The sequence below is a fragment of the Neovison vison genome, chromosome 9 (genome assembly GCF_020171115.1).
Source record: "Neovison vison isolate M4711 chromosome 9, ASM_NN_V1, whole genome shotgun sequence".
NCBI lineage: Eukaryota > Metazoa > Chordata > Mammalia > Carnivora > Mustelidae > Neogale > Neogale vison.
The window spans coordinates 44834853-44906941 of NC_058099.1; positions in this window are offsets into that span (position 1 = coordinate 44834853).

Consider the following 72089-nt stretch of genomic DNA (forward strand, 5'->3'; position numbering starts at 1 on the left):
TTTTTGTGTGAAAGTATTTAAAATAAGTGATAAGAAATTTACAACCCAGAAATTTATAGTTTCTAGTTGTATGTTTTACTGCTATTTGTGATACTGCATTCAATTTGTTCAAAGCTCAAAAAGTCTGTTCTGGTTATTGAATGTCAACCAAGTTTGCTTGATTTTTTTTTCCTTTCCTAGAAGAATTCTGGGGTACTTGTGAGCCTGTTCTGAAGATACTTGTCATATAGCTGTTTTCCATTTCTACTTTGATTTTAAACTTCTGAATTACCACAATGAATGTTGAGTATTTTCAGAATATTGATCTTTTCTATACTCTCAGTGGTAGACCAGAGCTACAGGAACAATCATGATGGTTTTCTTCTTCAGAGTTCCCAGACTCTTTCTCAAGGTCTTACACAACTACTAAATAACTCAAAGACTGAATATTTCACCTAAAATCTATAGGTGGCACTTACACTGGGCTTATATCTTAACGATCTATGAGAAGATCGCGTGCCATTCATGCGTCACTGGCTACCAGCGGCATCTGGCGTCCCTTGCTGCATTGCCCATTTTAATTCCCAAAGAACAAGCTGCTTTTCTTGAAATTCTTGCCAATTGGCTTGATAATTAGAGAGTCACTCAGCAGTCTGCTACTGAACAGAGATAATCAATGGGAGCGTTCAGCTCTCCATCCAAAAAAGATATTTTTGGTTGCCTTTTGGAACTCCTAGGTGCAAACTAATGTTATATCACTTTCAAAACCAATTCTTATTTCTACAAAGACCCTGCCAAGTTTCCTATTATCATTTTGTCAATAGATATCTACTGAACATCTACTTTGTCCCAAGCACAAGAGGTGGCTGGCTATGTTTCCTAAAATACATATCAGGCAGAATACATGGTATGACAAGAAGGGGCTTATTATTTGATATTAATGATGCAGGAGAATAATGAAAGCAGTGAAGTATTGCTAAGAAGAATTTAATCCATACAATCTTTCTTTTTTTTTTTTCATACAATCTTTCTAACAAAAAACCAACAATATATATCAAATGCCTCAGAGCATGATTCTTTTTTTTTTTTTTTTTTTTTTTTTTGAGAGAGAGAGTGAGCAAGCAGGAGGGAAGGGTCAGAGGGAGAGAGAATCTTAAGCAGGCTCCATGATCAGCACAGAGCCTAAGGCTTGAGGTGGGGCTCAATGTGGGGATTCACCTCAAGACCCTGAGATCATGACCTGAACTGAAATCAAGCATTAACACTTAAACAACTGAGCTGTCCAGGTGCCCCAAGAGTGATTCTATTCTTTGCTCCAGTGAATTTATTTCTAGGTTTGTTATGTAAATAATCAGATATATAGACAAAAATTGTACTTTCTTTTATAAATGTCAGCAGTTTTGTTACTGTTGAAAATAGAATAATCTTCCATGCCAAATACTGGAGAACAATTAAAATATGCCAAAGTAATTAAATAAAATATAAACATTCAATTATTTAATGGTAGATTGCATTTGATATAATGTTATGAAATGAAATAATAATTTACATGTATTAGTAAAAATCTTAAAACTAAATACTATATGGTCAGAGTTCAGTCAGGGAGACAGAAAGCACTCTATATTTTCCAGGAATGAAGATTTTCACTTTTAGCAATTTTCAATAATCTTGGAAAATCTCTAACCAATTATTTCAGTCAAAAGCAGACAAATGGGTATTTCTGTTCTTCAGTGCCCAATGGCGAGAGCCATTTTCAATCTTGTGAGGGCCCCTGAGTCTCTCTGCCACTTCTCCAAAGAACGGGCCTCTCATTTTCTTCTACTTGTCAAATCTCACTTAAGAAACTCTAACGTAGATTCACTGAGAGAAGAGGATTTGGGGAAATGTAGTTCTCAACTAATCTGAGGAAATGTTGGGAGGTAATGGCGAACTGCTGAATTCACAACTAACAATCCTGCACAGTGAGAGAATATGACGTTCCCCGAGTTTATTTCTCAGTAATGGAATTGTAATGCGGGAGACTGTTCCAGTCTTCTTATTATTCTCTTATTTTCCATATCTTTTATAAACTGAGCATGTCGGTTTTATAATAAAGAAAAAAGTGTTTATGTTTAAAATGAGTACGAACAATGAAAGAGAATATTTGAAAAGAGAGCTTTTGAAGGAAATCTACGTTCTCTCCTTAATAAAGCATGTCAGCACCCCAGAGGTTTACTGGATACTTTCTGAGAAATCTTACCTGCTGCTGTCTCAAACCCCAAACACAACCATTTCTTCAGTTACAAATACACCATTTTCTATTAGTAGAAAAAGTTTCCCATGCATCTGCAGAAATAAAGCCTCTCCTAATCCCACTCTGGAAAGGACCTTAGGGACCACTTAGGCACCCATCTCGTGTTCCCAGCTTGACCATTCAGTCACAATGACAGCAAGTCAGATCGGGGAGGGTCAGGGGGGTGTTGGGTGCTTCTCAGGACAGGACACTAGACTTTTCTCCCTATATGTCAAGATTTGGGATTGGGATTATGAACCCAGGAGAAATGTCACTAAATGCTTCCACACACAGGCTTCTGGACAGGGCTGTCTGGAAGCTTACTTCATCCCAATTCTTCACTAAATTCTCATTCTGCTGGGAGGTTGATCTTGGGCAGCAGTGGCTGGGACAGGGACAAGCCTAAGTCTCAACAGAAGTGGGAAGACACAACAGAAAAAATTTAAGGGGATTTCTGTGTCGTTGAAGAAAATAAAATCCACCAAGTATGCACAAGAAATTACATGTGAATAATTCTGCAGCTTTCCCCATCGTGAAATGCTACAGCTGGAGGTGAGCGCTGGCCCTGTGGATTCCAATGGCTAATGATGAGAACGTAGCCAAGGGCACTTAGAGGAGTCATTTAGCTATTTGCAACCTCCCATTCCTCATCTGGAAGGAAAAGGTGTGTGATTACATGTTTTCAAATTTCTCTTCCAGCTCAGGCATTCTGTGTCTCTGCGGATCCCTCACAGCCAGGACCTGGATGAAATGCCAAATGTGCAATCACATTCTTCACTCCCCACCCCCCCACCACACCTCCTACTCTCTCTCCTCTTTCTGCTCTATCACCCTTAGGCCATATCCCAAAGCACCCTCTACTTGGGATTTTTCCAACCGGCTTCTCTTAGTCAGACTTCATCAGCTCAGTGTCTCTTCCATATCTAATATAATACATAATATGTGCTGCTGTGATGGTGGGAGCTAATGAGGGAAAGGCTTGCCAGATGGCGTATTTGCATTTTAACAGGGGCCTTCTGGAAACAATGCCTTAGTACAAAGGAGTGCTATAATTGGTGAGAATGCTATCAAACAAGGTAGGCCTTTTTAAGGAGCGAGACCACGTACAATAAAAGATAAGTCAATCAGAGTTTACCAAACTGAAACTGCACTCCTATTTTGAGCTCACAATACATGGACAGGGATAAGATTGTTTTTAATCTTTAAGGCATTGGAATTGTACTGAAATGAAAATATCTCCTTACTTTTGGTGGCAAACGTTCACGATTTTAATGAACCTATTGGACACAGAGGACTAAGTGAATGTCACCTCTGATTAAAGGGTAAACACAATGCTAAGCCACTGGTAAAATAAAAGGCAACCAGTGGATATTTTAGCGTGTATAAAAAGACATTTTACACCTACCACACTTCATTCTGACTCACTGACTGAGGCTGGTATATGATCTGAGGTGTTGCTTAAAACTTCAAGTAAAACTAATACAAGTACAAATGACGGATTTGGAAGTCTGGTAGCATACAGTTAATTCGATATTAAATTAAGGGACGCCTGGGTGGCTCAGTCGGTTACACATCTAGTTCTTGATTTCAGTTCAGGTCATGACCTCAGAGTCATGAGATCAAGGGCTGCCTCAGGCTCTGCACTGGGCTTGAAGCCTGATTATGATTCTCTCCCTCCCTCCCCTAGTCACATGAGCACCAGTTCTCTTTCTCTTAAAAAAAAAAAAAAATTTAAAATTAGTTTTGCCTTCGTGTAAATGCAATCCTTTATTTAGAGGCAGATACCCTCCAGTATTAGATCATAAGTTAGTTTTGTTCTGAATTCTTTTAGGCACAATTTCTTAGGATTTGATTCTTAGCTGTGTTATGGTAAACTTGGTGTGGCAATGAAGATAAACAGAGTCAATGTCAGGCAGAATATGAAGGTTCGGAATTCCATCTAATCCCTTCAGTGCTTCTGTTATTTTATTATTTTATTCTCTCTGTGCAAGTCTCTTTCTCTCTAAGAAGGAATTTTTCCTACCTAATCAGCATCCCCTACATGATCTATATGACCCATCTATCCTTGATACAAAAGAGTATCATCTCTATCAATCGTTAAGGTATGATAACGGCACTTCTGCTTTTCAGAGAAAATCTCAGTTAAATCTAAGGACTGAGAAGGTCTCAAAAGAGCATGCAAGAGTCGGTGCCCCTACTTCCTGAGCAGGAACAGCATTTCTTGAAGGATAAGAATACTTGAGCTCTAAGCCCTAATATAGATTATAAGGGAGAACAGGTCACGTTGGCTTCCTCTTGTCTAAAATAAACTATCTAAAACCCTGCAAATCTCTTAATTGTTCATCACAGCTTTTCTCAGTTATTGACTATATTTCTGAAAACACTGTTCAAATAGCTTTTAGTATCATTTTTAAAGATGCGAGCATAATTTCTTCCTCCTTCTACCAAATCCGAAGACTGGAGAATCTTTTCAAATAATGTTTATAGGTTTTCTTATTGTGTAATTTCTATTCATTCTGCATTAATGAAATCACATTAATCTTCTAATTTATTTCATAAATACGGTCCAAATTGCTGAATCTGTGCCAGACCAGTGAGTCTGAATCTTTCTTGCAATTTGTTTCAAAATTCCTTATGTCTCTTTAAAATGCATTGATGCTGTTTTATTTTAAATTATAAAACAACAAAAAATTAGAATATATTTTAGTTTTGAGGCAATGATAATACATAAAATGTGTGCCTTAAACATTTTGAGTTAACTGGGTCAGTGTCTTTCCTATTATTGCATTATTCAATATTAAGAAATGAGGAACTACTTTGGGAATTGCCATGATGTACTTTATCACTACCATTTAGGCAGTTGCTAGTCTTGGTGCTGATGTATACTAGTGACAATTTTCCCATGTCAAATACAAATAAGGTCTTATCCACTAGGCTGGATTTTTTTCTTCTCTTGTCAGAAGCATTGATCAGTATTTCTAAAATGTTCCTGAAGAGGAGGGAGCTGAGGAACTTGACTAAGGAACCCAGAGATTTTTTGAGAAGAAGGGAATGAGGAACCCCATCACTCATTCTAAATTATCATTATCTATCAGGTTGAAGCAGGGGACCCTAACGCAGGGACAAGAAAAAGTAAAGTATGAAAAATCACCATGGAGGTAAAAATGAAACAATCATTAGTTGATTCTGCCTCAAGTCTAGCTGTGAAGGGAGCACCTCCCTGTGGCCTATGAAACTGCAGATTCTGAATCACGGTTAGCTACAGCCCAACAGAGGACACACTCTCTCCCTAAGGATGTGTTCATGTGGCTCAGTCTAATCTAATGTGCTGCTAGGAAGGAAATCCAGGACAGTGTGACAGTGTAAGGCAGCTGACAAATGAATCATGGGTGTAGGGCAAATGCTCCTTCCTAGAGCCTGAAGGATCCAGGGTAGCCTGGGAAGGAAGTCTTTAATCCCCAAATTCACAGAAGTGAAACAAGCGCTCAACTCCACCACCAGCCCTGGGAAGTAATCCTAGAGCAGTGTGATGAGCTCCTGGACACAATTAATGGGGTCATGTTCCATTCAGAGTGAGATGAAGGTGGTTGCAGAAAAGGCAAACGCTTGGGTGAGCTGAAGTTCTCTTTCAATAGTTTGGGTTTCAGCAGCAAACAGCATTCATTCTTTGGATGGGAAGAGCAATTAGGCTTGCCATCTTGGGAGAAAAAAAACTAAACTTTTTGACAGTTTTGACAGTCTTTTGGACAGTTGGGATGAAGCATCCTATATTTCCTATATTTTGGGATATCTTTGGGGACAGCGTTTTACACACCCCTACACTAAAATAGAACACTCCAGATTCCTGCGTATGTGGCTATTTTGCTAGTTATAACAGAGTTAATTGAACAAAGAAAATACTCAAGTTTCATTAACTTAGACTTTGCCAATAAATTTAAATTACAGATTTTCTACAGAGCCATGCACAATAAATAACATCGTAGGTATACTCTGAACTTTTGTCTCCTTGGAGGTTTTATCAGAGGAATAGATACTAAAGAAAGGATCCCTTGACAAAAAAAAAAAAAAAGAAAAGAAAAGAAATGGATCCGATACTGTCACATCAATCACTGCAGTCTTTCATTTTCTAAAACAAATGCTCCTTCAAGAAACTATAATTTAGTTAACACATATTTTTCGGAATGTTTTTTCAGAACCCCTATTTGTATTCTAATGTGTTCTTCCCACTTATGTGCATATGTTTTTTGACCTCATTTATGGAAAAAAAATATTTACCACATTTACTGGCAGAAGAATCAACTTTCTTTTTTTTTTTTTTTTGCTGGGTCTTAAACCAAAATATAATTTGTACCCCTTTCAAAAAAATTGTTAGTAACTATCTCAGGCAGGGAGAGCTACCTCACATATATTTGTCAAAGGATCTTTTGCTTAGTATCTATTTCTCTGATAAAACCTCCAAGGAAACAAAAGTTCAGAGTATACCTCTGATGTTATTTATCCTGCATGGCACCACAGAAAATTTATAAATTCTAAGTAGCAAATACATGAAAGTTCAACATACATTTTATGATTATGATACTTTCTTCCCAGAGACACAAAAACACCCTAATTGCTTTTTGTAGCCAACCGAAAACAACATTGGCTACCCAGGCTTCCTGAAAGGTCTGTGATATGACTGAACACATTGATTCCTTTTATATTAATCACATTTTTTCAAAGCAAAGTAACTGCTCTGTGATCACTTTTTTCTTTTCTTACTCTACACATATTAGTAATGTAACAGGTCTACAACATCAGTTGACTCATCAAGCTGTATATACATTTTATGAAGACAAGCTTTGATAACCTAGCACAATAAATCCTGTTTAACCTTATGAAGTGAACAAAGGAACAAAAAAACAAAGAATCCCTTGTTCTTATCAGTGGGATTCTTTGATAAGAATCCAATAATAACAACAAGGGATTCCACTAAAGCTTAGGCCATATAGCTGATGTCAATAAAATTTCTAATTGCATAAAGCTTTACTGATTTTGTTGCCTGAACAAAATATATGCATTTTGACTGGCTCAATGTTACAAATTATTTAGGTAACAAAAACTCAAATGACCTTAAGATTCTACCCATATGGAAACTATTAATCCTTAGTGTCAAGGTCATGCAGAGTTGCACTACTAGATAGTTTCTGGCAATTTTGTAGCAAATTGGATGACTAGAGATGTACAATAACACTGTGGGCATTGAGTAGTATCAACTTTTAATATAAAAGAGCAAAAGTAGTGAACATAGCTCTAATTTAAATTTTTATATGGCTCACAGAAGTATTCTGATTGCCAAATTTTGATGTGGAAGTACCATTTAAGTAAAACTCATGTAGTGTCTAACGATTAACTATGTATAATTTGTGAAATATCCTATAACATGGTGGTACCAATTTAGACTGTGACAGAACAATTCAACACAAGTAATTCTGCACTGTGTAAAACTTGATAATATACTTAACCCATTGGCTTACACTTTTAATCAGCAGGTTGTATATGAGAAAATAGAAGCATGGAAAGATTAAGCTGTTTAAAGGATAATAATTGAAATCTGCATACAGAAAGTTTAACCTGCACCACTACAGGGGTGCCTGGGTGGCTCAGTGGGTTAAGCCTCTGCCTTCGGCTCAGGTCATGATCTCAGGGTCTTGGGATCGAGCCCCACATAGGGCTCTCTGCTTAGCAGAGAGTCTGCTTCTCCCTCTCTCTCTGCCTGCCTCTCTGCCTACTTGTGATCTCTCTCTCTGTCTGTCAAATAAATAAATAAAATATTAAAAAAAAAAAACAACCCTGCACCACTACATCGTACTGCCTCTCAATGCACTGAGAAGTTATATACTGTCAAGCTGAAAACTGCAATTTCTTTTCCCTTCAAGTCATGGCTTAATCTGTGTATTTGAAGCCTTTTAATCAAGTCTAGAATAACTCATATCCCAGAAAAAAAATATAGCAACTACTTTCAGTACTCTAAAACCTATTCAAGGATGAAAGTACACCTCCAGTACACCTGGAGATACGGATAGTAACTGACTTCAGTGAGTTAACATTTTAGCAAAGAAACAGACAATCAAATAATAGAAAAGGTACAATAGAAACCAGGAGGCAGGATAGTCCTGAAGGCTTTTTCCATGACTAGTAAGTGACAAATCTAGATCAAAGTATGTCCCCAAAATCTTTTAAACACTTTCCCCCAATGCCTACTACTTGATGGTCCTATTGTCCTGTATTTATGAACAGGGGGCCCTTCATGTCTAGTCGAGTTGTCTAGTACTAATCTAGGAAAAGTTTCTAATTTCTCCGTCCTGTACTGCATCATCAGAGATGCCTACCAATTTAGCAAAACACAGCAATTCCTTCATCTTCAATGCTTTGTAGTGCCTAAGACTACTGATGAGTGCAGAAGCAGCTAATAAGAGTTTTAGTCAATTTGAAACCTTCTAGCCAAATCAGGAATACATTGGGACACAATTATAATTTGTCATTTTTGCACTTCATTACAAAATGTTTTCAAAATTCTTCACACTGTATTACATAATAATCGGCCTTATATTAATGGTTGCAGTTTCACTTGTCTCTTTTGGTTCTTATGACTCAATTTTTTGCTATATATTCACTTCATATTCTTATGGCTCTAAGGAGAAAAGTAATTGATCGATGGATGAATGGATGGATTGAGATTGATAAAAACTTATCCATAAAATAAAATCATATCATGGGAGGATTTTTATAAAAATGAGTCATGAAATAACATTGGTTTACTATCACATCTAAAATGAAAATGAAATCTTTATTCAATGTTTCCTGAATTTGTAAGGGAGGTTTGGAAACTTCTCACTGCCTCCCTTCCTTTATCCCCACCAAGTAAACATTTGGGATTTAATAAAAAAACTAAAAAGCGATGATTTAATGTATTTTTTCTGAGTTTAGTATGAATTTTATGGCCACATTGCTACCTTCCAAATTAAATAAACAAAAACGCATTTTCTCCTTCTCATCAACTTTGCATTTGTTGAATTTATTGAGCCATATATTGTATCATAAACACTACAGAATAATCAAATGTTTTTGACTTTATAGTTCTTGGCTCCTATAAATAAAATATGCTTAAATAGGAAAAATACAAGAAATTATAAAAAATAAAGCTTTTATTTCCTAGAAGTTATTCAGAAACAAATCATAAATATCACCATAAACAGTCCATAGATAGTCCACGTATCAATAATGACCTTCTGTGCATGAACCTATACTTAAAATTACATTGCATGGATCTATATACACCTCTCCCTGAGAGGATGTGGAGAAAGGGGAACCCTCTTACACTGTTGGTGCGAATGCAAGTTGGTGCAGCCTCTTTGGAGAACAGTGTGGAGATTCCTCAAGAAATTAAAAATAGAGCTTCCCTATGACCCTGCAATTGCACTCCTGGGTATTTACCCCAAAGACACAGATGTCGTGAAAAGAAGGGCCATCTGTACCCCAATGTTTATAGCAGCAATGGCCACAGTCGCCAAACTATGGAAAGAACCAAGATACCCTTCAACGGATGAATGGATAAGGAAGATGTGGTCCATATACACTATGGAGTATTATGCCTCCATCAGAAAGGATGAATACCCAACTTTTGTAGCAACATGGACGGGACTGGAAGAGATTATGCTGAGTGAAATAAGTCAAGCAGAGAGAGTCAATTATCATATGGTTTCACTTATTTGTGGAGCATAACAAATATCATGGAGGACAAGGAGTGTTAGAGAGGAGAAGGGAGTTGGGGTAAATTGGAAGGGGAGGTGAACCATGAGAGACTATGGACTCTGAAAAACAATTTGAGGGGTTTGAAGGGGCGGGGGGGTGGGAGGTTGGGATACCAGGTGGTGGGTATTATAGAGGGCACAGATTGCATGGAGCACTGGGTGTGGTGAAAAAATAATGAATACTGTTCTTCTAAAAATAAATAAATTGAAAAAAAATCAATTCTCCCTGGAAGTTTCATATTTTATAAAATTCTCCTATTAGAGATTTGTTTCTTTAACTCTTTTTTTAAATTAATAAGTGCCTACTGTATGCAACGTTCAAGGTACTTTGCCTGTATTTGTTGTGATACTAACACCATGTTACTTGTAACATTGAAAATGAGATACTCCTAGTCCCATTTTAAGTAGTCAGAGACTGCTTATCAAAGTTAAATAGCTTAGCAAAGGTCACTAGAAAGTAAGTAGAAAAAATTAGAGCCAAATCAATCTTTAATTCCAAATTTCATCCTAGTTCCACTCTAGTACAATACATTTCATAAAATGCAGACACTTACAGAAAAGTTACTAATCCATTTAATCAACATTTACTAAGCACAAAGACTGTGGAGAGTTCTATACTATGGATCCTAAGTACAGAGTAGGGACTCCATGAATCATTCCCCTTTGATAATATAGTCTCTGAAACCTACTACCACTCAATAAATGTGAACTATATTCACTTACAGTTTATTTATATCAAGTAAGCATAAGTCATAAATAACTGAAATATAAATAAATTTTATTAGATACTTTCTTCCCAATAACTAGCTCTGAGAATTGGAATGTAATTGAGGAGAGGGAGTAGAACACTGTCAATGGAAGGCAGGCCTATGGCAGCCAGTATTGGCAAAGACTCTAGGAATTTACCTGGGTAAAGACCAGGGTACAAGGTGCCCACCAAGTGCTTGATGTTTGAAGAGAGAAGGAGTAACAAGAAGATTGATGAAGATGGAAATTTATGAGAATTATAGAAACCAAAATCCTTTAAGCTAAACACATAAAAGACATCTAACCACTATTTCCCTATTATAAACATTAGGGGCCCGCTGTTGCTATAATCTCTGAAATGCTATATCTAGCTCCTAAACCTTAAACTTTCCATTACTAAATAACAAGCTCCATGAGGGTGAGGCCCATGCTCCTTCACTGTCGCATTCCCAGCCTTGGCCATGGTGTTTAGCACACAATATTATTCAACAAATATTTAAAATTATGAATCTGAATTAATCAACTGAAAGATAAAGGTATGATTTTCACAATTTGATAATATATTAGAAAAGCATTCTAAAAACTTACCCTGAACATCTTAATTTCATCAAGGTAAACAGTGTATCCATCAATGTTAATCATTGATCTCCATATGTTTTTATATACTTTTACCACTAAAATAATGTTGAGCCTAAACTTCTGATATAGACCTATCTTTTTTAATGTATACACATGAACTATGCTTGTATATTAAATATTAATATCTAGATTTCTTAATTCAAATTAGTAATAGTTTAATTATTTTTTGCTTCCTGCATACTTTCAGAGTAGCACAAAGTTCTACATTAGAGACACTGGTATGAATTCTGGACACCAAGGTATCCAGAAGAATCAATTAGCTTTTTAGGATTCAATGAGCACATAGCATGATTATAACAGCTCACTTTCCTATTCCTAAGGCACTGCTGCCAACATCAAAAAGAATCACCACTTCGTACCAATGCTGCAATGTTATTCCACTTAATGATTGCTCCATTCATAACAAACTGCATGGTGCAGTGGAAACAGTACTAGCCTGAGAATCAGGGGACTTGAACTTTACTTATGACTGATTAGCTAAGAAACCTTCAGCAAGGTCCTTATATCTCTAGGCTCTGGTTTATGATTTTGTAAGTGACAAGAAACAATTATCAATCCTTATATATCTCAAGGAAATAAAAAGAATTTCATTCTGTGACATGCTTGTTGACAAAAGAGCACGAAACTACTTCAAGAGGGGACCTGGTACAAGCATGCAAGATCCAGTCATTGCTAAGACAGCCAAGTAAACAGAATTCATTTTCTGGTACCACCTCTCGGCACCCGTCTTTCTAAACCACAGTGTTTGTTAAATGATTGATAAGTTGGTAATGACTGATCTCTGCAGAACAGTTTATTTAGGAAGAAAATGGATGGTTTATACATGGAATAATTAACCATAAACATTATTAAACACCTATTTATCAATTTTAAACATTAAAGACTTTTCTCCCATCATTCAGGACTTGATAAGACTTTAAAAATCCAGGTTAATAGCTTCAGTGTTTTCAAGGAAGGATTCATCCAAAATGAAGTTTCTGTACATTAAAGACTATTAAGCAAATATATGTAAAAATACTTATTTCCAGTATATTCTACCAACTTGACTTAACTTTTATTATTTTTATTATTATTATTTTTTAAATTTTAAGTTGGCTCTATGCCCAGAGTGGACCCCAACATGCTGCTTAACCTCAGGACCCTGAGATCAGGACCTGAGCTGGTATCAAGAGTTAGATGCTTAACTGAGTAAGCCATCCAGGGGCCTCAATTTAACTGCCTTTTAAAAGGCCCACTATTTTAAAAATCTTGTTCTGATTTAAACTAACTTAACTAATTAAATTGCATTTACTTGTATCATCATATATTATAACAACAACCACTTATATGACACTCTGAATATTTCAAAGTGCTTTCATACAAATTGTCTCAATTTTAGTGACTTACATAAGAATTAAAGAATTCTTTAATTAAAGAATGAAGCTAGTGAATTAACTGGAAACCAGTTTTTTAAACTTACTCTCTGTCAAAACTCAACTGTGTCCTAAACCAACCTAATTTCAATTTTAAAAGTGTAGACTATCTTTTAAAATAACTGTTAGGGGCTGAGAGACATTTATCTCATTATTTAATTGTTTGAAATAAGATCTGGTCAACAGGTTTCTGAAAACAAAACTAGAGAGATGGTTTTTCATAGAGAGTCACATTTCCTATTTTGACGAAAATTATTTTCCATGCTAAAATCTTGTGGGAACAGTAATCTTTTGCTTTATAGATTCTTTTCATCTAGAAATTTCTTGTCTACCCTTTACAGTTTCCTCATTCACTTCATCTTTTTGGATCTCGGGTGAAAATACACATTGTCATTTTACTTTTTTTTTTTCTTTTTTGTCCCCTGGCTATTTTAATTTCTTCAACCACACTACAGTACTGCTGGCAATAACTTACACTACAGTAGAGGTTGCATTATTTTAACATGAGAAAATCCTGGGTATGGGTATGATAAAGCAGCACACAGCGTACTACATTTTCCACAAAAAGTGTGGAGATTTCATCTCTACAGAAAGACCTTTAAGTTTAAATAAGACTCTCAGATTTAGAATTTATACACTATATATTCAATCATATACTTAGTGATTTCATGTTAATGCCTCTTAGAGCTTTCTTTTTCATTACAGTGTTAGAGTTTTTCTCAAAAATTTCAACAAGTTGACACTTTTGTCTGCCACTATGGTTTTACCTATCAGATTGATGAAGAGGTAACTTACATACCTTTTTACACCGGCCAGAGCTGGGATCAAAATCAATAGGAGAAGTGACGAGGATAAGGAAAGGATTCTATTATTTTAACTCTTGACCTAGAAAACAAGAGAAAACTTCAGATAATCTGCATCATTTTCCTTCAGAGGACATCATAGAATTTTAACAAATTTATTAAACCAGAACCTGTTCACTATCAGTTTTTTCATACAACCAAAATACATTTTCTTAATTATAAAACATTTTATATATAAATTTTATTTATATAAAATATTCATTGTTGAAATATGCTGGAAACACAATAAAATTCAAATTAAAAAAAGTCACCTGTACAATCATACAAAGAAAGCATAGGCCCTCACAATTCTACTAACCAGTTCTATTGAAATATTCATTAAGGATCTCTGTTTCTTAGGGCCTTCCTTCATATACAGCCTTATTACTGCTCTGATTTAGACTCTGTAAAATTCAAGAATTTTCTCTACTTCTTTCCTTTGAGTACGTATTGCTTCTGTGCAGTTCTTAACGTGTATTTAATATCGTTCACTAGCTCTCAATGCTGATGAAGCCTTGCCCTACTGTTTATTTCCCCTTAATCATTTCAATCAGGTTAGGAAGAAAGAAGCAAAACTATGTTCATGTCACAATATTCTCCAGAAATCACTAAAGATGCTATGCTTTGAAAAATGAAAATTGAATCAATATTTTCAGCATTTTAAGAAAATTATTTAGGAACTAAAGATCAACAACAACAACAACAAATTCTGCTAGGGAGAACTACTTGCCAAATAATGAAACTGGACCTCTTTCTTCTTCTTCTTCTTCTTCTTTTTTTTTTTTAAGATTTTATTTATTTATTTATTTGACAGACAGAGATCACAAGTAGGTGGAGAGGCAGGCAGAGAGAGCGAGGGGGAAGCAGACTCCCCACGAAGCTGAGAGCCAGATGCGGGGCTTGATCCCAGGACCCTGGAATCATGACCTGAGCTCAAGGCAGAGGCTTAACCCACTGAGCAATCCAGGTGCTCCATGAGCCACTTTCTTTAACCACACACAAAAATAAACTCAAAATGGATTAGAGACCTAAATGTGAGACCTGAAACCATAAACTCCTAGAAGAGAGCACAGCAGTAATTTCTCTCACATTAGCCATAGCAACATTTTCCAAGATATGTGTCCTGAAGGCAAGGGAAATGAAAGCAAAAAATTAACTATTGGGACTATATCAAAATAAAAACTTTTCAGAGTGAAGGAAACAATCAATAAAACAAAAAGAAAATCTACTAAATGGGAGAAGATATTTGCAAATGACATATCTGATAGAGGGTTAATATTCAAAATACATAAAGAACTTAAACAACTCAATGCCCAAATAACAAATAACCTAATTTAAAAATGGGCAGAAGACACGAATGGACATTTCTCCTAGGAAGACATATCTATCTTTGGATGTCTCCAAAGAAGACATCACTATCAGGGAAATGCAAATCAAGACCACAGTTAGGTATCACTTCACACCTGAAAAATAGCTAAAAAAAAAAACCACACACACAAGAAACAACAAATGTTGGTAAGGATGTGGGGGGAAGAAAAAAGAAACCCTCAGGCTCTGTTAGTGGGAGTGCAAACTTGTGCAGCCACTCTGGAAAATATTATGGAGGTTCCCCCAAAAATTAAAAATAGACCTACCCTATGATCCAGTATTTTCACTAGCAGGTATTTACCCAAAAAATACAAAAGTACTCATTCAAAGAGATACATTCAAAGAGATACATACACCCTCATCTTTACTGCAACATTATATACAGTAGCCAAACTGAGGAAGGAGCCCAAGAGTATGTTGATAGATGAATATATAAAGAAGGAGTGCATCCATAAAATAGAATATTACTCAGCCATAAAGAATGAAATCTTGCCATTACAAACTAAGCAAAATAAATCAGAGAAAGGGGAAATACTATTTGATTTCACTCATATGTGAAATTTAAGAAACAAAACAAATGAACAAAGGAAAAATGGGACAAACCAGAAAACCTACTCTTAACTATAAAGAACAAACTGATAGTTACTAGAAAAAGGTGAGTTGGGGATTGGGTAAAACAGGTGAAGGGGATTAAGAATATACTTACTACAATGTGCACTGAGTAATGTATAGAATTATTCAATCATTATATTGTACACCTGAAACTAATATAACACTGCATGGTAACTCTACCGGAACTAAAACAAACAAACAAAAAACCTCTAATAAAAGGATTAATAAAATTTTTATAATTGAAATGTATTGATTTTAAAAATTAAAAATAAAGAGGATAGTGCCAAGTAAGTAAACTAAATATATCAAATACAGGTGACAGGAAGAGCTGAAAGTTCAATAAGGAAGGAGAAAAACAGAGAAAAAGAGTTAGGATAGATCATTATAGTATAATTTGCTTATAGTTTCTCAGGGGTATTAATGTGTCTCAAAAATTCTAGTCTTTATAAAGGAAATAAGAAAACCCAGAATATATGTGAATTTTTATTTCATTTTACACAGAAACTTTCAACAAGAGCAAAGAAAGACATCACAATCACCTATTAAAAACTTGATGAGCATGTTCTCCAAAAACCTGTCTATCAAATATTCTGAATTATTCCTCAGCAAAAAATCACAATGCGTTTTTTTAGTTATGTTTCTTGCAATGTTATCCCTCACAGTGTCTATTTTACAAGAAACTTAAATTAAAATGGATGTGTAAAGTCAATATGCACCTGTGTCTACAGGAAAAATGAGCCATAGTAGCTTTAAGAGTATCTTAGCAAGAAACCCCAAAGTGGAAAGCTGAGAATGTATCAACTGCAGCATTTTAGCAAATTGAGGAGATGGTGAATGTCTTCTTAAAGGGTATTCCTTCAAATTAAGGTTGCAATAGCATATGTATTTCTGGAAGATATTAAAAGTGTTTTTTTAATTCCATTAATAAAAGTTGCTATAGCTGAACTGATACTTTTCAGATATTTTAAATGGCAATTCAATTTATAACTATGTAATAAATGCTTTAGTTTTTAAATAACACAACAGATATATTTAATCTAAACTTCAGTTTTAAACCACATCTGTACAGAAATCATATTCCCCATAAAAATTAAAACTGTTCTTCTAATGAAAAACATGTATTTCCCTTTCTTGATACACTACTGTCCTACTAAGTGGGCACTGGATAAAAAGCACCTCCCTACCCCTTCACCTATCAATCCCCCCTCAACACATGCACGAGTTTGTCCCTCTCTCTCTGTATCTCTTTCTTCCTCTATCATTTATATATGCACATCATTTAGGTACTAAGAAGCTGGCTACTGACTTTTGCAGAAATGCCATGTTTGAAATAATTTCCAAAAACTGTTATTTTATAAAATATTATTTTTTACCAGCAGAATCACCAAATTACTGGCACTTGAGACATTGTCTTAGAATTTCTATCATAATAAGGAAGCAGGAAACCCACATGAAAAGTCTTCCCCCAAATGTTCTAGAAGCCATGCCTGGAGAGAGAAGTCCAAAAGATCTTGTCAGACTATCAAATAATTAAGGAATCTCACTCTTTAAATCATTAACAACATAAATTTAAAACCCATTGTGCTATTTTTAATTACTATTATCATCATCTTGGAAATGGAGTTTAGGATATATTCAACAACATGGTTGGGTACCATTCCAATTTTACATATTCCAGGAAAAATTTTTTAGTAATCATTGAAAAATTTAGAGTATGATTATATTTTCATAGCCATTTCAAAACATTATATATTCTAGAATTTAATAGGCAGTATACAGAATTCTACAAAATGCAAGATATCAAAGGTGTGAGTTGTAAGAAACTTGACCATTACTCATGGCACAAATACCTACTCCATATCACTGTGTGATTCTTTAAAGAAGCTGCTTTGTATTTCATATTTTCCTGCTATTTGAAATCAGAAATAATCAACCTTTTCTTACATATTCTCAGAACTTTGTCCGACTCATTTATAATATTAAACTATAATGATAGAGTTAAGCACAAAAAACAAGAAAACATCTTGCTCCATAGTGTATATCCATGTGAGGGACTTAAACAATGTACAATGGAATGTTACTTGGTATAGGAGGGTAGGTAATGAGTAAATAATACAGGCAGGGATTCTTTGAAGGACATTAAGCCTGAAAACAATTTCATTTGCAGCAAAATGTCAAAAAGAGGGTCAAATATTCTAGTAGGGTGAAAGAGGAAAGGCAAAAAAAAAAAGTACAGAGCTACTAGAGCTGAAAAATATCCTGTTGGCATTAAAAAAAACACTAATTATCAAAGTATTGACTAGGTATAGTCAATACTTATTAATACTTATTAAAGTACTGACTAGGTATATATGGGGCTTAGCAGTGATGGGCACATAAGATCTGGATTCCAGAACAGTAGCCGTCTTTACAGTGCCCAAACATTTATGAATTTGCAACAAGCCAAAGTCAGAGGAAATTTTAGCATACATGTCTATTCTTCATATATGATACTTGGCACACATAATATACACTCTTCTTTGGTAATCTTTGATACTTAGTATTTGGTTAGGATTTCATTCTGAGTCGAACAGAGTTCCCTCAAAATTCACAAGTACCTGGAACTTCAGAATGTGACCTTATTTGGAAATAAGATGTGTGCAGTTGTAATTAGTTAGGAAGATGAAGGCACTCTAGATTAAAACAATGGCCACCATCCCATTAAGAAGGTGTTGTGAAAACATAAAGATAGCTAGAGGGAAGAACGTCATGTGAAGATGGAGAAAGAAATTGAAGTTAATTCATCTACAAACCAAGGAACACCAAAGAGTGCTGGAAGTTACCAAAAGTAGAAGAAATATATGGAATAGATTCTCCCTCAGACCTCTGGAAGGAACCACGTCTGCCAAAATCTGCAAATTTCTGATATTTTAAACTATCCAGTTTGTAGTATTTTATTATGTCAGCCCTAGGGGATTGCTAGCATGTGCTAAAACACAATACTCTCTATATATACTATATTGCACAAATGCTCAGGAGTATTGGGCCACAGGACCAATAAACCAGTGATTAGTCTATATTAATTGCTAAGGAAGTAGTTTACAAGAATGTTACAGTGATGTGCCATAACAATCTAATAGAATGCATGCGTTAAAATATAGTATTTTCAGAATGAAGTCTAACGGTTTACATAAAAAATTCTCACATCTTTTTCTAAATCCAGCTAAGTATATACCACAATCTCTATCTTTTGTCATAGGAATTTTTTTCTGTAATCACTGAGATGATTTATTTTAGGACCTATAATTCCCAGCCCTCCTAAATACAGCTGAAATAATATAAAATTATCAACATTTTGTTAATCCACAGAGAGTACTCAACAACTGACAATTCAGAAATTATTTGAGCAGACTGGATGTGTGAATTCCTGTGTGAACTAGCAAACAGAGATGTGGGCACGCCTCAAATATAGTGTCGTCCTCCATCACCCCACTGCCCCAGATGAATACAACCTTGCTGGAGTGAGTGACTCAGTCCTTCCCCCTGGCCAATCCCTTCTATTTTTTTTAAAGATTTTATTTATTTATTTGACAGAGAGAGATCACAAGTAGGCAGAGAGGCAGGCAGAGAGAGAGGAAAGCAGGCTCTCAGCGGAGAGCCCGATGCGGGACTCGATCCCAGGACCCTGGGATCATGACCTGAGCTGAAGGCAGCGGCTTAACCCACTGAGCCACCCAGGTGCCCCTCTTCTATGTTTCTTAAGTCAATGACTAAAGCCAGAGAGGTAAAATCAGTAGTTGTTATCTGTTTTGCAACTCCTGGGAAACAAATGACTGTTCAGTCTGTTGATTTCTTATCCAGTCTCCTTTCCTGGCTCTATGGATCCAAATGTCAGAATCTGGACAATTCTTCAATGAAAAGAACAACTAACTTTATTTTTTTTTCCCTTTCAATCAAAAACCCATTTTTTTAAAACAAACAAACAAACAAACAAAAAACATCTCAAATGTCTGATTTCCACTCTCCTTTTTCTGATTCACAACACGTCTAGTAACTCTTGGGCACTGCTATTCAGGTAAATAGTATACTCAGAAATTATCATTATAGTATATTTCTATAGTAAATGCCTATGATATATCAGTATATGGTATATGTAGCATTATTATTTAGATAATGTTTTTAGGACAGGCACTACAAAATATTTTAAATATAAAACAAAAAATAAAATTAATAATATCTGGGAGAATAGAAAATAACTTTAAAAAATAATGAATACTGTTTTTCTGAAAATAAATAAATTGGGGGAAAAAAAACTACTTTACCCTTTCCTACCCTCATGTCTCTTTAAACTGTTTTAAAAGTAGATACTATAGCATGCTTCACTAAGCACACATGTATTATTTTGTTCATGTAAAGTCACATTTCTACATTTTTACAAATAAAAGGATTTACAGAATACTACAACAAATAGTTTTCAATGTAGGCACCAATTGTGATAAGTAGGGGATAGATCTTAATAGCCACTAGGGCAGGAGAAAGCACTGTCATTTATGAGAATAACTGTGGAGAGGGAGTGATAAAAGGTTAGAGGAAGAGGGAGGGGAGCAAGAAATGGAAGAGAGGATAAAAGGGAAAGGGAGAACTGTGGAGGAAAGGTGAGGGGAAGGGAAGGGATGGGAGGATAAAGCAGTCAAGTCAGGAAAAAAATGGGAAGGAAAGAGGAAAGACAGAAGTAAAAGGAAAAGAAAAGAGAAAGCACCACCACTTAGAAAATATTTGTTGTATTTATTTCTTTTCTTTTTTTAAGATTTTATTTATTTGAGAGAGACAGAGATAGTGACAGAGATAGACAGAGCACAGGTGGGGAGAAGATGGAGAAGCAGGCTCCCCATTGAGCAAGGAGCCTGATGCAGGACTCTATCCAGGACCCTGAGTTCATGACCTGAGCCAAAGACAGACACTTAACTGACTGAGTCACCCAGGTGCCCCTATTGTCTCTATTTTAAAAAATGGGGGAAGGGGAAAATAGAATAAGGAATTGTTATGGCCAAGATTAGCTAGTTAGGATCTCCATCATGTAAAACTTGGTTCAGACTCTGAAATACAAGGGAACTATAGTTCACTGATAAAGATATACAATAAATGAATGTCAGATTCTCTGTTCATTATGGGGCTCACTTTTCATGGTGAGAGAATGAAACTAAAGAATAATAATTGATTTTCAAAATGTGGTCCCCAAGATCTGAAACAGCCTGACCAGGGAGCTGGGCAGAAATGCAGATTCTTAGGGGTCAGAAGATACCCACGAAATCAGAAATTCTGGGAGCGGGGTCCAGAGATTTGTGTTTTAAATGATTCTAAAACATACCGAGGTTTTAAAATCTCTGACTGAAACCATATCTTTTCAGGTAGAGCAATCTGCAGACTTTCTCAGGTGGTAGTATAATAATGTTTCCAGAAAGGGCATAGGACACAGATCAACGGACGTTAGTTGAAGTGAGTGCTGGTGAACCAACTTTTCTAAAATAAAAATCTAAAGCTACAGACATATTCTTCCTTTTTTTCTTGCATTTTTCAATAAGGCATGAATTCATTTATAGCTACATTTCTAATTCTTCTCTGCCCAACACCCTAACTTCTCTCAGGGTCCTTCAGTCAGGCAGGGCCCCTGAGGCTGAATTCTCTGAGGACTGGAGTTCTAGGGATGATGCATTTTGAGACCTTATCTATGAGTCCCCTTGTGGTTCATACTCTGGACATTCAGGACTACAGTCCTCCCAGAACATGGAACAGAGGTTTTCTACCATGAGACAAAATCAAGACTTTGCTAGGCAGCTAAAAATCTAGATGAGTGTTGGATTTCCCCATCATAAGATTTTTAAAAGTCTTGTAAACTTTTACTGAAAAATTATTGCTGTTACCTGTTTTGACCACAGTCATAAACAAGTTGTGTGCTAGAACCGAGCCACATCTTTTCTTCGGACTTGAATTTTTTTTTTTAATTTCTAAAATAGATTTTATTTATTTGAGAGAAAGCAAGAGAAAGCACAAACAGGGAGGAGAGGGAGAAGCACCTCCCCCCAATCTGGGGCTCGACCCCAGGACCCTAAGATTATGATCTGACCCAAAGGCAGCAACTTAACCAACTGAGCCACCCAGGTGCCCCAGAACTGATTCGTTTTTAAAGAACTGCAAAGCGAGGGCACCTGGATGGCACAGTCTTTTGAGCCTCCAATTCCTGGTTTTGGCTTGGGTCATGATTTTAGGGGCATGAGATCAGCCCTGTGTAGGGCCCTATGTTCAGTGCAGAGTCTGCTTGAATTTCTCTCGCTCCCTCTCCCTCTGCCCTTCCCCCCACCATGTGCTCACTCTTGCACACACACTCCCAAATAGATCTTTAATTTTTTTTAAAGGAACCTCACAAGCCAGTTGTAAAACATGGCTACTTATTAGAAAATATATAAATAAGCATGGTAATAAAAAACATAATCTCTATATATTCTAAAATAGACACACACACACACATGCACTGCAATATATACTAAATATATACTGAAATACCCACTGTTTACTAACCTCTGTGATTTAAGGTTCATCTACATCAATTGTACCCAAATATCATAACACTATGTAATGATGTATATTGCGCATTTCCTCCCAATTCTGCATGCAGTGACATTGCGTGTACAGTCCACATCAGTCACAGGGACGTATTTATACCATGAAAATTGACAAACATGACAAATCATGATGACTTTTTCTCTCTTGAGAGTCAGTTGTTAAATTTTTACCTGCACATCACTGGCTATGACTAAAGATTTCACGAAGTCCTATTAAAAACTGCTTTTGAGGAACAGACCATAGACACTGTGGAAAAACTACCATAAAGAGAGGAAATGTCATGTAGTCATAAAAGCCAAAGTTATTCTGTTAAAAAATTTCTTATTCAACTGATTATAAGATAAAAATAAAATATTGGCATTTTTTCATTTAATAAAAACTTACTGTACAAAAGAAAGGGTACATGGCTGAAATGCAAACTTCTGGTAAATGTCTAAGATTTATTTCTTGTTTAATAAAGATCCAGACAGTATGGTATTACTTTCTCTTTTTGCTGATTTTTATCCATTTGTTTCTCCCTTACTATGATGGCACTTCCATTCACTTTAAACTATATCTCTGCAGCTTCTTTTCTGAAAATGTGAAATGTCCTTTTGAAAATCAGCTCTTACTAGTGAGTGTGAAGTAAATGGTTTCTTTTTGTCAGCCTTTTAAAAAGGAAAAATAAAAGGATAGAGCACAGTGAAATTATTGAAGCAATTGAACTGGCATGTTTCATACTTCAAATTAGTATTGTTAGGTGACTCTGTGAAGATAAAATCTCCAGCCTTGAGAAATTTGTATTGTGAAATGGTTTCCTTATCAGTGAGGTTAATGAAGATGTCAGCAAATGGGATGAGGCTTTGCCAAATGGAATTACTTTCACCTCCAGTCCAACTTGGAAAAGGTGTTAATCAGTATATTAATCTTATCAGCAGCTGAGAAGGAGGATTTGGATGTGGCCATTTCTTCTATTCATTAGAAAACTCTGAAAAGATAATTATTCTCAAAATCCATATTATCTATACTATGAAAGGAAGAAGAAAAAAAAAGAAACCTTTTGCTAAAGCAAAGACCTTTGTAAGGCAAAGACAAAGATAGATAGATGTGCCAGAAAGAATTTTGAAAGAATTTATATAGGAACATACCTAAAAAAGTATTTAAAGTTTTCTGGAGTATTCAAGAGATAACCAAGGATAATCATCATACAATCACCACAACATAGAAAAATAATTATTTCATTGAACATTATCAATACCACAACTGAAAGTGATATGCACATTTGAAAATGTCAAGGTGTAAAATAAAAGCAAACTATACTGCCATAAAGTTTACTGCCTTGTACCCACATTCTGGATATTAAAAGTGGATAAAAACCCCTACCTCACACTATATATAATAATAAATTCTAGTAGGACTGGAGACCTGTCAAAGGTAAAATGATACGCGTTCTGGAAAATAAAATAGTAGAACATTTTCCTAACATATGCTAGTCAAAGATCTTTTAATAAGACACAGAATCATTCAGCCATAAAGGAAACAATTGCTATTTAGGATTACATCAAAGCTAAGAACACCTGTTCATAAAAAAATAAATTAATAAATATTAAGGGAGTGAAAATGTCAAGCACAGAATATGATTGAAGAAGATTTAGGAAATACATCTAATAAACAAAGAACTAATATCAAAATATGTAAAGAATTCCCATAAATCAATAATAAAAAAACAGGAAGACCTAAATTTTAGATAATGGCTGAAAGACATGAACAGGTATTTCACACACAAGCTATTCTAACCTCCAGTAAGTTTGTGAAAACTTAATTATTAATTATTGTAAACTTAAGTATTAATTATTGCAGAAATGTAAATTAAAGCCAAATGAGATACTTTACACAAGAACCTGAATAGAAATTAAAAGATGGCTAATACAAAGTATGGATGATGATGTAATCTGAATTCTCATGCATTGCTTTTATATACCAGTGATGGAAATGTAAATTGATAGAAATATTTTGAAAAAATGGTAATACTTAACAAATATCCAGTGTAATTTTTCTTTTACTTTATATCGCAGAATGGCAATGGCTACTAGGTCTCAAACCACTAGCTTCGATCAATTAGTGATTGTGATTCAAAGTTAACATAATTAATTTTATAATGTGGTACTGTTTATATATGATTTCTTCATGAAACTAGGTTCTTAAGGAGATAAAACAAAGTAAAATACATTTGAGTGACAACTACATATGCCCTTAGGTTATGTATAATCTTTGCACCACAAACCTTGCATTTTCTGAATCAACATTCATCAACAGAAAATTCTGGATCACTTGCTTCCCAGATAAGTCATTTTCATTTTTAAAAAGGCTACGTAAATGTGATAACCTGGAAAATTCTGGTGAAATATTTCAGGAAGATTATGCTTTCTTTCATCCACTGCATCATATGATATGCATTCCCCCTGTTGACTGGCGGGTCTAACCTTTGAGAAATAATAAGAAGCAAGCTGTATTGTACAGGTGGGCCTTGTTTGCCTAAGATCACAAAAGCATGATCTCAATCCAGGATAATGGAGGTCTGAATCTTTAATTTATTGAAATAACTTCATTTCAGAAAAATCAGACAACACTGACTTTTCTGTGATCACTTTATTCTTGTGTCAGCCTAAGAATTATTTTGTTTTTCTCTCCCTGAAGTTTAATTGGAGATCCAAACAAAACAAAAAATGACAGGACAAGAAAGTTAAGGATTTTATTTATTTATTTGACAGAGAGAGATCACAAGCAGGCAGAGAGGCAGGGAGAGAGAGAAGGGAAAGCAGGCTCCCTACTGAGCAGAAAGTCTTATGCTGGGCTGGGTCCCAGGATCCTGAGACCATGACCTGAGCTGAAGGCAGAGGTTTAACTCACTGAGCCACCCAGGTGTCCCAGGCAGGAAAGTTAAGATAGAAGAGAATGAGCCCACTGAATGTGGCTGCACATCATACAAAAACTCAGCCAAGGGTTAAGGAGCAACCACAAGCCACTGTCCAAGCCTGAATCCTGACTCTGGGTCATGTCAACCTGGAGGAAAGGATGTTATACCAAAGCACCCTTCACTCTTCTAGGCACATTCCCTAGGGCCACACCCATCTAGAAGGGCAGACTTTTTATTTGTCCCTTCGCTAGGGAAATAAATCTCAATCGCACTCTCTTTTAATCAGATCAAATACTCCATGTAACTCTGGACTTGGATAAAAAGCTAGTATCTCTAGACCTAAGTATACTCTGAATTTATGCCATAAAATGATTATATATACTACACATTTGGAAGAAAGATAAAAAAAAAAAGTAAAGCATTCAGAAACCTGAGTCCCAGATCTGATATTTTCAACAAATCCTGAAATTATCTACCATTTGACTCTTAAACTCTTTTAGCAACGAAATTGATGACAGTGAAGCCAAGGTCCATCATGTTTACATTAAATGAAATGACAGACAAAAAAATGCTTTGAAAATGTTCCAAGAAAGCCTGGGTGACACAGTTGGTTAAGCAGCCAACTCTTGGTTTCAGCTTGGGTCATGATTTCAGTGTCCTAAGATCAAGACCCGTGCTGGTTCTGTGCTCAGCAGGGAATCTGCTTGAGATTCTCTCTCCCTCTCCCTTTGCCCTTCTGCTCATGTTGTCTCTGTAAAACAAATAAATCTTAAGAAAGAAAGAAAGAAAGAAAGAAAGAAAGAAAGAAAGAAAGAAAGAAAGAAAGAAAGAGAAAAGAAAAGAAAAGGAAAGAAAAGAAAAAAGAAAAGAAAGAAAATGTTGCAAATATTATCCAAATGCAAACCATGACGGCTAGGCAAAAGACATTTTGTTGTTTTGTTTTGTTCTTTACGACATACTTTCTGATTCTGGCTTTTTGTCTGCTTCACATCATCTCCTCCCTCCCTGCTCCCAATATTGCAATAAGGGTTTAAAACCAGAGTCACTTTTCCCATCAGTAGTCACAGGATGCTTAAGTTTGTTGTTGATTTTCTTTTTAATTTAATTAGAATTTTTAATGAAATAATTGCAACTCTACATACTTTGCATGGTGATTTAGAGGATTATGTTTACTTTGAGGATTTTTTTGAAGTCTTTGGAGGAGAACAGACAATAAACAGAATATGAATAAAATCATCACAGCAACGCAATGAGAATAGTGAAAAGGAAAATGCTCGGGAAATTGCACTTGTATATCAATGTGTGTGGTGTTCTCAAATATCCTCAACAAAGCCATTCAGTCATTTGTTACATTATAAAAAAGGAGGAGATCTCCTGAGCCTTGCCATTTTGCTTGTCACATCATCGACTCCATATTCCTCAAAACCCCTGAAAAACTTGATCACAATCTCTGAGGTACTGTTTCCCTTTGCACTCCTGTTCTGTAATTCCCTCCTTTGCTTGGAGATTAATTAATTTCCTTTATTTGAATATTCTTTTGCACTAGGAAGCATAAGTAGATCATAAAGCAATACACACACACACACACATATACAGCAAATTTGTTAACTATAAAATATTATGTGTTAATTTAATATAATGATGATGAAAGTCAACAAAGAAATCTATCATTTTTTAAATAAATGCATGTATTGATGATCTCTTATCATGCTTCAGGATGAATAACTACATTCATTTAATTCTCACAACAATCCTATAAGAAATGAATAGTTATCTTTGTCTTTTATATATTGTGCAGGAAAACGTTAAGTGCTTGTAAGGAGATCACTGGACAAAAAGTCTGGACTCCTAAGTATCAGCAAAGCAATTTACACTGGCAACTACACCAGACTATACTAGTGGACAGAGTCTATGAGGTTGACATGTCTAGGAGCCCTCCCTTCAGTCCCACCTGTCAAGCTTACTTCACCTTGCTGTGCCCCAAGTCCCCTCTGCCAACTGAAGAAATGGGGTTTCATCATCTGTAATGTTCCTGCCAGCTAGAAAAGTTCCTAAGTCAATGGGAAATATGCCTATAACTTGATGACAAATCAGTTTAAAATGTTTTATTTCTCTGAGCATCTTACAAACTACACGCAAAAGTTTTATAAGCCAAAATTATGTATACATTTTAAGAAATCTCCATAGACTTTATTTCCGCAGATTGATTCTTAGTTTTCATGGAAATTAAAGTGGAAAGCAGCTCATATTTGCAAGTTAGACTTCCAATTACAGACTTTGTAATGCAAATTTAAAGTTCAATTCTGGAAGCAAAAAGGATAAAAAGGAAAACCAAGGCCTTAAAAAGGAGGATTCCTTATTGCCTTCGTGAACTTAATGATTTCTAGAAAGCAAAGTAAGTAACAGCATTCTGATTTATCTTCACTTCCTTTTATCCAGGTCCCACTCAGTTCCTTTCCCTAACTGTGTTTGGACATAGCAAATTCATTTTTCACATGTTCTATTTCTAATAATAAACTAAAAAATGAGTAACTATATTTTCTTACCTGCTTTAAAAGTTTATGTGTTGTTTTTAATGAAGTGGCAACCAAAACTGAGTAACAGAGGCTTGTTAAAAATTAGTATGTATTAAGCACTTTGCTCCAAGCAGAATAAAACTTTTCATCTAGAATAGGTGAAGTCAATGCCCCTGGTGGTAAGAGGGCAGGATCAAGTCACACCCTCTGCCTTTATCACGCTTTCATTCAGGACCTTATGCCTGGCTGTTAGCAGTCTCAGAAGGCAGAAATATCTAACTCTGATCAACCTGCACGCCCTCCATCTCCAAGTCTGCTTTCCAGAGGTTTGGCAGTTGGTTAAATTCTGCGACTAAGAAATACAAATTTCTGACTTGAAGGCCTCCTTTCATATCCTTTTCCCTCTCGTTAACTTTTCTTTCATCTGGTGTCAACGACTTCTAATCTCTAATATCAGGAACAAACTTAGTCAATTTTTCTTGCTCACCCATTTTTCACTTGGGCAACTCTGGTTAATTATTCAACGTCCAGCTTAAGCCTCAACTCTTTTGGGAAAGAATTTCTGGGAGCACCAAGACAAACACTATCCTCTCTAAGCCTCTGTGGCATGTTTAATGGGCATGACCTTGAACTGTCATTTATCTGGCAAATATTTATTGAGTGTAGTGGTCAGGGGGAATATAGGTGTAAAGAAGATAGTGTTCTTATCCTCATGCAGTTGATGTACTTTAAAAAGTAATACAAGGGGCGCCTGGGTGGCTCAGTGGGTTAAAGCCTCTGCTTTGGCTCAGGTCAGGATCTCAGGGTCCTGGGATTGAGTCCCGCATCAGGCTCTCTGCTTCAGCCGGGAGCCTGCTTCCCCCTGTCTGTCTCTGTCTTCTGTCTGCCTCTCTGCCTACTTGTGCTCTCTGTCAAATAAATAAATAAAAAATAAAAATAAAATAATAAAAAGTAATACAAAACTTTTGTATATAACTAAATAAAATACAAAGTTAGTGAATGATATAATACCAAAAAGGGGTTGGGGTGGTACAAGGGCAGACAATCTTCATTTGAAAGAGAGGGTACTTTGAAAACATGAGAACAATTCAGAATATATATTTAACACTCCCACTAGTCTTAGAAGATGGGGAATACTTGTATATGGTTTGCAGACAGTTCTATTTCTACCACTCCTCAAAATGCTTAGGATATACCATGACCTAAATAAGTATTGAGTAATGAAATGAATGAATGATGTATTCACCATTAATGAATAATGAAAACGATGATGAGTTATATTTCCATTTTCTATGTTATTATTGGTATATGTGGAAGCTTACCTCAGTTACTTAGATGAGGGAACATGCATAAAATATTCTTTTTGGAGACACTGTTTCCTTTTTGTTCAATAGGAATAATAATATCGATATTAAAAAAAACTATCTGGAGAGTTGTAAAGTACCACATGTTAAAAGTATTTAACAACTACTATGTATTTAAAAATAGTCTTTCTTATGAGACACCTGGATGGCTTAGTCAATTAAATGCCCTACTCTTGATCTCAGCTCAGGTCTTGATCTCAGGGTCCTGAGTAGGGACATGAGAAGCATAGAGCTTAATTAAAAAAATAAACAAACAAAAATACAGTTTCTCTGTCATGTAGTTTTTAGCATCTGTTCCAAGGAGTCATAGACACAAATTATTATTACACTCATATGGTGTCTTGTTTTTTCTTTTGACTACATTGTTTCTGGTTTCATTGTTCCTGGGTTTATAGCATCTAATAGTCGTCCTTTCTAACATTCTTGCAGATTCCACGAGTAATTAAAAACCATGAATGATCAAAATTAATTTTCTCTTTAATCATTGCATCATGCTAAATAGGTAGTTTCATAGGTCCTCATTTTACAACTGAGGCAACTGAGGCTTAGAGATGTGACCTGTATGTCCAAGGCCCACAATTATGATGTGGCAGAATCTGTATATTATCCTCAATCTCCTGATCTGAGAGTTTAGATAAAACTCTTTGTTATAAATGCATCCCATTCTCTTATTCTGCACACATAATTTCTTCAACTATTGAATTATTATGGATAATGGCAGCATAATAAATTGACTTAAGTTCCTAACAGAATTGTGGATAAATGTGAATCCTATCTCTCCTTGAGCATTTCCAATGACATATTGCTTTTGTGTTCCTGGAATGTCTGATCCGTGTTTATATACATCTGATCCATGTGTCTGATCTGGGTGTCCATGTTTGTGCATGAATATATATATAGTCTGTATATTTGTATAAATAAATACAGAATTTATTTTAATATAGAATTTAATTCTATCATATATTGCATATATAATATATATCTCTACCTATAGAATATCATAGACATTTATAATTATATGATATTGATTGTTTAGGATATAATAGTTTATATCATTATGTAAGGTTAATATTCATTACATAATAGTTCATTATCATATAATAAAATAGTTTAAATATTAAATTGACATTTAAAAAGTACTTGTTCTCCCCCTAAAAAAAGTGACAATGTAAAAATAATAATAATAATAACAACTTATTTTCCCAAAAGCATTTACAGGTGAAATAATGAAATAAACTCAAGCTTGAAGAGCTCAAATACCACAAGAAATATCACTCAGCTGATAGGTAAAACAAAAACAACCTTTTGGGTGCTCAGTGGGTTAAGCCTCTGCCTTTGGCTCAGGTCATGATCTCAGGGTCCTGGGATCGAGCCCCTCATCGGACTTTCTGCTCAGCAGGGAGCCTGCTTCCCCCCCCCCCGCCCCCGTCTCTCTGCCTGCATCTCTGCTTACTTGTGAGCTCTCTCTCTCTCTGTCAAATAGATAAATAAAATATTTTTAAAAATTTTAAAAAATTTAAAAATTTTAGGTTTAATGTCCACTATTCTTTCCATTATGCCATCAGACATTGTGTTTTATACTGAGTCAAGACATCTCTTTTTGTAATTCCTAACCTTTGATCCTCATCCCCAACTTAAGAGCAATCCTCGATGTTTACTCTCTGCACTATAGTAGGCATTAAAAATATAGATTTTGAATGTTGAATGAAGATTGGTTTGAAAGCAGCTGTTTTCCAAGCTAAGCAATCTCTGCTTCTTTATTTTCTATATTTAAGTTGACATAATACTTAGAAAGTCATCATCCAAAGGTCTCTGATCAGCTTGAAAAGAATTTGCAAGAAGTGTAGGAGATAGACCTGACTGCATTATATGAATGGAACTCTTTTTTTTTTAAATAAATGATTTCAATATATTACCTTGCATATTCCTCATCTTACGAAATTGGTGAAAGTCATTGTTTAAAAACCCCAGTTAACAAAAAAAACCACCTGCTTACATATCTAAGTAAAAACACTGGTTATAAAGAGCTATCATATATGGAATACTGGTTAATTTTTCTTTTTATGGATCTCAGAATAAAGTTATAGAATGTGGGCTTTCACCAAGGCAGGGAGCCAGAGAGTTTTATTCTGTTTTGGAATAGCCTACGTGAACGGTTGTGTGTTTGAGGAAAAGAAATTCCTCCTTTCTTGTAGAGCACATCAACAGCAACCGCTCTGGTCATTTGTTTCTTAGATGCGAACTCTGGAGGCTAAAGACAGCAGAATGTCTATGACTCCAGACATTTCTTGAATTCCCTGAGTTCTGGGAGTACTTTGTGAAGGTGCATGAGCGTTCTCAGTTCTTACAGAGAGATAGAAGGCTTCCTTTCACACTGCAGTTACCTGCACACCACTTTCTCTTACAATATGGTAAATCAACTAGTCAATCCGGGAAGTGGTAGTACCCCAAGGAGCATAGCCCTCGTGTTCAAAAAAGTCTATTTCTCTGTTTTATGTCCTGGAGTTGCAATATGGATTGTGACAATAGGATGATTTGGCTGACCTCACAGAAAACAAAATAACAAAAGGAAAATAATCAGATTTGTTGTGCGGGATGCTGGCAGATGCTGGGAATAAAAACAGAACAGCAGCAGTCAGCCATGTTCTGCTATGGGTGAAGTTTAGGCAATCAATACGGGATCGTGTCTGAGAGCACCTGAATCCAGTCATGAATCGAGCAAGACACATTAGGAAAACTTCTCTGTCCTTATATTTGCCCTGAAGCTAAGAAACAAAATATGGTCAGTAAATAATCTAACTTATGGATTTTAGATTTCACTCATTCCCCACTTTACTTTTGCTACTTTCTTTATTGCACAAAATAAAGTAAAAGAAAAATAACCCTGATTTTTTCCCCCAGTTTTTAATTACAAATTGAGTAGTGAACTTTCACATGCAACCTTTCATTATAAAATACTTAAAGGGTATGTTTCTGAAAAGGATCTATATACTCCCTCCTTAAGGAAGAAAGGGACTAATTTTGATTTGCTTTAGATATATATATGTTGAATGTTTCTTAATATACTTTAAAAACACTAAGCAAATGAAACGTAAAACTATACATCAGATAGTGATTTCGTTCCCATTGGCAGGAAGAAGTAGGCATCACAATTTTAAGACTAAGGATTGTGATTTTAGATTTATTCTAAAATCTAAAGTGGACTGGCAATTGTTACACCTTGGAAGTTTCTAAAAATGTGTATATGATCCACCCCATTGAGGTTCCAGTTGGGTGGATCCAGTGTGAATGCCCTCACCCCAAACAATGTTAAGTTCACCAACAATACTATTAGTGAGTACATGAAGAAATGAGAGTTCCAATACACTCCTGGAGGGGATGCAGACTGATAAATCACTTTGGAACACAATTTGACATTAGCTAGTTAATTCAAAAATACACTTATCTTTTGTCCCAGCAGTTTGACTCCTTAATATATATACTCAAGAAATTAGTGATTGTTGCCTATGTGCAAAAGTGCTCATATTAGCATTGTTCCTTGTATCCCTAACCTGGAAAATGCTCAATAGTCATCACTAACATGAATAAATAAAGGGTAATAAAATCCTATAATTGAATACTATACGAAATGAAGAGCAAACTACACTGACCCATAGCAAATCAATCTCAAAAACATATGGTTACACAGAAGAAACAGGTACAAAACAACACACAGAGTGTAATTCCATTCATGTATAGCGCAACCTCAGGCAAAACTCAAAATGTGGTTAAAGATGCACATATTTGTAAAGAAAACAAGAAATTAGTATCACAAAACTTAGGATTGGTTACACCAAAAGTAGACAATGCATTGTTTACTATTTGGCTTCACCTACTTTTATTTCAAGGTTTGTCGTCCCCCGCCCCCCTTTTGGCTACTTGCAATCTTCTCTTTCATTCCTCTTTCCTGTTATGGACCATATTCAACCAGTAAAACTACTTGGTGCTGTGTACATACTGCTCAATACTAATATCTTCTCTTTCTGTATTATTTCACACAGTCCATTGCCTTATTCACCTGCTAGGGAACAAAAAGTCATGCTGCATCCCGCTATGTGAAATCACACTAAATAGCACTTTCAGAAGAAATAAACAAAACACCCACCACTTCAGCTGGAATTTGTGCTAGCCTCCAAATAGCCTCTCTGGATTTCGGTACCTTCTCTCTGAGAAATGTAGACTCAAAATAAAGTATATCACATGTTCTGTCACCTCTCTCTCTCTCTAAAAGACTGCTGGAAAGGTACTAGGGAGAAGCTAAAGTAGTTTCCTTTCTAAAGTGAGCAGACACGGGGCATTGGATGTTATCTGCTTGCTGTGGCTGATTAATACGCTGGGGAAGAAATGTGCAAAATGAACAGTCTGGACTGTTTCCATGGTTGCCAAGCTTTGCATAGAACAAAAGGAAGGAGGCCTCGGAAGGTCCCTCAGTCCTGGAGTTAAACATGATTGAGTCCTGGAATTGCAGAGGAAAGGGGTATGTATGCATTGCAAATGGAAGTCCATATACACTAAAAATCTCACAACCCCACTGCAACCACCACATAATCACTTGGGGGATGATACACAATATTATCACACTACTTGACTATAGTAGAATGCTATACAAAACTTCATGGGGAAGGAGATTGGCCTTTACTCAGCGCATTCTACACTTGGAACTAGCTAGGCTGTCTTTGTACCAGAAGACATAATCATACTTTCTCTTAATCTAACAGATGAGAGACTAAGACTCAGAGAGATCAAAGAAACTGTCCCGAGACAAACACCTGAGCCTTTTTCTCTCCAATCCAAAGCCAGGGCTGCATCTACCGTAATACAGACTGGCATCACACAACTGGTCGATGTAAGACATCTGTGGAGTATTCTGACAAAGTGTGTTGTTGAATACTATTTATACTAAGGAAGCTTTTCAAAACATTATCTGTATTCATTTAGTGTAGACTCCACTTTGAAAGAAAAGCTTATACCAATATTATAGATGGCCATGTGACTTTTAAGTGATTAATTCAATTTTATGTAATGAAGTCTATGAATTTTATAAGTGGTCATGTGCTCCTCTTTGTAATGACCTCAAAAATGCTTAAAGTCAAATTTGGGACCTAGCTCAAGCTCTCAAGCTCATGGGTTAAACCCTCTCCCACCCGACTACTCCTATCTTCCCTTCAGTTATATCTACTTTTTCTCATCATATACTTCTAATTATATATTCTTTTGAGGAATCACATATGCCGACACATTTATGTCGGTGGAGAAAAGGCATGATAAGAATAACAACTCTCTTTAAAGTCAAGCTTCATGTTTCAGTTCTTAAAAATTTCATAATCTGGTGGTTAGTCTTAGAGAATCTCTTCCCTACTCATGCCTCCGATTTCTCTTTCCACACGTCTTTTAAAAGTGTCTAATATGTTGTGTTATAGAGATATCTGCTAGGGACAACTAAAAAATCCATTTCATCTTGTTATATCTTTGTCAGAAGAATGAATTCTGCTCTGTCTCAATCCGACCTCTCAAATGTTATGCTTTGACAGACTCTCTCTCCTTCACCTGTCAGACAGTCTTGGAAATAAGAGGAGAAAAACACGTAGTAAATCACTCCGGATGTATCTATATTACAGAGGAAAAATCAAATGCAGGATTGGAATATAGTGATTCTATTTCCTCCCAGGAAAATGGGGGGGAGGGGTGGAATTTACACAAGCTTATTTTTTATATCTTGAGAAACACATGGGCACATCGCACTAGTTACGTTTAAATTCTAATATTTGGCAAAAGAGGCTCTATTCTCCTCTGGTCATTCACTTTTGTCACTCCTCATCATACACAATGACTCATGCAGGCAAAAGCTCATCTCTATTACAATGCCAAGATATAATCTATGAATAAATATGGCCTCTGGAATCCCAAAGACATTTAAAACCAGTTTACCGCTACAGTATGTTGGGATATCATATTCATATTTTTCCTATCAGTTTGCCTAGACCCTCATATGAGCCACACATAAGCATTTCCTTCTTAGAACAATTGGAAACAGAACTTGTATATCATCAAACCTCCTCCTTTTTTGTTGGACTGTTTTTTGATTCTCCCAGTTCTGGTGCTTATCACTTCCATGATCTTCTTCATCACTATACGCAACCTTATAATTAAGGCAAAGAGCTATACAGCAAGAGAGGCTGCAAAAGTCAAATGTAGGCCTACCTTTGGCCTCTGAGAGCTCCTGTAACTGTCCACTCCCAAGTTCAAAGCACTCAGAGAACTAAAAATTTTGCCACACAGAACTGAGCTTTACTCAACACCTAACACCCAGCACCAATAGACCTTGGAGGAATCCCTGTTTCAGTTTCAATATACCTGATGAACTCCAAAATTGCATAATTATCACATGTCAGCTTAAAGAGGGTCAACATCAAGCATTTGGGATCAAATTCAGAATGCAGAATGACAGAGGTCTGTAAATGATCTCAATGATGAGGAAAAAAGAGAATAAATGAAAATCCAAAGGTGACTCCCACCATCCACTGCTTACTAGGAATGCAGTCTCCTTCCATTCAGGTAGGGGATATTTCCTAGCATAAACCAGTAGTCTTCTCAGGCCAAATCTAGAAACCTGGAAATGCCAATCTGCAACTTTTGGAGTTAGAAGGAACATATTCATGGATAAGTGTGAGAGAGGAGATTCATATCTAGATATAAATAAATGTATTAATTTAAACATTACATAAAATATTTAATTATATAATAATGCAACATAGATGCCATATATACTAAAGATAGATCACATAAGGTATAGATAGTATGTATGTATATTTTTAAACCATATATAAAGGCTCAGAGAATTACAATATATAGAGTCCTTTAACTACTTACACACAAAGCTAGTCATAAAGCCCCAAATCCTTTTTCTGAGTTCAATGGTCCTATCTGCCATAATATACTTTTCACTTATTTGAGTAGGATCTATATTTTGAAGATCATTTGTTTTTCTTAACAATTACTGGAATGCTGTACACAGAACAAGTGCTCAATACATTTGTGATGAATGCATTATAAAACAAGTCTTCATCCTGATACTTGAACACATGTAAAGAGATGGGAAGGTTTAAATAAAATGACATTTCAAGTAAAATCTTGAGTCCGGCAACAGCAACCCTGTATTCTAAGCCACTGAAGTTAAGAACAGCAGGAAGCATTTCCTAAAACAGGGGATGAGATCCACTTTCCCATGGAGTAAAAGATTTACCCCATGTTCGAATCTCTCATCTTGTAAAAATGTATTGCACTTGCGTAGCCATCTGTCCTCCCTGAGTTCCAGTATAGTATCTGATCAGCTCAACAGGTGGTTGTTTGGAGAATTAAATGAGAATGCATATATATGGTGAATATCAAGCTTGTTACAAACTGCAAGTCCCTATATAAGTATACAAATAAAATTTGTGATTTAGTCATGTGGCTAATATTGCAATAATATCTATACTTCTATTATAATTTATTTATGATATGCTGCAAATCAGTTTGCCAGATAACAGAATCTTAATAAATGTTAGTTGAATTCACGTGCTTCACTGTTAGCGTGTGCATTGTTTAGACCACTATTATTTCTTTGTTTTCCCTTGAGTTTACAAAATGTTCACTTCTCCCAGTTATCACCATCATTCCAATATTATATGTATATTCAAACTTCTCTCCTTGATATTGAAGGAATCTGAATATTTTCATTAGGATAATTTTTCCAGGTTCTTTGCCATTTGCTTTTTGTTCTAATACTGCTAACCCATTCAAACTTTTTTACTATATCCAGTCTGGACAAAATTTACTGAATATGTTGTGTTACAAATATTGGTTCATAAACCTAATTGGAGTTCAGAACAATTTTTTTTTCTTTAGATGCAGTAGTTTGAGAATGAAAAGCCTTAAATTTTAATCCTGGTTCTGGCCTTAGACAGCTTTATGACAAATAAACTGTTTAACCTCTTTGTACTTCTAGTTCTTTAGCTGCTAAAACCTGGCTGTTATTATCTAATTATTTTTCTCATTTTATAAAAAAATTAGGCATATTAATTTTTAAGGAGAATTATGGTTTGGAATTACATGATCTGCATTAATCAGTTAGTGTTTTTTGACACAAGAATAAGGTCAGTGTGGCTAGATGGCAGTGGTGTAATCAGTCACATACCCTGCTAATGCAGTTCTAACTTGCCACAACTGTTATGGAAAGTAATTTGTAAATATATAAATCAAGAGCCCTAAAAATATTCATAGCCTTGATCGCCTACTGCTAATCTCAGAGACTATTCTAATGTTATAATTTATGCAACATATATTTAACACATATATTCCCAGTGAGATTACAGTAAGAAAACTAGACAATTTACTATATAGCAATAGAAGCAACAAATTCAAAAAATGGAAAATTATGTGGCCATTAAAATCATATAATATTTTCACATGGTGCAGTCCATAGAATCATTACTTTTTTTAGCTGTCATGAATTGTATAACAATTCATGACAGCTAAAAAAAGTAATGATTCTATGACTATGTAATACCTAAACAATGAAAATGTACATAGAGAAAATGGAGTAACACATGCCAAAATAGTAACAATAGCTTTATTCAGAAGATGGAATTCTAAATAAATTTTTCTAAAATGTGTATGTATTTCTTACCCATTGTTTAAAAAAAATAAAGGAAACAAAGTGCTAATAAATTCTAATAAAAAGTGTTGTCAGATTTCAGTTTCAACACAACGAAGCACGGTTTTGTAGTATTCAAATCAGTCTAGAGTTTCAGGTATGAAGATGAAATTGTGGGTAGTGGGAAGTGTCCACATGTAGGGTAGTTTTGTCACATTGTCAGGTCATTTTGTTTGGTAACCAAAGAGTAAATGGCAGTTGCCCTCGAACAATTTTAAAGTCCTTTTAACTCTTGGCACTTACAAGCCTAGAAAATTCCAAAAGTGGTTTTTAGTCTACAACTCCCTGTTTCCATTTGAAGTTGATTTATTTTGCTAGTCCATTAAAACCTATTTTTTAAAAAAATTACCTCCTCTACAATTCTAATAATTTAGAACTAAAACATTTATAGTTTTTGTCTAATAATAAAAATGGTTCACATTTATTGATCTTTGGGAGACACTTAACTCACTTTGCCAAGCACTTCACATGTGTCATCCAGATAACCTTACCAGATAGGTTGTATTATCCCATTTTACAGATGGGGAACCAATGTACAGGGAGGTTATATGATTTTTGCTCCAGCTCACAGAGTGAGTGTGCCTGACATTGCTCAAAGATTTGACCCAATTCTTAAACATAATGAAATGCAGTCTTTTGAATACAATCTTATACCAGAGACATATCTGCTTATGCCTTGAACGGGACAAGGGACTATTCTCAGTTTTCTTTCTCAAGTCAAAACAATGGGTGCAAGAACTTTCAGGTAGTTTGGGCAGTTTTCTAACAGTGAGAGTTAGCATGTTATTTCCAGTGTACAATTGTAGTAGGGGAGGAGGCAGTTCCTATAGCTATTCTCGCCAATGAGCCAGAATTGTACAAGTGTCTGTCATTGATTACAAACACACACATATATATATTTATATACAGAAATATATGTATATTTTGTGTGTGTGTGTATATATATATATATATATATATATGCCATCATAATGTTTCTGTTACTCACTTATACACTTTGAAGTTAGAATCTTTTTCAGAGTCCATAGTCTCTCATGGTTCACCTCCCCTTCCAATTTACCCAAATTCCCTTCTCCTCTCTAACACTCCTTGTCCTCCATGATATTTGTTATGCTCCACAAATAAGTGAAACCATATGATAATTGACTCTCTCTGCTTGACTTATTTCACTCAGCATAATCTCTTCCAGTCCCGTCCATGTTGCTACAAAAGTTGGGTATTCATCCTTTCTGATGGAGGCATAATACTCCATAGTGTATATGGACCACATCTTCCTTATCCATTCATCCGTTGAAGGGCATCTTGGTTCTTTCCATAGTTTGGCGACCGTGGCCATTGCTGCTATAAACATTGGGGTACAGATGGCCCTTCTTTTCACGACATCTGTGTCTTTGGGGTAAATACCCAGGAGTGCAATTGCAGGGTCATAGGGAAGCTCTATTTTTAATTTCTTGAGGAATCTCCACACAGTTCTCCAAAGAGGCTGCACCAACTTGCATTCCCACCAACAGTCTAAGAGGGTTCCCCTTTCTCCACATCCTCTCCAACACATGTTGTTTCCTGTTTTGTTAATTTTGGCCATTCTAACTGGTGTAAGGTGATATCTCAATGTGGTTTTAATTTGAATCTCCCTGAGGGCTAATGATGATGAACATTTTTTCATGAATCGAATGCACAATCTAATTCCTTCTCTACAGTTTAAAAGAAACCAAGCTGTCCAGTCTGAAAGGAACATTTTAGGCATGGTTACTTGGACACAGTGACCATATGACACCAATCCATCAAACGACACCTGCTGGGGTAATAAAGAGAAAAGACATTGAATTCTTGACTCTACCTCTATCTAGTTCTCTGGCCTCAGAGAAATTATACAAATTCTTCAAGAATTTCATAATTTGAGAAATTTATAGTGTATAATTTATTCATAAATTGGGTGATTTTTCTATTTTTCTCTTTCAGTTTTACTATGAACTAAAGCCACAGAACATCTGAACCATTTTCTTGATACTTCAGAATAATCTGTTTTACACTGCTCTCACACCATATCTTACCATCATTTTAACATTTGCAATTCTGAGTACAGATCTGAAATGCATTTGTTGCATTCATGGTGTCACATTACAAATACCATTCAGTCAGCAACTGGACAAATGCATTCAAGAAGAAATGTTTTACAAATATTCAAAAATAAAAATCTTTTTTATAAAGCAAATGAAATGTGTTTTACACCTCACTACCTTCTCCCATTGACAACCACCTATTAGTTAAATTTTCTGAAAGTCTACATATTTATAGATTCATCTCAAGTAATGTGACAGTCAAAATAAACATTAAGAAATTTTTCACTTTGTTGACTTTGCTAATCTTCAGTTCTTTTGCTGAAACATAATTTTAGCACATCTGTAATTTAGTACATTGTATAACTTGTTACTTTCATAGACCAAGGTCATTATTATTTCTGTTATATCAAAGCATGGGCCATGGAACACAAATATATTTTATTTGCACTAAGATATTACAATATGTTCTATTTAATCTTCTGAAATATATGAGAGATAAAGTGTACAAACTTACTAACAGAAGAGTTTCAGAAGAATTATAAGTGTAGGATGCATCCTAGTCCCTAATAGAGGAATATTTTTGAGTTATATGAAGCCAGATGATCTCTCATTTGACTTTTTTCCCTGTACAATGGAAAAGGATGTTTGAGTCATCCATAAAAATGTAATAATGATCAGGTTGCTACCCTTTAAAGCCATGCCCTTGGGTTTTATTGAGGGTTGATGCAAGGAACAGTCATATGCAGATGGCTTCTGCATCAGCTATAAAATCATTTTTGAAGGCATTATCCATTTACATTATTCAATGTTCCCTGTAAAAAAGACCTTGAGTGATATCCTTTTAGAACATCATATCGAGGGGAAAATGTTTTCTGTAGAAGTGATTTGCATTCTTTTGTTCTAAATAAAGTGAAAGTTTGTTTTCTAATTTTGTCCTGGATGCCAGGAAGCTCAGAGTGGTATGTCAATACTAACTCATGTAACTAATAAGTTCTTAGGGCCAATATACTCACCTCATTAATTTTATTCCAGTTTATATTTGTCTATCTTATTATAGGTAGGTTTTCATCATAAAATGTCTTAAAATCTTCTTAGAAATGGAAAAAGTATGGGATGGAAGGTAGAACACAGGTATTTTTCAATCACCTACTCTGTGAAATACTATATTAAATGAATTACATATAATATTTAAGCATTGTAATATTAACAGTAGAGCTCATAGGAAAAACAACCATGAGGGGTAAAAATATTAAGCTAATTATAATCACTGCAGCTAATCCATACATTTTATAAAAATCTATTTCTTTTCCTCAACAGCATATACACCAATAAATACAAAAGTGAAGAACAGATGCAAATTAGTTTGTAGGAAAGCCCATGATGGTGTTCATATGGGTGAACCACTCAGGATATAAATGATTGGCAGACAATCATTTTGTTTTGGGACTGCTATAGCTTTTTCAAGTTAGTTCACCGTACATGAAAACACTGGCTTTATCATTCAATAGAACAACATAATTTTTCCTTCCAGAATCTGTATGACCTACCAAGTAGTCTACCAAGTACAGAAGAAATTACTGTGATGGCAAATAATATCAGTTTCTAGAATAGGAAGGAAGGGTAGGGAGGGAGGCAATAGTTTCCTTTATGTATGAGCCATTTGGATACTGATACCAAACCTTTGCTTCCTAGGGCTCATGTCAATATAAATTATGACAGGCAGGATTATTACCCTAATCCTCTCTAACTGTATATTATTTTTTAAAGATTTTATTTATTTATTTGACAGAAATCACAAGTAGTCTAAGTACATATTATTGTCATAAAGCACGATTTCTCTGTTTTGCCCTCATAACAAAAATATTTGTTTTTTAAGAAATACTCTTATCTGTGTTCATGCCCAGAAACGCTGATAAAATTGGTCTTGCATGGGACTCTAGGTAATTAATTTTTTTTTAATTCCCCCAAGTGATTGTACTGAGTAGCCACATTTGAGAAACACTATCAGAAAACTGATTTGAAGGTGACTACTATGGAATTAACTTTCATGGCCAGTCATACATGCAATCTCTACATACTCACACAAACATAGTTACACTCATTTCTTCCTAATGTTACATGATAATATCTTCTCAACTCTTTACTCTTGTTTCCACAACCTCTATGACTTTTGCTTTGAACTCTTTGAATTTAGCATTCCCTTTAAATCTCTTCCAGAATCAGATCTCAGTTTTCATTAGTGAACTTTACTATAGCTTACTTCTCTACCACTTCCTTGCTGCAGACTAAATAATCACCACCATTGGTTGTATGGCCAGCTTTGGAATCCAAAATAGAAAAGATGTAAGAATGCTGTTTAGGATACTCAATATACATGACCAAAATTACCTTTACAAAAATATTACTACCATATAGACAAGGATGCCAAAAGACAACCAACTCTTTAGAATTATTGCCTTACCAAAATATTATGCAAACTTTGTCATAAAAATGGATTAGCTGATTAGCTCGATATTGGACTAAAGATAGATACCAAGAAATAATAAGAATTTTACCCTATGCACTTATGCCTCTGTCTTATCTTAAAATTTAGTATATAAAAAATGGTTACTTTATTACAAACAGTGCTTCATACATAGAAGATTTTTAAAAGTCTAGTTTAATGTGCCTGGCAAATTCTGGTAAATTGAATAATTCCAAAAGCACAATATTGTACTGTGGAACAGTTCACTGATCAAATATTACACAATGGCACCACATTTGTCTCTGAGTATTTATGACAATTGTACTCAAAATAAATAGCTTCATATCAAAACTTGAATAACAGCTGGGAGCCAAATTAGACTGAAGGACAGATTGCAAGTATCTTTAAGTTACATATTCTTTCCAATTCCCTGATAAAACTGCCTTTATTATTTTAATCCACATAATAGTTTCCACCATTATAAATTTATCAACCAGATTATTTATATGCATGGCATGCATAATTATTATTAATTTGCTGAAGGCTCATTTTGCTCCTTCTATTAATTATGATCCTATGGCTTTAAATAAATCAGTGAGAAGGGAGAAAACCTAAACAAGTGGAATATAGTAAACTAGACCAATAAAGTGCATCACTCAAATGACACTCCCTGATGGTGTCAAGAAGATAACTTACTGGTATTTTCAACATCAGCACTGAATTAAAAATTTAACTAGTAAATCTAATGCAGCATGATCCTGCCTTGTTTTCTCTTCCAGATCAATTTCTACTAATAACTCATCAGATCACAAAAAGGGATACAAGGTCTAAAATATGGCAATAAAAAAATAAGCAATGTAAATTATGATTCCCAAGGAATTTAATTAGGTTTTTTCAATTAACACAAGATGAATTTTCCTTTCTAATTAAATAAACCACCCATCTCCCCCTTCACTCATCAATCAGAAAACAACAACAACAACAACAACAACAAAACACATCCCAAGTTATTAGGAGTCCATTCTGCCTAAGTAGAATACAATCATGTATTGGAAGAAACCTGAACAACAAACATTTTCACTATCTCTTTCCTTGCTTGCTCTCTTTGAAACGTAAAACTCTCAACTAAAGTAATCGTGGTGGGAAAAACACAATATATCCTAAAGAAACTGCAGGGAAGATCTTTGATAATTTATTGAAGACACTTTTGAGAGTGGGTAGCCTTTGATCATAAAAACCAATTTTCAAAAAATTTCTAACACTTTTCAGTGGCAAAAAAAAAAAAGGTGAAGACTGTTTGGGGATATTAAACAACAAAGTATTTCTGAACCATAGTATCTCATTTCTGAACAAGAACCTCGGGAGAATATAACGCATTATAGCCCTAAGCCATGCCTAAACCGCAGTTTTAGTGGTTGTTTGAATTGAAGCATCCCCTACAAAAAATGTTTCCTTGCATTGGAAATCAAATATAAATGGCACATGTTCCAAGTTTCTCAGAAAGCTATAAGAATCCTCAGATGACCGTTTTTTTTGTATGCATATTTTCATAACTGAATCAGAATCTTCAGACATTCCTACTTTCAACACTATGAACCATTATTTTTTAAAGTAGTGTTACTATCCATCCCTAATTTTGCCCACTGCCTAAAAGTAACTGTTAATAAAATCCCTTATACTATCAAAAGTGTCTTGGTTTAGAAAATAAGTGCTGCAGGGACCCTATTATAGGGGTCTCAAATTAGTTTTTGAAAGGAAACAGAAACAAAAAACAACTTTTTTTTTTTTTTTTTTTTTAGAGAGAGAGAGAGAAAGAGAAAGAAGGCAAGTGCATGCACTAGTGGACCAGAAGGAAGAGGGTGTGGGAGGGGGGTAGTTGGGGGTGAGAATGCAAAGGGAGAGGAAGAAAGAGAGAATCTTAAGCTGACTCCACACCCAGCACTGAGCCCTATGCAGGGCTTGATTTCATGACCCTGAGATCATGACGTGAGCTGAAATCAAGAGTTGGTCGCTTAACCAACTGTGCCACCCAGCTGCCCCACTATAGCCATTTTTATCTTATCTCTCCATGAGGGCAAGGATTTTTAACTGCTTTGTTCACTCATGTTACCCAGAACCTTGAACAATCTCAGACACATAGTAGATTCGTAATAAATAGCTCTTAAATAAATAAATCTCTAAAAATGAAAAACTAAAATGTATCTCAAGGAGTAGCATGCTTCCCAAGTGGACTGCCTATGAAAATCTTTAAATTTTAAATTAGAAAGTAACATTTTATATAATAATTTTTAAATCCAGTTGCATATCAACAACAACTAGAACTTAAAATTACCTTATTTCCGTTTAGCTTAAGTTAAACTTTCCAGAGCAAAAATCAGTAGTCCATATTTTTTTAGGACTTTGTTAGAGCAATTTAAGATTCACGGATAGTTTGAAGGAAGGATATAGAGATTTTCCTTATATATCCTGCCCTCACAAATGCACAGCCTCCCTATTTATCAACAATTTTACCAGAATGGTGCATTTGTTACAACTGAAGAACTCACACTGACACATCGTAATCCCCCAAGGTCCACAGTTTCCATTACAGTTCACTCTTAGTGTACATTCTGTGGATTTGAATAATTGTATATGTATGTATGACACATACATAGCTATCATTATGATATCACACAGAATATTTTCACTGTCCTAAAAATCCTCTGTGCACCATCTACTATTCCTCCTTTCCCTATCCTAAACCCTGGCAACCACTTATTCTTTTTCTGTCTTCACGGTTTTGCCTTTTCTCAAATGTCACGTGGCTGGAGTCACACAAATACGTATATATGTATATAATATGTAGCCTGGCATCTTTCATTTAGTAATGTGTATTTACATTTCTTCCATGTCTTTTTAGGGCTTGGGAGCTCATTTCATTTCAGTGCTGAGTAATATTCCACTGTTTCAATATATTACAGTTCATTTATCCATTCACCTATCAAAGGATATCTTCGTTGCTTCCAAGTTTGGGCAATTATGGATAAAGTTGCTACAAACATTTGGGTATGGCTCTTGTGTGGACACAAGTTTTTAATTTCCCTGGGTAAATACCAAGGAGTACAATTGCTGCATCGTATGGTAAAAGTATGTTTAAGAGTCACTGAGTACGCAAAGAGTCACTGAGTGTAACTGAAGACGCAGATACTGAAAAGATTCATGAGGCTTGTCAAGTATAAAGCCAGTTGATCTCATTACTTTAAAGTAAGTTAAATAAAAATATTACTGGGAAGGGGTAGAAGCTTGCAGCTAGAAAAATGAAGAATTTAGAATCTATGAATTTCTTGTTTTCATGTTCCCCAAAACCACATTTTCCTATCACCTTAGATACTGGAGATGGCAGTTTTTTACAGTATGTAAGTAGAATTAAGGTTTTTCTCCCTCCACCCTGTTTTGTTTTGTTTTGTTTAGCAGTATCTTTACCAGGCAGGACAGAAAATAAGATAATAAATTAATAAATGTTAGTTTTGCTTATTGTTCTTTTTAAGATTTTGTTTTTATGTAAACTCTAACCCAACATGGGGCCCCAACTCATGACCTTGAGATCAAGGGTCTTGTATTCTTCCAACTGAGCCAGGCAAGCAAGCTCCCTGAGGTAAACTCTTTGTTTATTAAATCATATTCTATTGAATTGACAAGAAATTAAGAGAAATAAGATTTCCAAACTACATTTGCATATTTATATACTTAGGAAAAGGAAAGGGAACTGAGAAATAGATTAGTCTGTCTTTACCATACTACCTGGACCTTTCTTTTTCCATCCACTTCCCTCTGTCTCCCAGGTACTGAGTTTACATTCACTCTGTCTTCTTGCCTGGGTCACTTTCTCACCCTTACTATGGTGGCATACCAAGGGACAGTCTTTCTATCTGCCATCAACTTGTATGTAATGCTTTCTAGATATCACGTTATAACTTAGAGACCAAGGACATTAGAATATAGTTAAAATTTAACAAGATGGCAATAGTGGATTCAACTGCTGGTATGGAATGGCAGGAAGATAAGAGGGCATTCAGTCCATTAGTCTGTCAAGTCTACGCTCTTCTTGCATTTCTAACTCGTTCTCATTTTCCACAGGTTTTTCCTTTAATCCATTCTCCACAAAGTAACCAAAGTAAATTTTATTTTTTTTAAGATTATTTATTTATTTATTTGTCAGAGAGAGAGAGAGAGAGAGAGCGTGCACACACCAGCAGGCAGAGTGGCAGGCAGAGGCAAGAGAGAAGCCGGCTTCCTACTGGGGAAGGAGCCCGATGCACGACTCCATCCCAGGACCCTGGAATTATGACCTGAGCCGAAGGCAGCAGCTTAACCAACTGAGCCACCCAGGCATCCCACCAAAGTCAATTTTAGAAGCAAAAATTTTATCATGTAATTCCTAATATAAAACCCTCGAATGGCTTTTCTATCTTTCTTCTGATAAATCTCAAATATTTAGCATGACAAAGATTTCATGTGATCTGGTCTCAGCTCACCACATGAATTTCTTTTCTTTCTTTATTTTTTAAAGAATTTATTTATTAAAAAATATAATTAAATTAAAAAAAAGAATTTATTTATTTGACAAAGAGAGAGTGTACAAGCAGGGGGAGCAGCAGGGAAAGAGAGAGGGAGGGAGAAGCAGGCTCCCACTGAGCAGAGAGCCCGATACAGGGCTGGATCGCAGGACCTGGGGATCATTATTTGAGCTGGAGACAGACTCTTAACCAACTGAGACACCCAGACGGCCCAACCACATGAGTTTCATTTTGTGTTATTTATTGTCCCTCAAACCACCTTGCCCTATTTCAACTCCTATTCTTCCCTTTTATAGAACCATTCTTACCCTGAATTTTTACTAATACATCTTGTCCTTTATGTCTTAGCATCACTGCAACAGAGAACACCCTGACCCTGAATCCAAACCAGGTATTTCCTGAAATTGTTTTTTGGGATTACCTTTACTTTCCTTCAATGACATTACCAAAACATGTAATTGCTTACTGCAAGTTCTATTTATTGAGCTAAAAGTTTTATTTACTGAACTGTAAACTCCCTGATAGTAGACACTAAATCTGCTTAATTTGTCACTATTGTATCTCTTCTGCTTTGAACATAATAGGTGATCAATACATATGTGGTGAATAAATAAATTAATGAAACCCCCATAGTGTCACTGTAGGACACAAAACAATACAATATTTCATTATTGAGCAGGGTGAGTTTTCACTTTTGGGCCAGGATTAGTTATGATGAATTTTCAAATAATCATAAGCCACACTACTGATATCTTATATACATTAGAAAAAATTGGCATCTAAAGCAACAGATAAAATCAAAAGCAAAATCTGACCAGCATTTTGATGAGGTATACATTTGCATGCATTTTACATTTCATAAAATGAATCCTTAGGTATAAAACATGTCCAACAACATGAATATAGTCCAAATAAATTACACATTAGCATATATTTAAATATCAGGAAAATTGGCCAATTTTGCACATTTCTAGTTTTCTAAAAATTGTTGCAGGGTGAATTTCAACTCACTACCCAACAAATTCTGAATGGAACTTTTCTGCATGATAAAGTAACAAAAGGAACCAAGGACTAATATAATCTCTACAGGATATCTACCATAAAGACCATATCTATGTAAATTCTTGAGAAAACATTACTATTGGTTCTAGAGAGAGTTGGCTATTGTCTACAATATAATCTTTAAAAATCCAAAAGTGTATTTTAGGTGAATTTAAATAAAAATGGAAGCTGGTTCATACAAAAATAATTTTAAAGAGGACTACCATTCAATATAAAAAAGGTACAATTAGCCATGTCCATTACTAGATACATAGTGATCCTTCCACAGAATGATTTTTATGTATATATGATATATATTTACACATATACTATATATTTTTTTCTTAAATGAATTTTTCTTTTTTTTAAGATTTGATTTATTTATTTGAGAGAGAGAGCGCGCATGAGAGGAGGGAGGGCCAGAAGGAGCAGGAAGCCTAATGAGGTACTAGATCCTGGGACTCCAGGATCATGACTTGAGCTGAAGGCAGTCACTTAACCAACTGAGCCATCTGGGTGGCCCCTTAAATGAATTTCTAAGCTGAAAAGAACAAATGATTACTCAAAAAAGAAAACAAAACAAAAGCAAATGAACCAGCAAAATTCAAAGCCAAGAAGGGAATCCAGAAAGGAAAATTCTATCCTAAAGTTAATCCCTGTCTAGAGATTATACCTAAACCCTATAAATCTAATCCTCACTTTTCAGACCCTCATAGGATTTAGGAGATAAACAACAAGGTCCAGTCTCATTCAAATTGAGCAGAGGGACTTCTACTAAATTAAAGACTATAGATAACTTATCTCTTATTAGAAAAGGTTCAAGAAGATCCTTTCTACCAACCTAAGGGGACAAAAACGTAGACTAGGTTCTTAGCTCTGATAGTTTATTTTATGTACCAACTGGCCTGGGCTGTAAGGAGCCCAAATAAATGGTTAAGCATTATTCTCACTATGTCTGTGAGGGTGTTCCTTGGTAAGATGTAGTCTGAGCAAGCAGATTGCTCTCTTCAATGTAGGTGGACCTCGTGCAATTTCCTGAAGGCCTGAATAGAATACATGGTAGGATAAAGGAGATTCACTCTTTTGTCCAACTTTTTTTTTCATTAATATATAATGTATTATTTGTTTCAGGTGTACAGGTCTGTGATTCATCAATCTTACACAATTCACAGCACTCACCATAGCACATACCCTCCGCTATGTCCATCACCCAGCCTCCCCATCCCTCCCACCCCTCTCCACTCCAGCAACGCTCTATATCCTGTTATTAAGAGTTTCTTATGGTTTGTCTCCCTCTCTGGTTTCATCTTATTTCATTTTCCCTCTCTTCCCCTATGATGCTCGGTCTTGTTTCTCAAATTCCTCCTATCAATGAGATCATATGATAATTGTCTTTCTCTAACTGACTTATTTCACTTAGCATAATAACCTCTAGTCCTATCCATGTCATTGTAAATGGTAAGATTTTGTGTGGGTTTTTTTGATGGCTGCATAACATTTTATTGCATATTCCTGACTTTTTTGAACTAGGACACTGGTCTTCTGCATTTGTGACTGAAGCTTATTTTATCAACTCTCCTGGTTCTGAGGCATTTGGACTTGAATTAGAATTTATACCATCAGTTCTCTTGGTTCTTTATACTTCAGACTCAGATTGGGGCTACACCACTGACTTTCTGTGTCTCCAGCTTTCAGGAAGCAGATTGTTGGACTTCTCAGTCTCTGTAATCACATAAGCCAATCTTATAACAACTCTCTATAAATAAATAGGTAAATAGAAATAGAAATACGAATATGAATAGAGCACTTGTATATACTCTCTTATCTTCTTGCCCTCTGTGTCTGTGTATCTCCTATTGGTTCTATTTCACTGGAAAATGCTAATTAATATACCACCAAATGCAAAGGTGAAGGCTTTAAAAAAAAATGTCAGTACAAACAATTTATTTCAGAGGTGATCCCAGAAGGACAAATGATGATATGAGAAAAGCAAAGCAGAGAATAGAGAAAGCCAAAGAAGAACCATTAATAAGAAGCTGTGAGCAACTGAGTTCAATCATACTATACACCTAAGAAACCCTTTGGGGCATGCCTCAGATCACCTCAGTTGAGGGAAGGAGTATGTGAGATCAATCCATTAACCCCAACTCCTATTGCTTCAGGATTTTTCCGTGTTATAAATTCTCTCACATTACTGAGTTTTGCCTGCCTGAGGCCCAGCCAGCTCCTGTAATTCTGAAAAAGCCTACAACCTGAGAACAAGAGGGACCCAGTCATTCTAGTTGGGAACAATCTAGCTGAATAGTAAATTAACATTTTTTTTTTATGAAGAAAATCCAAAATTTAAAAAACTAATCATTTTAATTAACAGGAGATCATCATATATTTGTTGAAAGTAAATTAGTACACAAAATCATTTGATTATTTATACCAACAGGGGACATTTGAAATATGTATATTTAAAGCATACTACTTTGGGGTGCCTGGGTGGCTCAGTGGGTTAAAGCCTCTGCCTTTGGCTCAAGTCATGATCTCAGGGTCCTAGAATAGAGTCCCTCATCTAGCTCTCTACTCAGCAGGGAGCCTGCTTCCCTCTCTCTCTCTCTGCCTGCCTCTCTGCCTACTTGTGATCTCTGTCAAATAAATAAATAAAATCTTTAAAAAAATATTTTAAATGGTAATCAAAATAGTAAATACATTGGAATAAGTCTAATAAATCATATATAAGATTATTATAAGGATTCAAAACGTTACTGAAATATATTTTAAAAGACCTATTAAAAATAGGATTACCAGTTTCAATTTATGCAGTGAATCCATGTCAATGAACTGGGAGATTCATTATCATAATAATGTCAACTAACACAGAATAAATCAATAGATTCAACATAATCTCAACCAAAATCCCAATTTTATTTAATTGTTTTTGTTGAGCTTGATGAGAAAAGCACAATATATTCCAACATACTTCTGAAGATGATCAAGGACTATGCCTAACAACTTTGGGAATTAAATTGTACATTATTAGCAAAAAGATGGACAAACAGACAAATGAAATAAAATAGCACAGAAATACACAGTATTTGGAAATATGATTTATGATACAACTTAGTTACCCAAAAGTAGGGAATAGACAGTCATTTCAATATACATGTTGAAATAACTGCTTAACCTTATGGTGAAAAGATAAAATTCAATTCTTACCTCACATTATGCATGAAATTTTATTACAGATAAAGAGTCAAACAGGAAAGTCAAAATTAAGATAAAACCAATCTTCTTTCCTACTTGGAAGAACTGCACAACTCTGGTTATAGATATTCTTTAGATAGGGATATATTGCCCACTTTCTCCTAGTAGGAAAACTTTCTCATGCTTCTATAAATCCATCAATACCACAATGCTTCCTGAACTGTTTCTTAGAATCTTCTTTTCTTTTTCTCCTATTCCCTAAATCTAACCCATTATTTAATTACTAATTCCTCAGAAATTTTGTCCACTTTCTTACCAAGAGTTACCTCTCTCATCTTCAAAGTCCAATTACATTTAATGCCTATACCAACATTTGTCAATGTGTGTACCACAAAAATCTCTGAGGGAAAATAGAGTGCCATTGTCAAATAAGTTTAGAAACCAAGGCAAACTCGAGCTACCTATTGAGGATTCACATTCTCATAGAATTTTGGGAAGCTCTACAACTTAAGAAAACAAACAAACAAAGAAACAAAACCTGATTAACTTTGCCAAAGTCAACATTTGCCTAAGTTATTTAGCCAGAGAGCCTCTTATTAGAAGAGCACCTGGGGACTCTTCTTGGGTTATATCTAATAACATATATCTATGTTTCTAGGAGATACAAACTGAGAACATGATCAGCATCTTCATTTTTATCATGGAATCAATCATAATGCTTTGTGTATATTTTGAAGTTATAAAGCTTTTATTAAATCCTCATCTTTCTTACAAATTTTCTCCTCAGAGGCAAATATCACACTAAAATTTCAGACAGAAAATCAAATGATTTATTTATTTTCTCAAGTTGAATCTTTACAACCTAATTTATGCTCTAATAAATATTCAGTTTACTGAAAAGAAGGTGAGGTTTACAATTTTTTTGGAATATCATCACCATGATAATTTGGGGTTCTAAAAATTATTCAATTGAATGGCCTATTTGGTCATCACTCACCAGGCCTGTATAAATCCAAATCAGGCCTTACCTTAGAATTATATACACTAGTTAATCATTTTGGAGCTCACTGTATATTATTTGGCTACAATGAACTCTGTGTCAAATACTTCTTGAAATATGTAATTGGTACACTGAATGCGGTAACCAGATATTGAAAATCTTTGCCTTTGTATTTTCATAGAGAACTTTTTAAGAAGCAATATGTACAGAAATAGAATTCAATAATAGAAAGATATTGAGCTACATATAAATATCAAAGATAAACAAGATAACATAAAATATAATGGGAGAAGTTAAAATTAAATCATAAATAAGTTTTGAATCATATCTCTGAAAGTTGAGGCAGTATCTGTAATTGTCAAAAACAAAGCCCTCCTCCATATTTCTTGTTTCTACCATAGGCAGTGCTTAAATATTGGAAATGTGGTTATATTCAGAGTGAGTACTTGATGTCATTTTTCAAAGTTAGCAACTATCAGATATTATATGGTGTGCTATCACAACAATGAAACTACCAGAAGAGAAATCAAGAAAAACTATATGCTGCACATCTGAGATTTTCTTCTAATCACCATATAATCCATAAATATATAGCTACATTTTATATGCTTACACAAAGCAAAGCTTCCATTATAGAGTGAAGAAATATTTATTATGTTAATATCCCCATGTGTCTACCTACCAACCTTTGTCTATTATTGAGAAAAACTCACCTGTGTGCAATTTATTTAAATTTAGTAGTCTGAAACCATGGAATAGGTACAAAGGATGTAAGCAAATACATGATGACACTGTATATAGTACTGGCTTGTAATTAATAAATAGTTTTAAATTACTAAGATCCGATTGTCCTTTACTTTTACGTAACTCTTCACAGCCTTAAAAATATTTTCATGTCCATTAACTAATTAATTAGTTACCAATTACCAAAAAAAAGAGTCAAATACAGTAACTAATTAGCTAAACTGAAGTAATCAACTAGGTAGAGCAGATTATCTTCTTTTAGCTTTTTACTCAGTGAAGGAGAGACTCAAGAGTGTCAAAAGTATCTGGCTCAAATGCACAGAGTTACTCTATGGTAGAGTTTACCCAAAAGTACTTAGCTCATGACAACCAAAGTACAATTCATCTACATTCTGTAAAGGACATCCTGAGGTATGGAAATAAATTAATAGCTAACATCTTGAAGCACTGTGATAAATGCTTTAGCTATCTGACCCTCAGAGGAAGCATACTTGGTAGACATAAAATTTCCATTTTACAGATAAGAAAACTGAAGTTCAGATGTAGGAACAACTATCTCCTTGGAAAAAAAAATACATATATATATATATATATACACACACACACACATACACACACACGTGTTATATATATTTTTTTTAATTTTATCTTTTATTTTATCTATTTTAATATATATGTATATTTTAATAATACATATACATGTTTAATATATGTATATTCAACATATACATATATATATTAAAATAGATCCTCCAAGAAGCAAATATAAATATTTGCCACATAAGAGATTTATTGGGAGAAACACTTGCGAGTTAAAAGGGGAAGGGAGAAACATCAGACTGTGATGTAGGTCTGACCCCTAAGAAGGAAGAGGCCCAGTCTTCGGTTCAATTTTTTAATGTCTGGTCAAGTCAATGGAGTGAGCCAAAATCACAAGAGGGGATCACTCTCTCCCAAGAAGGAGCCTTAGTATCCCTGCTACACTAATTCATGAGGAAGTATGCCCCGTACAAACACACTAGGTTCAGAGTGTCATCCCTTGATTACCCTCCCAAGTCAGGAGATCTGAGTGACACATTTTCATAGTCACCACATACCCTGACCTCACACCATGCATTGAAATCATTTCATGGTGGAGTAAAGAACAAATAATAAAAGGAATAAAAAAAACTACAAAAGTTTTAAAAGACAAATATAGAAAATATTTTCCAGCTTTGGAGTAGGCAGGATTTTCTTGATGCCCAAAATACTAACTATAGAGGAAAATACTGATAATTTTGACCATATTAAAATTAAGAATTTCTGTTCCTCAAGAGATTCAGTAAATGAATGAAAGAACATGACATACACTGAGCTAAGATATTTTCAACACATATAGCTAATTAAGATCTATTACTCAGAACCAATTAAAATAACAACTGCTAGGAGTCTTGAATAGGATTTTCATGAACGAGAGGCTCATAAGGCCAATGGGCATATGATAAGATAAACCACTTCAATAATTAGGAAAATGAAAATCAAAACCATACTGTGATAAGATTACAAACCTTCCAGATTGGTAAAAAATAATGAGTGGTAATAAAAATGGTGGAATGAAAGACATGGGAAGTACAACTTCTAGTGGAAGTATAAATTGGTACAACTACTCTGGAAAGAGTCAGGCATTAATTAACTAACGAACTACAGATGCACACATTAAATTACCCAGCAAATGTACTCCTAGGTCTATATTGACATGCCATAAGATACATGAGGAATGTTCAGACTAGCTTTTCTTTTAAGATACACACAGGCATGCAGGAGGATAAAATTGCCCACGAAGAGTAGAATGCACAAGTAATACATTAACGGTGGTATATTCATACCATCAAAACTCTACAACATATAAAAAATGAAATAAAGCTCTATCTTTAGGGTACCTGGGTGGCTCAGTGGATTAAGCCTCTGCCTTCAGCTCAAGTCATGATCTCAAGCCCCACATGGAGCAGCTTGCTCAGGTAGGAAGCCACTTGTCTCCCTCTCCTTCAGCTTCTCCTCCCTACTCATTTCTCTCTCTCTTTCAAATAAGTAAATAAATCTTTAAAGCTTTATCTTTAACACAGTCCAATCCTAAAAACATAATACTGAGCAAAAGAATCAAGTCACAGAACAAAAAGTGAAAGTGATTTTCATTGAAGGAAAGTAAAACTATGCTGAATGGTTAAGGGATTCATATGCACAGAGAAGACCAATAAAGAAAATCAGTGGAATTAACACAAAAATATGCTACTTCTGGAAGGTGTGGGTTTGGAAAAAGGGAACTGCCAAACAGAAAGAGGGGAATAGAAAGGTTAATGAATACACTAGAGCATTTGGGGTTTTTTTCCCCAAAATGTAAATATAAATTTTATATTCCTATTTGTGTGTCTATCTCTCATAATTAATAGAAAATAAGAGAAAGCAAAACTCAGAAAAGATGAACAACTTGTTCAAGGTCACATAGTTGATAAAGAATGATGAAATTAAAATGGCTTTGATTCCAAAACTAGTGCTCTTTCTTCAAAAATAGTCAATCAATTCACTTTCTCATAAATCTAGGAAATTGTTGGTCTCTTCAACAGCACAGTTTTTACTTACAACATATATCTCAATCATTTATAGCAGAATAAACTTGTTTTTTAAAGATTACATTGCTGTTGTCCCCACAGTTGGAAACCACATTGAAGAGACCCTCAGAGGGAAGCCATCATTTTTAATATCTCCATCTCTCCCCATATGTAAATAAGCCCACATCTCTTTCATCTTACACAAATTCTCTACTATTTATTCTCTGGCTTAAAACTACTGGATATCTTGTTTTTCTAAAGACAAACCTAAGACATAAAGGGGCAGAGAGAGAAGGAGCATGCAAGTCCTTCTGCATGTCACACTCTGTCTACCAGCTCCCTCCTCCTCTTACCTTTCAAGTAGCACACTCATAATTAACCTTCAATAATTTTGCAAACATTTAATAAGCACCAAATTATGTACCAAATGCTTTAACTTTTTCATTATACCCTTACAGAAACAGTGTGAGGTAGGTACCTTCAAACCTATTTTAAGAAGGGAACACAGAGTTTAAGACACTCAGGTAAAACAGACACAAGGTGCCATTGTCAATCAATGGCAAATCCAGTATAGAAAAGACCAACTGTCCCCACAGATGATAAACTTAACTACTACATCATGCTGTCCCCTCAGTAAATCTAAACATGTCATCTTTCCCACAATACTTTCCTCCAACTGCTTCCTCCAGGTTCCTTCTCTGGGTTAGGATTTTTTCCTATAGGATTCCCTACTACCCAGTGAATATATCTGTCATAAAGACAAAGCATAAAAGTTGGGAGCATGGGTCCCAGAGTCAGAATACCTGAAATAAAATCCTTTCCTTGCTATCAGCATGATATATTTACTAATTTTTAGATAAACTTACTAAATCTCTGTAAAATGGGGGAAATCCTATCTCCCTCAGGAATGTGGTTAATTTTAAATGAAATACTATTAAAGAACTTAAGATACTGTTTAAAACACAGTGAATGCTCAATGAGAGTTTTTTCTCTATTATATTTGTCACTCAGAAATACAGCAGTCTATCATTTCTCAGCCTTTTGGCCAAGATCAAGTGTAGAATTACAACAGTCTTTCTACCTGTCAATTGCTACCTTTATAAAGGAAGAACAAACAAATATGGGTTACTAAATGGGAAGTGTTCCCTTCATTCAGAATTCAGCCTTCTCATACCAAATCCTGAATGGTGGAAGAAAGCAGGCACTCAGAGCTATCCCTGTGCCTTGGAAATTCCAGGAACCCAGAGTTTTACACTGTTTTCACTTCCAGAAGGGCTGAGGTCGTAAAGTATATTAAAACCAAGAGAATCAAAACTGCTGCTGATTCTCTTATTAGGTCTGGTCCTGCACTCATTTATGATTATTTCTTTTCCTTACAAACTCCACTGTTGGGACCAAAGAGATTCTCGCTAGAGAAAAGGGCCAAGTAATTCCTTGAGGTTTCTTGAATGATCTGCTGCTCTTCAAGATTCAAGATTCAAGCTCTTCAAGATATATTTAAACTCTCATTGGACTAAAATTGTAAAGTGTTATATGTATGATAGGACAGATCCCCAAAAAGAGAAGCCCTAAAGGATCATAAAAATCAAGATGGTTTTATTGGTAAAATAATTAATGCAGTTTTAAATAAACAATCCTAACACACTTCCATAAGGGTGTCAGGAGCAGTCATTCAGAATTAGATCTAAATCAGTAAATTACCTGTCACTGGATAATTCCTGTTAGAAGAATTATTTATAAATTATTTAATAAATTTTCCCTACTTTAGAGATTATAAACATATATTTTTATCCCTAGGGGTACAGGTCTGTGAATCGCCAGGTTTACACACTTCACAGCACTCACCAAAGCACATACCCTCCCAAGTGTCCATAACCCACCCCCCTCCCCCTAGCAACCCTCAGTTTGTTTTGTGAGATTAAGAGTTACTTATGGTTTGTCTCCCTCCCAATCCCATCTTGTTTCATTTATTCTTCTCCTACCCCCTTAAGCCACCATGTTGCATCACCACTCCCTCATATCAGGGAGATCATATGATAGTTGTCTTTCTCCGCTTGACTTATTTCACTAAGCATGATACACTCTAGTTCCATCCATGTTGTCGCAAATGGCAAGATTTCATTTCTTTTGATGGCTGCGGATACTTTAGAGATTAAACACTTTCCAAATTATAATTATTTAAGGGACCTCTCAAATTCAAACTAATCTCTATTTTATCTTCTCACACTATCCAGCGTGAATTTTGCTTAAAAGAGCAGAAACTTTTTTCCAATATATTATGTTATTTCTCAAATGCAATCTCATTTATATTAACTTTTGAACACAGAGAACTCAAATTTAAGAATACTGAATACTGAAATAAGATCAACTGAAATTCACATGAATGATAACACCTTACAAAGAAGTTTGGATATAAATTGTAATAGGCCACAATCATGTTTTCAGAATGGCTTAATACATGGAACTATAATATTTATTAGTTGTATAGCTTTGAGAAAATATGTAAGTCTCAGTTTTATCATTTATAAAATGGTATTTATACTATCTTCTTTATAGATATATAGTGGTAAGTGAGGGAACTGAATGTGTAAAGTTGCTGCCATAATTCTTAACTCACAAAGGCACTTGATGGAAGCATATATTAACTCAAATTCCTTATTGGTTTTTGCTTTTACCTTTTACCATGTTACTTGCAGTTCAACCGTGATTTTGAATTTGACCAGGTGACTTATTTCAGCCTATGAGATATTACCATATGTGACATACTCAAAGGTTTAAAATATGCATATATGGTGTATGAAAAATGTTTTTTAAATGTATGTGCATGTACAGTTGGGCTTGCCATCTCCATGAGAAAAACTATCACTGCCCTTCCAGTCTGTGCTCTGCACCTGGAAAAAACCTGAGGTTGTTCCTCAGTGAGGAACTGTGGCTTGAAACAGATCTACTTAGACAAGCCAGGTATGTGATGGAGAAGAAATAATTTCTATTGTCAGCCACTGAGTTAATCCATTAAATGTCAGGATTTTGTGTTATGCAGCATTAATATGGCAATAGCTAGTTGATACCATAGCAAGTGTTGTATGTGTAACTTAAAAATAACTTGATTAGCTTTTACTTCATCTGTTCTGAGAGATTAATGTTATTTTTTGTAGGATTTTTATGAGAATGAGTCTACTTGTAAATCACTTAGGATGATTTACACATGCTGGCCCACAGAAGCACTACATAAATATAACCTCTTACTGTTTTGTTATTGTTAATAGACCTCAACTTCTATATTTATTAATGTTATGTACTTCCATAACTTAGACCCTATGCCACTCTTTTCTGAAAAATAATTCAGCACAGTAATTTTGTTTTCTTCCAATGTGGATGTTTTCCAATTAGAGAATATACCTCTGACTCAGTCGACAAAAGAACAGCCTCCAACTTAACAAACACATTAACATGTGTTTTAGGTGTGCCTGTAGACAGAATGACTCCTAAACATGTAGGCACCACTGGGAGTGATATTTGAGAGGAAGACACGGGAAGTATCTTATGACTGGAGACCTCTGCACAAGAGAGAGTTCTTTCCCTATTGCACATAGAATGAATGCTTTTCTTTTCTCACCAATTTCTAAAATTACTTATGAAATTTATTACATGAATTAATAAAAATCATATTTGGAAGACAGAAAGACATAGGATATAGCAACTGTGATGATTAATTTCATGTGCCAACTTTGTTGTTAGCCTACGGTTCCCAGTTTTTTGGTCAAGCATCAGTCTAGTTGTTTCTGTAAAGGTACTTTTTAGATGTGACTAACATTTAAATTAGAACTGGAGTAAAGTAGATTGACCTCCATAATATTGGTGGGCCTTGTCCAATCAGTTGAGGGTCTTGAAATCAAAACTAGAGATTTCTTAAAGAAGCATTACTTCTGCCTCAAGACTATAACACTGTAACTGTGCTTCAGTTTCTTGTCTGCAGATTTTGGACTTAAGTCTAATACAACTCTTCTCTGAATTTCTCACCTGTTGCCCTACTCTAAATTTTGGACTCACCAGCCTCCCCAATTGTGTGATTTAAGATAATTTCTTAAAATAGATATCATTTGACATATAGATGATTAAATAGATTGATATCCTATTAGTTCTGTTCATCTAAAGAACGCTAATACAATAACTGCATATAGAGAAATCATTCTCAGGGTAAATAGGCAAAGAGCACTGTGCAGAAAATGGGATGAAATCTCAATTTTCAGTGGGCTATCTCCATTCAGTAATACCATAAATATATAGTGAGCTCTGTCATATTATATAACATAGACTAATGATATATAGTCATGCCTTCCAGGAGTTCATAATCTAGGTACAAAGTCAAACATGATCATCCAAAGAAAAGCAATAAGGTGACAGACTTACTGTAGCACAGGAAGGCACATTTCAAACATATTAAAAGAATTATTAGACACCGTAATGGAAGTATGACAATTGACAGGAAAGAACTAATACAACCAAAGTCTTGAAGATAAGAAAGTGCATGCTATGAATTGGAGATTTAGGTAATGTGGGGCTTCTGTAACAACAGGTATAGAGAAAAGAAGGCAGATGAGGTCTCAGTTGCAGAATGGAGATCTTCTGCACTTTGGACAATGTCTATTCTATTTAGTTTTGCCCTTCATCTTTGTTTCCTGGAAACCTTGCATTAATCCCGGTATCTATAAATGCTCATTAAATCTTTACTTCAACACAAAAAGAGGACATATATGAAGGGATAATACACATTTTAGTGGAAGGATATTGGAGTGAATCTCCAAATGACAGAGACCAAGAAAAACAGGTATTGATTCAAAAGCAATTGTTAAGTGTTCCAAATAGCCCAAGTACTGCATAAAGCATTCTGTGAGAGACTGGCAATTTGGTTTTAAGCAAGGCATACAGAATCTCTGTTTCAGCTTAATTTGTAATAATAAAAAAGATAATAAATCAAAAGTCCCAGTGAAGTATAAATACAGTACATTCTTCTTTAACCTTGCTAAGTAAGATTTCCTACTTTCCTAGGAAAAAGGATTTGGAGAAATACACTAGTAGCACAACATATTTGGCTATATATTTTTGTACCTTTTACCTACATAGTAAATATTGCTTAGTTCTTTGTGCAATGTGGTTACAGCCAGGCTTAACGTTTTTGGTGTAATGAGAGCTCTCTGAGATAACACCAATTTTACATATTAATATGGATAGAATTAGTTCAGGTTAGCCTTACTTGGCAATTTCAGTCAAAAATCTGGTGCCCCTGGTACACAAACTTGATGAAACATACACCATATATAATGAGGACTAATAGAACCTCTCTCAGTATGGGTGTGGTCTATATTTCATACATATCAGCATATTGTTCTGCCTTCAATAGTATTATATCCCTCACTAACTGAATGCCCTTGTCCAGATTCATAACCCCATACCCACTCCTGAAACTTTATACTTCGTAAGGTCTGTGTAGGTCAAAAGATATGTAAGAATCATAGCTACATTGATGTTATTGCAATACATACTTAACGCTTTGAAAAATGTAAAGAAATAGACTCTTGGACAAGCCAAACTTAAAAATCATTTAGCATTATTTTACTCCACAAACCTTTTTTTTATATGACAACTTGCATGCAGAAAATGGAATACATATTATAAAAGAAATTAAATCTAGAACATGATTTATTTCCTATTCCAATTCACTTATTCATATATTTCCTTTTCTATCCTCCCTCTAACACAGTTAAGCAAGCACCTGTAGACTTACCATCTCATTTCAGCTCATAAACAGATGGAGAAGTTAAATACAGAGTAACCAAGCCACTTCTTAATGTCAAACAGGTTATGTGTTTTAGAAGAAAGAAGATCAGTGAAGTAAAGTATGCAAGAAAAAAAAATTATTAGCCAGTAATAAACGACCTTTTCTTAACAATAGCTAGCCCCTTCAAGGTCCTGGAAACCTCATTTCCAAAATTCCTCAGAGGCTTACACTATCCTTAAACCCCTCCCAATTTGAAAGTATATAATCAGCCATTCCTCTTGATCCCAGTGCAGCTATTTCTGTCCACAGGTCTTATCCCCGTGCTTTAATAAAACCTCCTCTTTGCACCAAAGATGTCTCAGGAATTCTTTCTTGGCCATTGGCTCCAAACCCAGTATCTTTTCTATATCACCCAGGATTTATTTAACTGTATTTATTGAAAAACAGTACCATACAAGTTCATGTATAAAATTCAATTACATTTGTATCCACTGGTTAAATAATAAAATTGGAAAATGATTTTCTTTAGTCTAAAATACATGAAATTCTTGAGGATAAATTTAACATGTGTAAGTACACACTGAAAACTCAAAAAGAGAAATGAAAGATAATGTAAGTAAATGGCGAGATGTACCATGTGCCTGAATTAGAAAACTCACTAAGTTGGTATTTTCTCCAAAATTTTTTAGTTTCAGGGTAATTCCAATCAAATCCACAAATTCATTTTGTAGAATTTGACAAGCTGATGCAACAACAATGCCAGGACCTAAAATAGTCACAATAATCATGTAGAAAATGTAGAAAATTAAAGGAATCTAACTATCGAATTTTTGATTTATAGAACTATATCAATTCAGACAATGTGAATTGGAATGAGGATAGATATGCAGGTCAGTGGAAAAGACCACAGTACTGAAATAAATTCACATGTATATAGTAAATTAATTTTGATAAGGTAACAATATATTTCAAAGGGAAAATGAAGTTTAAAAGATATGTATTTGAAAAAAATCATTATTTTTGCATACAAAAAATTTTAACTCAAAATAGATCAGAGACAGAAGAAAATTACAGAAGCCAAGATTTCTTTGATAGGATAAAAAAACCCCACAAGTCACAAATAAAAAATTATAAATTGGAATTTATCAAAATTAAAACTTTGCTTTTCAAAAGATTTTCTGAAGAAAATGAATCACAGAGACTACAAGAATATTTTATATATATGTGTGTGTGTGTGTTATATATAGTACATATATAAAATATGTAGAATTTAAAAAAGAGAATACATAACATGAACCACGACTAAAAAATAAGACAATTTTAAAATGATATACAAAATGTTGACAACACTTAAAAATATTCATTATCACTAATTACCATGAAAATGCAAATTAAACCAAAGTGGCATATCCATTAGAGTGACTAAAATTAAAAATAATGTTAGTATCAAGTATTGGTGAAGAATAGCTGGAATCGTCATATATCAATGATAAGAACATAAAATATGTATAATAACTTTGGAACACATAGTGACAGATTATATTATAAAGCTCAACATTTACTTATCATAAGACTAGTCAATTTCACTCCTAGGCATTTGCACAAGAGAAATTAAAATATGTGTTCAGAAAAAGACTTAAAGATGAGTGGTCATAATAGCTTTATTTATAATAGTCACAAACTGGAAACAATCCAGCTATCCTTAACAACTGGAAATAAATTGTGTTAATACAGAAAATGGAACACTATGCAGGAATACAAAAAAAAGTCAACTACAAAATTATATAACAATACAAATAAATCTCAAAATAATTAGTCTTAGTGAAATATGCCAAGCACAGAAGAATGTATCTTGAATCTATCTCTTTATACAAAATTCAAGAACAGGAGATACTAACCTAAGTGACAGAAAGAGGATCTGTGGTGTTAGCAGACTGCTCTGGATTGGGAGGATTCACCACAAGACTCTGAGGGAAACTTCTGGGGTGATTAAAAATTTGAATAATTGGTTTATTTTATAATATATAAATTTACCTCAATAAATACTAGTGACAAAAAAGAACAAGCTAATTTGTACTATTTTTTTTTCTGTGAAATATAGTTTCCTCCCCTTAGGATCAATGGTCTGAGGGAAGATAAAGTAATGAAAATACAGTTGCATAGATAACTTAAGAAACTATTTAGAGATGGTACTTAAATTTTTCCCAATTGTGTTAGAGACTAAAATGTAAACATTCTAGAGTATTTTAAAAATGAAATAGATGTTTGGTCACTGGTTAATTGAAATTATTAATTAGAGGATAATGGCAATCAATCAGTGGCTCTGACCATCTATGTATTTTCAGCACATGGAGGAAGTGAGGTTTTTCTACAGTTAGAGTATCACAAAGTGACCATGTTTAATGAAGCCAGGCAAAGTGTTACTATACTTTCATGTGGTAATAGAAATGGACATAATAAATACTGTTTATTTTATTTCCCATCATTATGAGTCAGCAGGTATTTTACATATTCAAAGGGAACATTTTAGTTTTACAGTTCTAGGGGCAAGATTTGCACAAATGAAAACATGGATGCCTTAAGGAAAACCCATGAGTGTAAATATTTTGTTAGTCCTATGAGGGGGAAAAAAAAAGGTGAGAGATGAGATTTCTGTCAAGTGTAAAATTATCACAAAGAATGATGAAAAGACTTTTGATCTTCTGAGCAATGAATCAAGAGAAATGATTTAAACTTCAACAGAAAAATTTCTCAATTTTTTAAATTCCATAAAGGAAGAATTTGTGAAAAAAATTAGGAAACCTCTCAGAATTTAAATAAGTCCTGTTTTCATATGCTTAAAAGACACTGAGTAGTATGCTTGAGTAGACACTCAAGAAATTAAAATATTATGAATCAAACTTCAATAGAACAACCTAATGAAGTGAATTAATCACTAAGAATCAGAACAAATTTTGAAATTTAGGTAAATTCTAATATCTTCAAGGGAAAATAGATTATCAAGAAATTAAAATATTTGGTTTTCACTTCAGCTTTGAGGAAAGGATTTGACTAAAGTCTTTCAATATAAGCTTGATGAAAACTCAATTTCCCAGAATATTTCTCTAAACAGACCCTTGGACAAAAATATGGTCACTAAAAAGATGCTAAATTTCACTTTATCATGCAAAAAGCTTTCTGCAATTCTTCAAATAAGATTGATCTTGATTATATAGAATCAGAAAGGAAATTAATACCACAGAACTTGATAAATTACTAGATCACATCATTACCCAAACTTGCAGTCAACCCAAGGTCTATACAACCAGTAAAGGACAAAGATTTGTTGTTGTTGTTGTTGTTGTTATTGAAAGATTTCAATGAATTAGAAATTTTTAGTAGGAAGGTAATAGTCACTGGCATTTTTGTAAGGGACAAGGCATCACAGTTTTTCTTTCCTTTCATTTTAAGTGGTGCATCCTGTTGCTAATTACTCTGTCAATCGGTGTAACTAAAGCTTACCATGGTTGTTAGATGCTGACTGGCTTCTGAGCCACCCCTCAATGTCATGTCAAGCAAAATTATGGTGGCAATATAGCAAAACTAATTAGGGCACACTGACCTTAGCAGTGGGCAGTTCTTATAATCTCTTGTTAGAATTTTGAAAAATGAAAACAAAGTAGAAAAAAATTTCTACTTGTTACTAGCCCTTTCTAATCACCTGTTTATTCCAAGAAAGAAATGAGAGGTAAATCCTTTGAGAAGCACTTTTAATTACTCAGTCAGTATGGGCTGCTATAACAAAATACCATTGATTGTGTTTTATAGTTCTGGAAAATGTCTTGTACAGCACATTCAGTGCTGAAAACCACCTTACTGGTTTGCAGATAGTCACCTTCTTGTATCCTCACATGGCAAAGAGAGATATCATCTCTCTAAGGTCTCTTTATCCAATATCAGTATAAATAACCCAGAAAATGACACAAGACTGTCAGAATAAAGTATCTACAACAAAATATAGAGAAGAGACCACATCAAGGAGGGTAGGAAGGGCAGACACAGTCAGAAACTAAACGGATCCATGAGACTACCCATGGGAGAGAGGGACAGCATGGATGTGGGTAGAAGAAAGGAGCAGATCCCACACCAGTCACCGAAGGAACTGGAGAATGTGCACTGAAAAGACAAATACCCATAACATTTGGTTATAAAATATTTGGTTTGAAAACCAGAAGGGCTTGGCTTTTCAGTTCTTATAATCTGTAGGACTTAGCACCTGGAACTTTAAACATCAGCAGGCTCAGCCCTGGCAGGCCCAGCAGGTAATAGGAAACTGATTATCAGCATTTATTTATTTATTTATTTATTTATTTATTTATTTTTAAGATTTTATTGCATGGAGCACTGTGTGTTATACACAAACAATGAATCATGGAACATTACATCAGAAACTAATGAGGTACTATATGCTGACTAACATAATAAAAAATAAATATATAAAATAAAGATTGTATTTATTTTAGAGAGAGCAAAAGTGATCACAGAAGTATCACAGAGGGAGAGGGAGAAGCAGACTTTCCGTTCAGTGGAGAGTCTGAAGTGGTGCTTGATCTTAGGACCCTGAGATCATGACCCCAGTCAAAGGCAGACACAACCAACTGAGCCACTCAGGTGCCCATGATTATCAGCCTTTAAAAAGACAGCACAACAAAGACCCATGGAGATACAGTACAGAAGAAACGATTTGAAAAATGTCTGAGGTATACAGGAAGATTTATTTACCAATATCAGAGCATGTACTGGAGGAGAAAGGTTATTTAGGAGACTTCTCCGTGAACAAAGGATCTGGCAGTCACCATTCCCCCTTCCCCTATCCTCTAGCCTAAACTCAGGGACAGACACCTGGAGGAAGCAGCAAAGCATCAACACTCTGCATCTAGTTTGTTAGCAGTGAATCCTGACCCACATAGTTCTGTAGATCTACACCTTCCAACCCAGGTGGCCTCAGGAGAACTTTTCCCATGCTGCTGCAGATCCCTTCCCACAGTAGCTAGTAAGCACAAGCCTTACTGACACCATGCACCCCACTCCCTGCATTCTACTATAGACCCTCACCCTCCAACATGCCCTTGTAAGGAGTCCATCAAAGCAGTGCTACAAGCCTAGCAGGGTGTAAGTAGCTCCCACAGGAACCAGAACCACTCCAAAGTGACTCCTGGCCCAGAGAGAGGGAGAGAAAATCAGAAAACTCTCTCTGACACTAGTCAGAGAGAGTTCCCAGCACTGGGCTGGAGACAGACAGCTGGTCTGACTACAGGTCCCATCAACAAAAGCTTCTCAGGGGACAACACAGGGAAACACCCTGCCATTTGGTACTACTACAACTCTGGAAAATACCTAGTCTGACTCAATTTAAGCCCAAGGTATCCCCAGATGGGCCCGATAACACCCCAGGGATTACTGCCCACAAAGGCAAAATAGACATTGTAAATGACAGGTGGGAAAAAAAAAGGTGTCTCACTCACGATAGAAGGGCACATGCATCACAGAAGACACCCCTCCAGTTTCAGTTTCTGGTGAATATGGGACATGCACGGCAGGGTATTACAAGACCTCTTCTTTGTAAGGCATTTACTTTCAAGTGCAAGAGATGGAGTCATTTTTCCTAACACACTGACACAGTGTGAGACTGACACTGAGAGTTAGAGAAAATGAGGAGACAGAGGAATACGTACCAAAAGACATAACAGGACAAAAATCACAGTAAGAGAACCAAACAAAACAGGTAATATGCCTGATACAGAATTTAAAGTAATAGTCATTAAGATACTCACTGGACTTGAGAAAAAGTGGAGGACATCAGTGAGACTCTCAGTAAAAAGACATAAAAAGGAACTGAAGAGATTAAGAACTCAATAACTGAAATTAAAAATACATTAGTTGGAATAAGCAGTGGACTAGAGCGGGCAAACGAACAGATTAGCAACCTGGAGGACAAAGTAATGGAAAGCAATCAAACTGAATAGGACAGAGAAAAGAAAATAAAAAATGCAAATAGATTAATGGAACTCCTCAACATTATCAAGTGTAATAATATTCACATTATAGGGATCCCAGAAGAAGAGAGAGAAAAGGAGGAAGATAATTTATTGAAGAAATAACAGCTGAAATCTTTGTGAATCTGGGAAAGAAAACAGACATCCAGATCCAAGAGACACAGAGAACCCCCAGGAAAATCAACTCAAGGAGATCCAAACCAAGGCACAGAGTAATTAAAATGGAAAATAAAAAATAGTGATAAAGAATTTTAAAAGCAGCAAAATAAAAGAAAATTGTTACATATAAGGGGAAACCTCCACAAGGCTGTAACTGATTTTCACCAGAAAATTTGCAGGTCAGATGAGAGTAGCATGATATATTCCAAGTGTTGAAAACAAAACAAAACATAATAACTAATCTATAGCCAAGAATTCTCTACCTAGCTATCATCAGAATAGAAGAGATAGTTTCCCAGAAAAACAAAACCCAGCCACTAACCCAGCCTTATAAGAAATGTTAAATGGGACTCTGAGTGGAAAGGAAAGACCATAAGCAAGAGAAACAGAAAGCCAAAAAAGCAGTAAAATTAAGTATATCTCTAAAAATCAGTCAAGGGGGAAGGCTTGAAGATGGCAGAGAAGTAGCAGGCTGAGATGATATCAGGTAGCAGGAGATCAGCTAGATAGCTTACCAAATATTCTGAACACCTATAAATCCCACAGGAGATCAAAGAGAAGAAGAGCAACAATTCTAGAAACAGAAAATCTACCACTTTCTGGAAGGTAGGACTGGCGGAGAAGTGAATCCAAAGCAACAGGAAGATAGACCGTGGGGGGAGGGGCCAGCTCCCAGCAAGTGGCAGAGCAATGGAGCACAAAATCAGGACTTTTAAAAGTCTGCTCCACTAAGGGACATCACTCCAGAGGCTAAACTCCAGAGGGTGAAGCCCATGCGGGGATAGCATGGCTCCAGGTCCTGCAGGGTCACAGAATGATCGGGGGTGTCTGAGTATCACATAGCTCACAGGTGTTAGAGCAGGGAAGCCAATTACAGAGACAGAGCTGAGGAGTGAGCTCTCAACTCAGGGTTACCTTGAACCATAATCTGTGGCACAGGCCACTGCTCTGTGAGTGGGATCCCCACAAGATCCAGGGAGACCCCACCCTGGAAGAGCTCAGGGATCTGCAGGGTTTGGAGACTCCAGGTGGAGCTGTGTGCCAGAGACAGAGATGCTTGGTCACAGGCTAGGAGAGCATGGAGCACAGTCAGAGGCCAGGGAGACAGGAGTGATTGAGCACTTTTCTCCAAGCAGTGCTGAAGGCCAGGGAAATGGGAGTGATTGAGTGCTTTTCTCCAAATGCACACTGAAGAGTGGGGCCCCGAGCTCTCGGCTCCTCTGCACCAGAGATCAGGAGGCCACCATTTTTATTCCTGTCCTCCAGACCTCTACAAAAAGCATTCAGGGAACAAAAGCTCCCGAAAACAAACCCAAGTGGATTACTTAGCCCAGCCCCTGGTAAGGGTGGTGCAATTCTGCCTGGGGCAAAGACACTTGAGAATCACTAAAACAAGCCCCTCCCCTGGAAGATCAAGAAGAAATCCAGCCAAGCCCAAGTTCACTTACCAAGGAGAACAGCGGAATTCCAGAGGAGGAGAAAGCAAAGCATGGAATTCATGGCTTTCTTCTCATGAATCTTTAGTCTTGCAAAGTTAATTAATTTTTTAATTTTTTTCCGTCTACTTTATCTTAATAACTTTCATAAAAAAATCTTTTTTGAACCTTCATTATTATAGTCATATTTTATCTATCATTGTATATAACTTTATTTTTTATATACACATAGGGTTTTTTCTTTTAAAAAATTTGGGGTACAACTTCTTCTAATAGATCAAAATACACCCTAAATCTAGCACCCGACTTGATCTAATCTCCAGCCTGAGCAAATTCTCTTCACTTTCTTTTTCGTTATTCTCCCAACCAACTTACCTCACCAACTCCTTTGTTAGAAATTAAAAAAAAATTTTTTTTTCATCTTTATAGTCATATTCCATCCCTTCATTGCATTTACCTTTATACATGTTTACATTCTTTAAAATTTTGGGAGGTAGTTTCTTCTAAGAGATCACAATGCTCCCAAAATTAAGGGGTGACCCTGTTCTAGTCAGCAATCTATATGTATATATTTTTTCTTTTTTATATTTTTTCTTTATTTGTTTTCTTTCATTTTTTTTTCTAAACTTTTTACCCCCCTTCTCCCCCCGCCCCCACAATTTGGGGTCTCTTCTGATGTGGTTAAAGCACATTTTCCTGGGGTCTTTGCCACCCTTTTAGTATTTCATTTGCTCCTTCATATATTCTTATATGGACAAAATGACAAGACAGAAAAACTCACCACCACCACCACCACCACCACAACAACAACAAAAGAACAAGAGGCAGTACCGAAGGCTAGGGACCTAATCAATACAGACACTGTTAATATGTCAGATCTAGAGTTCAGAATGATGACTATCAAGGTGCCAGCTGGCCTCAAAAAAGGCATGGAAGATAGTAGAGAAACCCTATCCAGAGAAATAAAAGCCCTTTCTGGAGAAATAAAAGAACTAAACTCTAACCAAGTTGAAATCAAAAAAGCTATTAAAAAGATGCAATCAAAAATGGATGCTCTTACTGCTAGGATAAATGAGGCAGAAGAGAGAATTAGTGATATAGAAGACAAAATGACAGAGAATAAAGAAGCTGAGCAAAAGAGAGACAAACAACTACTGGACCACAAGGGGAGAATTCGAGAGATAAGTGATACCATAAGATGAGACAACATTAGAATAACTGTGATTCCAGAATAAGAAGAAAGAGAGAGGGGAGCAGAAGGTATATTGGAGAGAATTATTGTAGAGAGTTTCCCTAATATGGCAAAGGAAACAAGCATCAAAATTCAGGAGGTGCAGAGGACCCCCCCTCAAAATCAATAAGAATAGGTCCACACCTCGTCATCTAATAGTAAAATTTACAAGTCTTAGCGACAAAGGGTTTCAGAATGGATAAAAAAATAAAACCCATCAATATGTTGCCCACAAGAAACTAATTTTAGACCCAAAGACACCTCCAGATTTAAAGTGAGGGGGTGGAAAACAATTTACCATATTAATGGACATCAGAAGAAAGCTGGCGTGGCAATTTTTATATCAGATCAATTAGATGTTAAGCCTAGGACTATAATAAGAGATGAGGAAGAACACTATATCATACTCAAAGGGTCTGTCCAACAAGAAGATCTAACAATTTTAAATATCTATGCCCTTAATATGGGAGCAACCAACTATATAAACCAATTAATAACAAAATCAAAGAAACACATTGACAATAATACAACATAGTAGGGGACTTTAACACTCCCCTCACTGAAATGGACAGATCACCCAAGCAAAAGATCAACAAGGAAATAAAGATCTTAAATGATACACTTGACTAGATGCACATCACAGATATAGTCAGAACATTCCATCCCAAAGCAACAGAATACACATTCTTCTCTAGTGCACATGGAACATTCTCCAGAATAGATTACATCCTGGGTCACAAATCAGGTCTCAACTAGTGTCAAAAGACTGGGCTCATTCTCTGCATATTTTCAGACCACAATGCTCTGAAGCTAGAACTCAATTACAAGAAAAGACTTGGAAAGAACCAAAATACATGGAGACTAAACAGCATCCTTCTAAAGAATGAATGGATCAACTAGGAAATTAAAGAAGAATTGAAAAAATTCATGGAAACAAATGATAATGAAAACACAAGAGTTCAATATCTGGGACCCAGCAAAGGCAATCCTGAGAGGAAAATACATAGTGATACAAGCCTTTCTCAAAAAACAAGAAAGGTCTCAAATACACAACCTAACCCTACACTTAAAGGAGCTGGAGAAAAAAGACAAAAAAGAAAGCCTAAACCCAGCAGGAGAAGGAAAATCACAAATATCAGAGCAGAAATCAGTGAAATAGAAACAAGGCCAGACTTATCAAAAAGAAAAGATAAAGAACCCAAATAAATAAAATCATGAATGAAACAGGAGAGATCACAACCAACACCAAAGAAATATAAACAATTATAAGAACATATTACAAGCAACAATACACCAACAAATTTGACAATCTGGAAGAAATGGATGCATTCCTAGAGACATATAAACTGCCAAAACTGAACCAGGAAGAAATAGAAAACCTGAACAGACCCATAAGCAGTAAGGAGATTGAAACAGTCATCAAAAATCTCCAAATAGACAAAAGCCCAGGGCCAGACGGCTACACAGGGGAATTCTAACAATTATTTAAAGAATTAATTCCTATTCTCCTGAACTGTTCCAAAAAATAGAAATGGAAGGAAAACTTCCAAACTAATTTTATGAGGCCAGCATCACCTTCATCCAAAATCAGACAAGGATCCCATCAAAAAAGAGAATTACAGACCAATATACTTGGTGAACATAGATGTGAAAATTCTCACCAAAATACTAGCCAATAGGATCCAACAGTACATTAAAAGGATTATTCACCATGACCAAGTGGGATTTATTCCAGGGCTGCAAGGTTGGTTCAACATCTACAAATGAATCAATGTGATACAATACATTAATAAAAGAAAGAACAAGAGCCACATGATACTCTCAATAGATGCTGAAAAAGCATTTGACAAAGTACAGCATCCCTTCCTGATCAAAATTCTTCAAAGTGTAGAAATAGAGGGCACTTACCTCAATATCATCAAACCCATCTATGAAAAAACCCACTGCAAATATCATTCTCAATGGAGAAAAACTGAGAGCTTTTCTGCTAAGGTCAGGAACATGGCAGAGCGTCCATTATCACCACTGCTATTCAA